The 66415-nt window shown below is 43.5% G+C and overlaps 1 protein-coding gene and 1 pseudogene across 1 annotated transcript; one reads left to right on the top strand and one right to left on the bottom strand.

Moving 5' to 3' along the window:
- The first annotated feature begins 5833 nt into the window (after positions 1 to 5833).
- LOC133019684 (uncharacterized) lies at positions 5834 to 53297 on the top strand (annotated as a pseudogene).
- Positions 53298 to 56237: 2940 nt separating this feature from the next.
- LOC133019683 (GTPase IMAP family member 9-like) lies at positions 56238 to 60622 on the bottom strand. The gene is given in 4 exon segments (XM_061086241.1): positions 56238 to 56252; positions 57009 to 57191; positions 59956 to 60588; positions 60590 to 60622. Coding segments are annotated over 4 exon segments (864 nt in total).
- Between the last annotated feature and the right edge of the window lie 5793 nt (positions 60623 to 66415).

Genomic DNA, 66415 nt, shown 5'->3' with positions numbered 1-66415 from the left:
AATGTTTATGTTCTGTGAATATTTTATTGACTTGTTTTGTCACAAGATAAGATTTATTTTGATTGTTAAACTTGTGATTGTGTGCTGTTTGTGCAGCTTGTTCACACTTTTATGTTGCTCCGCTCTTCCAGTGGTAGGCAGGTAGCATCACGTGGTGAGCATGAGTGCATCACATGTTGTGTGCATTGTTCACATGTTTAGCTTAGCAAGACACCTAACAGAAAGTATGATGTTGCTGATGTGTATGTGAGTGGTTAATGTTCAGTATGTTTATGTGTGTAATTAATAAGAGATAAGATATGTCTGTGTATTACCAATAATTTAAGGTAAAAGTTAAAAGATTAATAGGCCATTTATATATATTCTTACCTGTTCATTTGTTGTAAGGTTGTAAATTGATTCTGTAAATTATAAACCAATTCTTGATGCAGCTGATGAAGAAGAAGCACCGTGTCTGAGTCACTTTATTCACATCTCTCCTTTTCAGGGCACAACACAAGATCCCTTGAGTGTGGAAATTTCTCACAGCTGACTTCATGGGTCCAGAATTTTTCAAAACCTGCCTGCTGCCATGACTGACGCAAGTCACCTGATGACTGAATGTCAATGGTTTCCAGTTGTAAAGACCCCTCATCCACAGAGGATAAAAGCTCCTTTCCTTTCCTCGCAGCTAGTCCCTGCTCCCTGCCCGCCATCGAGGGTGCACCATCATTCACCAACATGTTGACGCGCGCCAAATCCAAGTTGTTCACTTCAAAGAATGAAACGATTTTGGTGAAAAGAATCTCACCGGTAGTATGTCCCAACGTTGCTCTCTCTTGATCCGTAGAGGCCCGAAATAAAGTTTGACATCTTCGCTCATAACAAGATTTGAGGCTCGATATCTTCTGCTTCCGAGCAGCAGAGCCCAGTGGGAAAGTGAGATCAATGTTAGCATGCGCCGTCTTCAAATGCCTCCTCAAATTGTACTCTTTACACACGGCGAGGCACTCATTGCAGATTAAACATACCGGGTTCCTACTATCCACAGTTATAAATACGTATTTTTCTGTCCATTCATTTTTGAAGTGCCTATTTTCAGAGTCAACTTTTCTTTTTTTTAAGGTGGAGAGAGACATTTTTGTCTCGTTAGCGCAGCTTGAACGGTACAGAACGGTCACAGTGATGCACTCTAGAGCAGCGGTCCCGAACCTTTTTTTGCGCTACGGACGGGTTGGATGTCAGAAAATATTCCCACGGACCAGCCTTCAAGGTGTGGCTACGGAGCATCACTACGGAGGCCCTCTGGTTACATCGGTAGATTTAATTTTTTTTCAAAGCGCACAGAGTGTGAGGATTGTGTGTTGTGGGGTGTTGTTGTTCTCCTCCTTCCCTGTTGTGTTCCCCTTACGTGTTGTGTGTGTCAGGGGGCGTGGCTTGGCTCCTGGCTACAGCAGACGAGGCACACCTGATCTCAATCATCTCGTCACCTCCTCAATAAATGCCTGGCCTGCTCACCACTCCAGTGCCGGATTATTCCGTAAACTCCGGTAGTTGTTGCTTTGCTAGCTTCCCTACTCTACTGTTATATGTCTTCTAATCCCTGTGTTCTACTTCCACCCAGACCTTCGTGTGCCTTGCCGCTGGAGCGCTTCCTTGTTCCGCCCTGGATCTACTAGCCAGCCAGCACCCTGCCACTCCAGCCTGCTTCCACCTCTCCGAGAAATAAACTTTATTAATACCTACAACTTCTCGTTCCTGTCTGCTGTGGGGTCCAAACCTAACTAAACCATAACACAGAGGTTGTTACCAGCAAGGCGTGCACGGGCGTCATCTTGTTAATTCGTTCAATAATTATATTGTGATTCGTTCGAATTATTAATACGTGGCCACGCAATAATTCATTCGAGGCTGCGTATTAACAATTTATTTAAAATTACAAATGAATTCCTTAATTAAAAAAATGTTTATGTGAAACTGATGTGTATTCTTATGCAACTTTATTAGCAGCGTCCTCGTAACATTGCACCAACAACACAACAGTGAGTAACAATGAATCAATCACAAATAAAAAACAGCTATAAAGTGCATGAAAAATATAACTAACCACAACACTGAATCAGTGGAAGCACTGAGCCTGTTTCTCTGCAACAAGGTGGTCCCATCCAGGGCTAATAGTGACAATAACACCCGAAGTGTGTTGCTGATGTCCAGTCTACTCCGTCATTCGTTTTGGTTGCGGTCACAGCAGAAAAATCCCCTTCACACAGATATGATGGCGGAAACGGCAACAGAGTTTTTAATGCTCTTGTGGCGATCTCAGGGTATTCTGCAGTGACTTTAATCCAGAACACCGGTAGAGTTGTTTTCTCGAACATACTTTTAAGGCCGCCATCATTTGCCATCTCCAGCAGCTGATCTTCTCCTTGCACAGACATGCTGGATTCACCTGCTTTGTTGACAAATGGGTCCGACAAATACCGTCTGGGTTTGTGTTTAGCGAAAACATGACGTGACCGAGACAAGCGTCTTGACATGCGTAAAGCATGAGTCATAACGGAGAGGATCCGGTCATTTTCAAAATAAAATAGTGCTCAGAATCAGATTATAAATAAAACGGAAATAATGTAAGTTGTTTATTCTTTCTGGGCGGCCTGGTACCAAATGACCCACGGCCCGGTTCAAAATAAAGAAAAACTACAAAGTCCTATGAGTAAGTGCCATTTAAGTGCTACTAAATTGTTAGTTTAAAAAAATTTTAGGATTTAAAAAAAAAAAAAAAAAATTATATATATTTTTTTTATTCAAGCAATTGTCGAGCACACTCCGGGGGCCAGTCCAAAGCAGCTTGGGGGCCGGATTCGGCCCGCAGGCCGCCTATTTAAGAGCCCTGCTCTATGGTCACCCCTGTAAAGTTGTGTTGGTACAGCTATGTACAATGAAGTGCTATTTTTGTTAGTTTATTGCATTTCTCCGATTGTCTGTTAATATGGCTTAGTTATTTCTCACCTGGTTTGATTTTTGAATCCTTGGGCCTATGCGTCCTCTTGGGCATATGTTGTTAAGCTTTTACAAAATAAAATATATTGACTCCTTCAGTATGTTGTTGTAATTTCTTGTTACCGTGATCACTCATATCCTCCGGCCCCTGACTTTGCCTCAGTATCAAGAACCGGCCCCAGCTCCAAACTTATTGAAGAGCCCTGCCATAGAGAATCTGCGGGGCCCCCCGGAAGCCCTCATGCGTCGGCGCTGTTGCATCCTTGTGTCGATTCTGATGGCAAGGTTGACCAGGGCATCGCAGGTGTGGGGTAGATCATGGGCGATCAGCTCGTCCTTGATCTCCTCCAACAGCCCGTTCAAGAACATATCAAAGAGCGCATCGGCGTTCCAGCCAGAGGATGATGCGAGGGTCTGGAAGTCGATGGCATAATCCGAAACGGACCCTTGCCCCTGGCGCATATGTTATAGTTCACGAGCAGCCTCATGCCCGTGTTTGGACCGATCAAAAACCCTTCTCATCTCGTAAGACAAGTCCTTGAAGTTGTTGCAGGAGGGCGATTGGGCCTCCCAGAGAGCAGTTCCCCACTCTCTTGCCTGTCCAGACAGCTGGATGATGACGTACGCCACCTTTAGGTTGCAGTTAAAAAAGGTAGGTTGCAGTTAAAAAATGACAGAGCACTGGCTAGAAAAGAGCGGCATGTGCCGGGCTCATCAGCTCATTCTGAGGAGGGGGTAGCTTAGGTTCATGGGCTGGTGCTGGAGGCTGGAGCGAGGGCGGAGTAGCAGCGGAGGATCGGCTGAGCTGCAAGGCCTGCATCTGGGCCGTCAGGTCTCCGACGCTTGAGAGGGCGTCTTCCAGCTGAGTCTGGTGTAGTCCTAGGACCCTGTCATGATGTTCGATAGCGGCCCTCACTTGGTCGGGGTCTGCTGAGTCCATTGACTCGGATTGTACTGTTAGGCTTTCTCACAGTAAGGACCTAATCACAGACAAAGATGCAAAAAACACTTATTTATTTCAAAAATAGAAAAAAACAAGGATCCAATAAGGCAAAAAACAAAAGAGCAAAAAAGGGAAAATCCAATTCAATAACTGGCAAAACAGAATTCCAAAAAGGGAAAACCACAGAGGATAAAAAATCAGAAAGGCCAATACCATACCAGGTAAACAGAGGTCAAAAATTGCAGAATCCTGGCATAGCTTCTCACAGACAAATGATAACAATCCAACAGAGTACTACAAAAAGACTGGAGTTATGTAGAAGGGGGAACAAAGACAAGACACAGGTGAACAAATCAGGCAAACAATTAGGGTGATGATATGGAACAGGTGAGGGAGAAAAAGGCCGGGAAGCAGCAGAGGGCGGAGTCTCCGGACATTGAAAGAACAAACATGGCCTGAGTACATAAACACAACAAGCACATGACAAAATAAATAAACAGGGGGAAACACATGGCATAACAAAACACATGCAGGAGGCACAAGGGAAAATGTCTTAGATCGCAGGAATCTTAACACCAGGGATGGGGCTGTCAAGACCAGCTTTGCGATATCCCACAATATCGCAAAAAGGGGTAAGCCATTCTCTGATGGGGATTTTATCAAGGAGTGTTTGGTGGACTCTGCTGCACTAATCACAGACAGTTTGTTGCACTTTTGGAAGAGCATGAGACTGAACATGGGGACATAGCCTCCCACACAGCTGTCAGATGGCTCAGTCTGGACAAATTGCTTAAAAGAGTATGGGACCTGAGAGCAGAGATTTAAGAGTTCTGGGAAAAGAAAGGCAAGGACATCCAATAGCTCTCAGATGCAGATCTTGCATTTGCTGTGATGTCACTGCATTAAATGAGCTCAATATCAAACTGCTAGGCAAGAGCCTATTTGCACATGAAATGTATAGCCTGGTAAATGGTAAATGGTTTTGTATTAATATAGCGCTTTTCTAGTCTTGATGACCACTCAAAGCGCTTTACAGTACAGTTTGACATTCACCCATTCACATACACATTCATACAGTGCATCTATTTGCAGAACTTTGTTATTCTATGAGGGGCATTCAGGGTTCAGCATCTTGCCCAAGGACACTTCGGCATGCAGATGGATCAGAGTGGGGATCGAACTGCCGACCTTCAGGTTGGAGGACGACCACTCTACCCCTCAGCCACAGCTGTGAAGGCTTTCATGAGAAAGTTGCTGTTTCTTTCAGGCTAGTTGGAGGGTAACATTCTCAACCACATGCCAACACTGAAAGAAGCCACACCATCAGTCAGTATCAGTATCCTCAGAAGATGTTGGTTCTCTTTGGATCTACTTACATATGTGAACAAGCATTTTCTGTGATGAAGTTTAATAAATCCAGATACGGATCCTCTCTCACTGATGATCAGCTGTCCTTCGCATATCCACCTCAGATATTCAACCTGACTTCAGTGAACTTGTTCATGCCCAAAACAGACTAGATTTCTCTCACTGAACTGTTCTTGTAAATGTTGATTAAAGTGTGATATAATGTTGGTTTTATTACTTTGACTGCCTCACTTTTCCATTGCCTAATCATAACATCTGTTGCGGGTGGAAATCAAAGGCAGGAGGCGTCGTTCTCAAGTTAAAATTAAGCAGGTTTATTCAGAGGTCACAGGTCAGGAAACTGCGGTGTCTAGCAAATGATCATGCATGGTCCACTGATCCCGTACAGGAAAAATGGCGCTGGGGCAAAGTGCGCACAAAGCTTATATATTGATATACTGAGCGTGACAGAGGTTCTTGTACGCGTGGCAGTGCCTCCTTGGCTGGTTCACAAGGCAGTCCTGCCCTCCTGGCGTCGTTGGGTCCTCCTCCTGGCGTTGCGTGATGACGACGTTGTACGTGCACGCCATTGCTATGGTTACCAGAGGTCATAAGCATGTTGCCTGAGTGTGTGTGCTCAGTATATGTGTGAAGTGAAGTGAAGTGAGGTCAAAGTGTTCTGGCCCCAAAGCATTCTAAGACTGATGATCTCACAGGAGAGAGGACGTTTTAGAAATTAATATAATGAAGTTATTCATGGAAAACTGTGAGAAAGGCATGAAAACCTCTAGTCTAATCTGTTCGCTGTGTGTGTGAGGGAGGGAGGTCTGTTCGTTATCTGCCTCACCTCCCTTCTTGATACGGAGCATGAGAATGTTCAATCTTGAAACTAGCTGGAGATGTGTGTGTACTGATGTGCGGTGAGAGAGAAGCCTGTATCAGAGTTTAAGCATGAATCATCTGAAGTGAAAAGAAGAAGAATGTATGTGCGTTTACACTCAAAGGACATTATGTGTATCTGACCACACGTTAAAGTGTGTGTATGTGTGTGAACAGTGGTGTGGATAGGTGCGGACAACACGGGGAAGGCAAAGGGCAGAAAAGGGCAAGGTGTAACGGGTGCAGTAGAGTCTGAGGATTCAATCGCACAACTCGGAGACAGAGGTGAGTGTTAAGAAAAGCTTTACTGTTTGTTATAGGCAGGGGTGGACTGGCCATCTGGCATACCGGGCATCGTCCCGGTGGGCCGCTAACCCAATGTGGGCCGGTCTGGTCCGCTACGTTTTTTTTTTGTTTTTTTTTCTCTTCTTCCTCTCTAAATTCCCTCCTATTGGGCCCGCCAATTGGCTACAGAGGGCTAGCAGTGTGTTGCCAGCATCGACACATATTATTGGTCTATTGTTTGTCATCGTCAATCAATCATTGGCTGACAGCCCTGACAGGGCTGTCAATCACATCACAAACCAGGGTGGGCGGGACCTCATGGCATTGGCGGTGGGAGTCGCGGGACGGGCTGCTGCTGAGACAGAAATAGTAAGAGTAAAAAACGCCCCGGTGGCGCTGAGAAGCACCGTAAAAAAAAGCTGAAGTCTCTGGAGGTGGAGGCGGCTAAATGTGCCAATCTGACAGACCTATTTGGTGCGGGGTTCACCAGCCCAGCAGCAGCAGGTGCGCCGGGAGACGAGCGAGGAGGACTCGACAAAGATGAGTGTGTGTAGGCAGACATGGTAACTAACGTTAGCCTGGGGGCTAGCTAGGCTACATTTTTGAGACATGTGCAGCTGCATAAGCTAGCCAGGCCACTCAGGCTGTGTGACGAGCAGTAAGCACAACAGTTCATTCATACGGATCGGTCTCTCATTCATTTGTCACGTGCCCTGAGCTGCCTGTCACTACTTTGTGAAAACTCAATGCACTGTTAATGTTGTGAAGCAAAGAAAAAAAATATGAATGCGGTGTACTTATTTTTTGTGAGAATTTCTTGTAGCCTACATGATTCTGTGGTTGAGTTTCCCCATCCAATGATAAATACTTTCCCTATGTCCAGCCCAGACAGGTTCAGGGCAAGTCAGGCTGGTCAATTCAGGGAGTGAGCCAGGCCAATGCAGGCAGCCCAAAGACAGGATCACCTGAGAAGGAAACAGCTGTAGAGAGTGAGGAGTGTGTCAGCCCAAAGACAGGATCACCTGAGAGGGGAAACAGCTGTAGAGACTGAGTGTGCCAGTCAAATAACTTTTTTTTCACAACCTGATCAGAAAAATCTCCAGTCATTTTTAAACTATTACCCTCAGCAAAAAAGTAGTTATCCAGTGGAGCAGAAATTATTCTGTAGCAGAGATGGCACCAGTAGAAAGTGGCTGACGTACTGTCCAGAGCGTCACATGCTGTATTGTTTCATCTGCATGGCATTCGGTAAGAGAACTGATAACAGTCTGTTCATCAGTGGAATGTCAGATTGGAGGCATATACCCTAGCGCACAGAGGAACACGAGAAGATTAGTGCACACAGAAACTGTGCTGAAGCTTACCTCTTGAAATAAGCCAGTGCTGATATCAGCAGTGTGTTTGGTGGCAGTCAGATGTCGGCGCACAGAGAGCAGGTCAGAAAGAGGCGGCAGGTTTTGGAGCGCATCATAGATGTCATCAAGGTTCTTGGGAAGAGGGGGCTTGCATACAGGAGGTCAGAAAATGAGGCAGCATATACCCTGGAAGACCACACAGTTGATCATGGTAATTTTTTGGAACTCATACTTCTACTGGGGAAGTATGATTTCTGTTTAAAAGAGCACCTGGACAGCTGCATTGAGAACAGCAAAAAGTTGCATTTGTCTGGTGGCACAAGAGGCAGAGGCTCCCTTGTAACTTTACTCTCCAAAACCACAGTCAACTCTGTGATGGATGCAATTCATCTGATTCAAGAAAACATCTCCTGTGATATCAAGAAAGCAGGAATGTTTTCAGTTCAACTGGACACCACACAGGACATAACCTCTCAGGATCAATGCTCTATAATTGTGAGGTATGTTAGTGATGTTGTTCATGAGAGGCTTGTTGCAGTGCTGAAGTGCAGTTCATCCACTGGACAGGCCTTTGTCGACATGCTGTCAGAAGTTCTGGACAAAATGGGCCTCAGCAAGACCATGTGCATTGGAAATGCGACTGATTGGGCATCGAACATGCAAGGCCAATACAAAGGATTCTCCTCACTGCTGTCTGCACAATCTCCAAACCAGGTGCATGTATGGTGCTACGCACATGTACTAAATCTGGTGTTTGCAAACACAACCCAGATTGTTATTGAGAGTGGGTCCCTGTTTGCGCTCCTCAATGGCATTGCAGTATTCATCAAAGAGTCATATCAAAGAATGAATTTGTGGGAAGAGACAGGCAGAAACAAAAGACGTAAACGCCTTGCTCCTATTGGCGAGACACGCTGGTGGGCCAAGCATGAGGCACTGAAGAAGGTGTTTGGCTCCTTTGGAAAGCCGGAAGATGGGCTGTATGTTGATGTGCTGTTGACATTATCAGCTATACAGAAACAGGCAGCAGTGAAACCATGTGTCCGTGTCATGGCCAGAGGATATGCAGAGTCATTGCTCAAGTATGAGACGATCTTGACGGCTCAAATCTTCCTCCGCATATTTGAACATACCTCTCCATTGTCTAAATACCTTCAGACGGCAGGATTGGACATCCTCTCTGCTCACAGAATGGTGGCATCGACACAGGATATGCTGAAAAGCTTGGGAAGAGATTTTAAATCTGTAAAAAAAGCAGCAGACACATTTGTCAACTGGACAAACACAGAAATCCAAGAGAGAGATGACACAGACATTGAAGTGGAGGCCAAACTGCCACAAAAGAGGGGAAGGAGGAAGAAAGTCTTGCCTGGAGAGATGGCTCAGGATGAGACCCTGGATGATGCAGAAAAATCCTATGAAGTGAATGTACATAACCGGATCATGGACACAGCAATTGAAGCCATTCATAGGCGCTTTTTAACACACGGCAATCTATATGCTGACTTGGCATGTCTGGATCCCAGAAACTTCCCTCAGCTCTGCACCAGTGCTCTTCCCCAGTCTGCCCTTCAAGACTTAAGCAAGTGCTTGCAAGGATTTGACAGCAGGGCAACCAAGGAAAATATGCAGGCTGAATTGAAAAGCTTTGCACTCCAGTGGAACAGGCTGAAGGCATCCCCATTGGCAGAGTACAAGGCAAGAACAGTAGAAAATGGATCAGGTGGAGAGGAGGACAACACAGAAGAGGTTGAGATAACTCCCATAAGCTGTTGCTCCTGCAAAGAATGCCCTCTGTGCTGCTACCAGATACTTCGCCGTTTCAACATGCTAACAGATGCATACCCTGTCCTAGACTTGCTTATAAATACCTGCTTACATTATCCCTCACGCAGGTGGCTTGTGAGCGCACATTTTTTCAATCCTGAAGTTAATTAAAAACAGACTCAGAAGCACCCTCTCACCTGACAAATTGGAGGCATTTATGTTGATGGCCACAGAGAAAGACATTCTCATGGCCTTGGACTCTGACTCGGTGATAGACAGACTTGCAGAGAAGAGTGAGCTGCTTAAAAAGCTGCTCCACTGATAAGGGGAGAAATATTTAATATTATTGTTATTATCACACATTGTCATTGTTAATCATTTTTAATCATTATGGATGTAGTAATTCATTATTTGTCATTTCTAATAATTCTTTTCAGAAGTTTTATTGTGCTTATGTGTTGATCCTTAATGGTGTGATCATGTACACTAAATGATCAATTATTCTCCATTACAGGTTGTTGATATATATTTGAGGAGTCGTTCTCCCTCTGTTATATGTGGACATTTGGGACCACTGTTAGAATTTGGTAAGTTTATCATGTATTTTTTAATGTATAAATTCATACTTCATAATTATAATAATTTTCAAAAGGTTTTAAAAGAAACACACATCCAAAAAGTTCTCAACTCTAGGTGCAGGACAGAGGAAAACATTTTCTTTATTTTTCAGACATTATAATGTTTGAGAGCCTGAGGAGTTGTTCCCCCTCTGTCCATGTTCGAGGACCTGCTCTCTGTCTGCCTCCACTCTCTGCCTTCACTTTACCAAAGTTTGTCTGTTGAGTCTCCTCTAGTCTGGTGAGTTAATCATCTTTTATGTTTTATGAAATCATACTTAATTTGTGATGATTAGAGACCTAATAATGTATCCATGTCCTTCTCAGGTTGACCACTTGACCTGTGAGAGCCTGAGGAGTTGTTCCCCCTCTGTCCATGTTTGAGGACTTGCTCTCTGTCTGCCTCCACTCTCTGCCTTCACTGTACCAAAGTTTGTCTGTTGAGTCTCCTCTAGTCTGGTGAGTTAATCATCTTTTATGTTTTATGAAATCATACTTAATTTGTGAAGATTAGAGACATAATAATGTATCCATGTCCTTCTCAGGTTGACCACTTGACCTGTGAGAGACTGAGGAGTTGTTTTCCAGGCACAGGTAGAGCTGGCAGGGGCGTCACCCTGGGCCTGCCCTTTTGGGCTGGGCTTCAGCTACAGATCTAAAGGCTGCTTCTAGGGGCATGGGGCCCTCAGCCTTTGTTTTTCTCTGCTTCTGCACCTTACAACATACATCACACCTTATTTTCACACATCCAAACACTGTTAACACCACTGACACGTAACATATTTTACACATCCCACTACGTAGTTAGAGCTATCTTGATTTGGAGTTAAAAAATTTTACTTTTGGCTTGAGAGGTTTGTGTGTGGCCTCCCTTCTTGTTGCCATCTTTGAGCTAGGTGGTAACAGCAGTAAGTCACAGTAATCTTATATCTTCATTATCAATCCCTTTAGACCCATTCGCCACAGTTTCACATGGTTTCGCAAAGTGGATAAGGAGGAGTACTTCCAAGTGTAAGACGTTCCAAAAACAAGACATTTCCTGTTGCCACCAGGGGGCGCTGTGCTTCTAAGTCACGATTTCTGTGTTTATGTCTTTGTCGCCCATGTTTTGATGGCTGATCAAACTTTGACGCCAGGCCACGGTCACACGCTCTGGTGAAAAGTTGATCTTTTGATAACTTTAGATCTCCATATGGTTGTGATGACACTCGTCTAAATTTTAAGTTGATCCGATGAAAGCTCTACGACAACTACATCAAAGTAAAAATGTGGAATATGGCAAAAATGGCCACTAAATCCAAAAAGGCGGACTTCCTGTTGCGTTTTTCATAATGCTCCAAGAGGCTTTCTTGTGCGTCTGGTCATGATACACAATTGTCTTTATTTTCGTGAGGATCGGTTAAAGCTAACTGAGGGGGCTTTCCGTAGGTGGCGCTGTTGAGCTATTTTGCCACGCCCATTTCAAATTACTCCAGAATACGTCAATTTCCACCACTAATTTACTGCAAACTTTAGAAAAGTTTTTGAGCATGGGAAAGCCGTCAAAAGGCCCTTTCACTACGCTCAGAATAATCCTTTCAATTTCAATAGGGCCTCCCACCGATTTCGGTGCTCGGGCCCTAAAAGAAAAATGCCTTCAATTTCAATAGGGCCTCGCACCGTTTCGGTGCTCGGGCCCTAATAATTGAATCAAAACATACATACCCTCTTTTGGTAGTCAACAATTTCACTAAAACGTTTGAGGTGTGGTCAGCCAAATCAGTGGACATTAAAAATAAAATTAAACAACTTGAATTTCAAATAGCAGCAGATATGACAACGTTTGAGAATTTGTGTTCAAACCCTTTTCCAAAATTCATTCGACTGCTCCATTATACGATAATTCAGAAGCTTTGATGTCAAACTGTCCTGTGATAAAACAGGAATCACATACAAAAAGGCAAATGTATGAGACATGAGATTCAATCAAACATTTCAGAGTTGACAGCTAAAACAGTTCAAAACGATTTAAATGAAAGTTATTCTGCCACAATTTTCTTCATGATGAAATAAAAACAACAATTGGAGCTTAACATCACCTTTCAGAATAAGAGCATTGGATGTTAAGATAACTCATAAACCAAAACAAAAAATAAAAACCTTCTTCCCTTAGTTTAAAAGTTAAAGGGTCCCAAATGAATTTTAAATATAACTAGGGCTACGTTGTAGCACTAACGGGCCCGAGCACACGCGCGTTTCAAGCCTGTTGCGGTCTGGGAAGAGAGAGCGTTCAATGACCAAGCGCTCGTCTCCGCGTCATGATTACTTTGTAGATGTCATCAGGTGACTACTCTTGTATTACCTGGCTAGTTTGGATTCGATTGAACCAAATATGTCTGAGATACAGAAGCGTGTGTTTTGATGGCGTCTAATCAAAGTTTGACGCCGGGCCGCAGTCACACAGTGTAACGTACATGTTAAATATTCCTTTTTATCCTTAATCATGAACTAAAGTTATCTAACAACATTAATTGTCAAACATCTATAAATATAAATTAGTTTCAAACACATTCAAACTGTCTGAATGACCTCTATCCCTGGGAAAGAAGATGTGTTCCTTGATCAAACCATGGTCTTTGCTGCCCTCTAGTGTCTTAATATTGTAGGTTCAGCTTAGAATTTGAGTCTTTATTCTATGGAAACTTTGACGCAACGCCACGGTCACACGGTGTAACGAAAACGTGAGCTTTTGATAACTTTAGATGTCCACATTGTTGTGATGACACTAGTATAGTTTCACTTGGTTGTGCAAAGTGGATGAGGAGGAATATTTCGAAGTGTAAGACGTACCAAAAACAAGACATTTCCTGTTGCCACCAGGGGGCGCTGTGCTTTTAAGTGACGATTTCTGTGTTGATGTCTTCAGGTCGCGACTCTTGTCTTATGTGTCTAGTTTGGACTCGATTGAACCAAATATGTCCGAGATACAGCCGCCCGTGTTTTGATGGCGTTTAATCAAACTTTGACGCCACGCCACGGTCACAGGCTCTGACGAAAAGTTGATTTTTTTGATAACTTTAGTACTCCATATTGTTGTGACGACACTCGTCTAAATTTTAAGTTGATCCGATGAAAGCCCTACGACAAGTACATCAAAGTAAAAACGTGGAATATCGCCAAAATGGCGACTAAATCCAAAATGGCGGACTTCCTGTTGCTTTTTTCATAACGCACTGAGAGGCTTTTTTGTGCGTCTGGTGAGGATACACAACTGGGTATTTTTTTTGTGAGGATCGGTGAATGCTAAATGAAGGGCTTATCTGTAGGTGGCGCTATTGAGCTATTTTGCCACGCCTATTTCCAAATCCTACAGAATATGGCCATTTTCACACATTTCTAATTTACTGCAAAGTTTAGAAACTATTTGAGCATGGGAAAGCCCTCAAAAAGCCAATTTAAGTTGGCGGAAAATAATAATAATAATAATAATAACTAGGGCTACGTTGTAGCACTAACGGGCCCGAGCACACGCACGTTTGAAGTCTGTTGCGGTCGGTGAAGAGACAGCGTTCAATGACCAAGCGCTCGTCTCCGCGTGCATGCGTTTGCGCACTGCGGCAACGATAAACGCTTCACTTCCTGTAGCCAGTAGGTGGCGCTGTGATTTTTAGTCATTGTGTCATTGTAGATGTCATCAGGACTCGACTCTCATCTTACATGTCTAGTTTGGACTTGATTGAACCAAATATGCCTGAGATACAGAAGCTCGTGTTTCGATGGCGTGTAATCAAACTTTGACGCCAGGCCACGGTCACAGGGTATGACGAAACGTTAAAATTCCAATAACTTTAGATCTCCATCTTGTTGTGAAGACATTCGTCTAAATTTGAAGTTGATCCGAAGAAAGCTCTACGACAAGTACATCGAAGTAAAAATATGGATTATGGCCAAAATGGCCACTAAATCAAAAATGTCGGACTTCCTGTTTGGTTTACCATATGTATCCAAGAGACTTATTTCTTTGTCATGACAAGGCACATGTCCCTGTCGATTTTTGTAGAAGTAAGCCAATCGTAGTGCTGGGGCTGCCCTTTAGGGGGCGCTAGTCAGTTATTTTGCCACGTCCATTCCTTAAACCCGTCTGACAGCTTTCAGGGGGGGGCTGTTGACACACACATGTAGTTTGAGGGAGATGAACCTTGAACACAGAAGTTACAGCGATTTCGTGTGTCATGGCGAGTTGATGAACTTTGATGCCACGCCATTAATATGGCGTTTGACGAAAAGTCACAGTAATCTTATATCTCCATTATTAATGTCTTGAGAGCCATTTGACATAGTTTCACATGGTTTTGCAAAGTGGATGAGGAGGAATACTTCCAAGTGTAAGACGTACCCAAAACAAGACATTTCCTGCTGCCACCATGGGGCACTGTGATTTTAAGTCACGATTTCTGTGTTGTTGTCTTCGGGTCGCGACTCTTGTCTTATGTGTCTAGTTTGGACTCGATCGGACCAAATATGTCAGAGATACAGACGCCCGTGTTTTGATGGCGTTTAATCAAACTTTGACGCAACGCCACGGTCACACGCTCTGACGAAAAGTTGATTTTTTGATAACTTTAGTACTCCATATTGTTCTGATTAGACTCGTCTAAATTTTAAGTTGATCCGATGAAAGCTCTACGACAAGTACATCAAAGTAAAAATGTTGAATATGGCCAAAATGGCCACTAAATCCAAAATGGTGGACTTCCTGTTGCATATTTCATAACGCACTGAGAGACTTTTTTGTGCGTCTTGTCATGATACATAACCACCTTTTTTTCCGTGAGGATCGGTGAAAGTTAACTGAGGGGGCTTTCCGTAGGTGGCGCTGTTGAGCTATTTTGCCACGCCCATTTCCAAATACTCCAGAATACGTAAATTTTCACCCATTTCTAACTTCCTGCAAAGTTTAACAACTTTTTGAGCAAGGGAAAGCCCTCAAAAAGCCAATTCATTTGTTCCTTTCAATTTCAATAGGGCCTCCCACCGGAGGTGCTCGGGCCCTAACTAGGGCTACGTTGTAGCACTAACGGGCCCGAGCACACGCGCGTTCCAAGTCTGTCGTGGTCGGGGAAGAGAGAACGTTGGATGAGCAAGCGCTCGTCTCCGCGTTGCATGCGTTCGGCACTGCGGCAAGGATAAACGCTTCACTTCCTGTAGCCACCAGGGGGAGCTGTGATTTCAAGTCACGATTTCTGTGTAGATGTCTTCAGGTCGGGAATCTTGTCTTATGTGTCTAGTTTGGATTTGATCAGACCAAATATGTCTGAGATACAGAAACTCGTGTGTTGATGGCGTTTCATCAAACTTTGACGCCACGCCATGGTCAGAGGCTCTAACGAAAAAATAAAATTTTGATAACTTTCGATCTCCAACTTGTTGTGATTAGACTCATATAAATGTTAAGTTGATCTGAGGAAAGCTCTACGACAAGTATATCAAAGTAAATATGCAGAATATGGCCAAAATGGCCACCAAATCCAAAATGGCGGGCTTCCTGTTTACTCTAGCATATTTATCCAAGAGACTTATTTCTTTGTCATGAAAAGACACATGTTCCCGTCGATTTTCGTAGCTGTAGGCCAATCATAGTGCCGGGGCTGCCCTTTAGGGGGCGCTGGTCAGTTATTTTGCCACGCCCATTTCTTAAACCCATCTGACAGTCTTCAGGGGGGGGCTGTTGACACACACGTTTAGTTTGAGGGAGATTGAACTTTGAACACAGAAGTTAGAGCGATTTCGTGTGTCATGGCGAGTTGATGAACTTTGATGCCACGCCATTAATATGGCGTTTGACGAAAAGTCACAGTAATCTTATATCTTCATTATCAATGTCTTGAGACCCATTTGACATAGTTTCACATGGTTGTGCAAAGTGGATGAGGAGGAATACTTCCAAGTGTAAGACGTACAAAAAACAAGACATTTCCTGCTGCCACCAGGGGGCGCTGTGATTTTAAGTCACGATTTCTGTGTTGTTGTCTTCGGGTCGCGACTCTTGTCTTATGTGTGTAGTTTGGACTCGATTGGACCAAATATGTCCAAGATACAGACGCCCGTGTTTTGATGGCGTTTAATCAAACTTTGACGCCACGCCACGGTCACAGGCTCTGACGAAAAGTTGATTTTTTTGATAACTTTAGTACTCCATATTGTTGTGATGACACTCGTCTAAATTTTAAGTTGATCCGATGAAAGCCCTACGACAAGTACATCAAAGTAAAAACGTGGAATATCGCCAAAATGGCGACTAAATCCAAAATGGCGGACTTCCTCTTGTTTTTTTAATAACGCACTGAGAGACTTTTTTGTGCGTCTGGTCATGATACACAACCATCTCTTTTTTCGTGAGTATCGGTGAAAGTTAACTGAGGGGGCTTTCTGTAGGTGGCGCTGTTGAGCTATTTTGCCACGCCTATTTCCAAATACTACAGAATATGGCCATTTTCACACATTTCTAATTTACTGCAAAGTTTAGAAACTTTTTGAGCATGGGAAAGCCCTCAAAAAGCCAATTTAACTTGGCGGAGAATAATAATAAGAATCATTTCAATTTCAATAGGGCCTCCCACTGGAGGTGCTCGGGCCCTAATAATAATAATAATAATCCTTTCAATTTCAATAGGGCCTCCCACCGGAGGTGCTCGGGCCCTAACTAGGGCTACGTTGTAGCACTAACGGGCCCGAGCACACGCGCGTTTCAAGTCTGTCGCGGTCGGGGAAGACACAGCGTTCAATGACCAAGCGCTCGTCTCCGCGTTGCATGCGTTTTTTGAACTGTGGCAAGGATAAACGCTTCACTTCCTGTAGCCAGCAGGTGGTGCTGTGATTTTAAGTCATGGTGTCTCTGTAGATGTCATCAGGTCGTGACTCTTGTCTTACATGTCTAGTTTGGACCTGATTGAACCAAATATGCCTGAGATACAGAAGCTCGTGTTTCGATGGCGTGTAATCAAACTCTGTCGCCAGGCCACGGTCACACACTGTAACGTACATGTTAAATATTCTAATGTTACCCTCAATCATGAACTAAAGTTATCTATCAACATTAATTGTCAAACATATGTAAGTGTAGCTGAGTTTCCAACACATTAAAACTGTTTGAAAGAACTCCTATGACCTGTGAAAGACAATGTGGTCCTTGGTCAATTCATGGTCTTATACTGCCATCTTGTGTCTAAACATTGCCAGAACAGCTTATTTGACTCAAATATGAGTCAATGTGTTTCCTTCAGACTTTGTTGAACGCCACGATCACACGGTGTGATAAAAAAATTATCTTTTGATAACTTTACACTTTCAAACTGTTGTGATGGCACTCATCTAAATTTGAAGTTGATCTGATGAAAGCCCTACGACAAGTACATCAAAGTAAAAACGTGAAATATGGCCAAAATGGCGACTAAATCCAAAATGGCGGGCTTCCTGTTGCTTATTTCATAACGCACTGATGGACTTTTTTGTGCGTCTGGTCACGATACACAACTAGTTATTTTTTTCGTGAGGATCGGTGAATGCTAAATGAGGGGCTTTTCTGTAGGTGGCGCTGTTGAGTTATTTTGCCACGCCCATTTCCAAATACTCAAGAATACGTAAATTTTCACCGCCTTCTAATTTACTGCAAAGTTTAACAACTTTTTGAGCATGTTAAAGGCCTCAAAAAGCCAATTCATTTGTATGAAGAAAAATAATAATAATAACTAGGGCTACGTTGTAGCACTAACGGGCCCGAGCACACGCGCGTTCCAAGTCTGTTGCGGTCGGGGAAGAGAGAATGTTGGATGAGCAAGCGCTCGTCTCCGCGTTGCATGCGTTCGGCACTGCGGCAAGGATAAACGCTTCACTTCCTGTAGCCACCAGGGGGCGCTGTGAATTTAAGTCACGATTTCTGTGTAGATGTCTTCAGGTCGGGAATCTTGTCTTATGTGTCTAGTTTGGATTTGATCAGACCAAATATGTCTGAGATACAGAAACTCATGTGTTGATGGCGTTTCATCAAACTTTGACGCCACGCCATGGTCAGAGGCTCTGACGAAAAAATAAAATTTTGATAACTTTGAATCTCCATCTTGTTGTGATTGGACTCATATAAAGTTTAAGTTGATCTGAGGAAAGGTCTACGACAAGTATATCAAAGTAAATATGCAGAATATGGCCAAAATGGCCACCAAATCCAAAATGGCCGGCTTCCTGTTTACTCTAGCATATCTATCCAAGAGACTTATTTCTTTGTCATGAAAAGACACACGTCCCCGTCGATTTTTGTAGCTGTAGGCCAATCGTAGTGCCGGGGCTACCCTTTAGGGGGCGCTAGTCAGTTATATTGCCACGGCCATTCCTTAAACCCGTCTGACAGCTTTCAGGGGGGGGCTGTTGACACACACATGTAGTTTGAGGGAGATTGAACCTTGAACACCGAAGTTATAGCAATTTCGTGTGTCATGGCGAATTGATGAACTTTGATGCCACGCCATTAATATGGCGTTTGACGAAAAGTCACAGTAATCTTATATCTTCATTATCAATGTCTTGAGACCCATTTGACATAGTTTCACATGGTTGTGCAAAGGGGATGAGGAGAAATACTTCCAAGTGTGAGACGTACCAAAAACAAGACATTTCCTGCTGCCACCAGGGGGCGCTGTGATTTTAAGTCACGATTTCTGCATTGTTGTCTTCGGGTCGTGACTCTTGTCTTATGTGTCTAGTTTGGACTTGATTAGACCAAATATGTCCGAGATACAGACGCCCGTGTTTTGATGGCGTTTAATCAAACTTTGACGCCACGCCACGGTCACACGCTCTGACAAAAAATGTATCTTTTGATAACTTTAGTACTCCATATTAGTGTGATGACACTCGTCTAAATTTTAAGTTGATCCGATGAAAGCCCTTTGACAAGTACATCAAAGTAAAAACGTGAAATATGGCCAAAATGGCGACTAAATCCAAAATGGCGGACTTCCTGTTGCTTTTTTCATAATGCCCCTTGAGGCTTTTTTGTATGATTAGTCACGATACACCTTTTCCCCGATTTTGGTGATGATCGGCCATGGGGAAAGCTAGGGGCTGCGTTCCAGGTGGCGCTGTTGAGCCATTTTGCCACGCCCATTTCCAAATACTCCAGAATACGTAATTTTCCACCACATTCTAATTTACTGAAAAGTTTAGCAACTTTTTGAGCATGGGAAAGCCCTCAAAAAGCCAATTCATTTTGATGAATAATAATAATAATAATAATAACTAGGGCTACGTTGTAGCACTAACGGGCCCGAGCACACGCGCGTTTCAAGTCTGTTGCGGTCGGGGAAGACACAGCGTTCAATGACCAAGCGGCCGTCTCCGCGTTGCATGGGTTTTTTGCACTGCGGCAAGGATAAACGCTTCACTTCCTGTAGCCAGCAGGTGGCGCTGTGATTTTAAGTCATGGTGTCTCTGTAGATGTCATCAGGTCGTGACCCTTGTCTTACATGTCTAGTTTGGTCTTGATTGAACCAAATATGCCTGAGATACAGAAGCTCGTGTTTCGATGGCGTGTAATCAAACTTTGACGACTGGACACGGTTACACGCTGTAACCTATAGTTTATGTTTTGATAACTTTAGTACTTCATCTTCTTGTGAAGACACTCATCTAAATTTTAAGTTGATCTGATGAAAGCTGTACGACAAGTATATTAAAGTAAATATGCAGAATATGGCCAAAATGGCCACCAAATCCAAAATGGCCGGCTTCCTGTTTACTCTAGCATATCTATCCAAGAGACTTATTTCTTTGTCATGAAAAGACACATGTCCCCGTCGATTTTCGTAGCTTAGGCCAATCGTAGTGCCGGGGCTGCCCTTTAGGGGGCGCTAGTCAGTTATATTGCCACGCCCATTCCTTAAACCCATCTGACAGCTTTCAGGGGGGGGCTGTTGATACACACATGTAGTTTGACGGAGATTGAACCTTGAACTATGAAGTTATAGCAATTTCGTGTGTCATGGCGAGTTGGTGAACTTTGATGCCACGCCATTAATATGGCGTTTGACGAAAAGTCACAGTAATGTAATATCTTAATTATCAATGCCTTGAGACCCATTCGCCACAGTTTGACATGGTTGCGCAAAGTGGATGAGGAGAAATACTTCCAAGTGTAAGACATACAAAAAACAAGACATTTCCTGTTGCCACCATGGGGCGCTGTGATTTTAAGTCACGATTTCTGTGTTGTTGTCTTCGGGTCGCGACTCTTGTCTTATGTGTCTAGTTTGGACTTGATTGGACCAAATATGCCTGAGATACAGAAGCTCGTGTTTCGATGGCGTGTAATCAAACTCTGTCGCCAGGCCACGGTCACACACTGTAACGTACATGTTAAATATACTATTTTTACCCTCAATCATGTACTAAAGTTATCTATCAACATTAATTGTCAAACATATGTAAGTGTAGCTGAGTTTCCAACACATTAAAACTGTTTGAAAGAACTCCTATGACCTGTGAAAGACAATGTGGTCCTTGGTCAATTCATGGTCTTATACTGCCATCTTGTGTCTAAACATTGCCAGTACAGCTTATTTGACTCAAATAAATATGAGTCAATGTGTTTCCTTCAGACTTTGTTGAACGCCACGATCACACGGTGTGATAAAAAAATTATCTTTTGATAACTTTACATTTGCAGATTGTTGTGATGGCACTCATCTAAATTTGAAGTTGATCCGATGAAAGCCCTTCGACAAGTACATCAAAGTAAAAACGTGAAATATGGCCAAAATGGCCACTAAATCCAAAATGGCGGGCTTCCTGTTGCTTTTTTCATAATGCTCCTTGAGGCTTTTTTGTATGATTAGTCACGATACACCTTTTCCCCGATTTTGGTGAAGATCGGCCATGGGGAAACCTAGGGGCTGCGTTCCAGGTGGCGCTGTTGAGCCATTTTGCCACGCCCATTTCCAAATACTCCAGAATACGTAATTTTCCACCACATTCTAATTTACTGAAAAGTTTAGCAACTTTTTGAGCATGGGAAAGCCCTCAAAAAGCCAATTCATTTGGATGAATAATAATAATAATAATAATAATCATTTCAATTTCAATAGGGCCTCCCACCGGAGGTGCTCGGGCCCTAATAATAATAATAACTAGGGCTATGTTGTAGCACTAACGGGCCCGAGCACACGCGCGTTCCAAGTCTGTTGCGGTCGGGGAAGAGAGAACGTTGGATGAGCAAGCGCTCGTCTCCGCGTTGCATGCGTTCGGCACTGCGGCAAGGATAAACGCTTCACTTCCTGTAGCCAGCAGGTGGCGCTGTGATTTTAAGTCATGTTGTCTCTGCAGATGTCTTCAGGTCGCGACTCTTGTCTTACATGTCTAGTTTGGACTTGATTGAACCAAATATGCCTGAGATACAGTAGCTCGTGTTTCGATGGCGTGTAATCAAACTTTGACGCCAGGCCACGGTCACATGGTATGACGAAACGTTAAAATTCCAATAACTTTAGATGTCCATCTTGTTGTGAAGACACTTGTCTAAATTTCAAGTTGATCCGATGAAAGCTCTACGACAAGTACATCAAAGTAAAAATATGGATTATGGCCAAAATGGCCACTAAATCCAAAATGGCGGACTTCCTGTTTGGTTTAGCATATGTATCCAAGAGACTTATTTCTTTGTCATGACAAGGCACACGTCCCCATCGATTTTCGTAGCTGTAGGCCAATCGTAGTGCCGGGGCTACCCTTTAGGGGGCGCTAGTCAGTTATATTGCCACGCCCATTCCTTAAACCCGTCTGACAGCTTTCAGGGGGGGGGCTGTTGACACACACATGTAGTTTGAGGGAGATTGAACCTTGAACTATGAAGTTATAGCAATTTCGTGTGTCATGGCGAGTTGATGAACTTTGATGCCACGCCATTAATATGGCGTTTGACGAAAAGTCCCAATAATCTTATATCTTCATTATCACTGTCTTGAGACCCATTCGCCACAGTTTGACATGGTTGCGCAAAGGGGATGAGGAGAAATACTTACAAGTGTAAGACGTTGAAAAAACAAGACATTTCCTGCTGCCACCAGGGGGCGCTGTGATTTTAAGTCACGATTTCTGTGTTGTTGTCTTCGGGTCACGACTCTTGTCTTATGTGTGTAGTTTGGACTCGATTGGACCAAATATGTCCAAGATACAGACGCCCGTGTTTTGATGGCGTTTAATCAAACTTTGACGCCACGCCACGGTCACAGGCTCTGACGAAAAGTTGATTTTTTTGATAACTTTAGTACTCCATATTGTTGTGATGACACTCGTCTAAATTTTAAGTAGATCCGATGAAAGCCCTACGACAAGTACATCAAAGTAAAAACGTGAAATATGGCCAAAATGCGACTAAATCCAAAATGGCGGACTTCCTGTTGCTTTTTTCATAATGCTCCTTGAGGCTTTTTTGTATGATTAGTCACGATACACCTTTTCCCCGATTTTGGTGAAGATCGGCCATGGGGAAACCTAGGGGCTGCGTTCCAGGTGGCGCTGTTGAGCCATTTTGCCACGCCCATTTCCAAATACTCCAGAATACGTACATTTTCACCACTTTCTAATTTACTGCAAAGTTTAACAACTTTTTCAGCACGTTAAAGCCCTCAAAAAGCCAATTCATTTGTGCGAAGAAAAATAATAAGAATAAATAATAATCTTTTCAATTTCAATAGGGCCTCCCACCGGAGGTGCTCGGGCCCTAACTAGGGCTACGTTGTAGCACTAACGGGCCCGAGCACACGCGCGTTCCAAGTCTGTCGTGGTCGGGGAAGAGAGAACGTTGGATGAGCAAGCGCTCGTCTCCGCGTTGCATGCGTTCGGCACTGCGGCAAGGATAAACGCTTCACTTCCTGTAGCCACCAGGGGGAGCTGTGATTTTAAGTCACGATTTCTGTGTAGATGTCTTCAGGTCGGGAATCTTGTCTTATGTGTCTAGTTTGGATTTGATCAGACCAAATATGTCTGAGATACAGAAACTCGTGTGTTGATGGCGTTTCATCAAACTTTGACGCCACGCCATGGTCAGAGGCTCTGACGAAAAAATAAAATTTTGATAACTTTGAATCTCCATCTTGTTGTGATTGGACTCATATAAATTTTAAGTTGATCTGAGGAAAGGTCTACGACAAGTATATCAAAGTAAATATGCAGAATATGGCCAAAATGGCCACCAAATCCAAAATGGCCGGCTTCCTGTTTACTCTAGCATATCTATCCAAGAGACTTATTTCTTTGTCATGAAAAGACACACGTCCCCGTCGATTTTCGTAGCTGTAGGCCAATCGTAGTGCCGGGGCTACCCTTTAGGGGGCGCTAGTCAGTTATATTGCCACGCCCATTCCTTAAACCCGTCTGACAGCTTCCAGGGGGGGGCTGTTGACACACACATGTAGTTGAAGGGAGATTGAACCTTGAACACCAAAGTTATAGCAATTTCGTGTGTCATGGCGAATTGATGAACTTTGATGCCACGCCATTAATATGGCGTTTGACGAAAAGTCACAGTAATCTTATATCTTCATTATCAATGTCTTGAGACCCATTTGACATAGTTTCACATGGTTGTGCAAAGGGGATGAGGAGAAATACTTCCAAGTGTGAGACGTACCAAAAACAAGACATTTCCTGTTGCCACCAGGGGGCGCTGTGATTTTAAGTCACGATTTCTGTGTTGATGTCTTCAGGTCGTGACTCTTGTCTTATGTGTGTAGTTTGGACTTGATTGGACCAAATATGTCCAAGATACAGACGCCCGTGTTTTGATGGCGTTTAATCAAACTTTGACGCCACGCCACGGTCACAGGCTCTGACGAAAAGTGGATTTTTTTGATAACTTTAGATCTCCATATTGTTGTGACGACACTCGTCTAAATTTTAAGTTGATCCGATGAAAGCTCTATGACAAGTATATCAAAGTAAAAACGTTGAATATCGCCAAAATGGCGACTAAATCCAAAATGGCGGACTTCCTGTTGCGTTTTTCATAATGCTCCAAGAGGATCTTTTCTATGATTTGTCACGATACACCTTTCCCCCGATTTTGGTGAAAATCGGTTATGTGGAAACCTAGGGGCTGCGTGGGGCTTATCCGTAGGTGGCGCTGTTGAGCTATTTTGCCACGCCTATTTCAAATTACTCCAGAATATGGCCATTTTCACACATTACTAACTTATTGCAAAGTTTAGAAACTTTATGAGCATGGGAAAGCCCTCAAAAAGCCAATTTAACTTGGCGGAGAATAATAATAATAATAAGAATCATTTCAATTTCAATAGGGCCTCCCACCGGAGGTGCTCGGGCCCTAACTAGGGCTACGTTGTAGCACTAACGGGCCCGAGCACACGCGCGTTTCAAGTCTGTCGCGGTCGGGGAAGACACAGCGTTCAATGACCAAGCGCTCGTCTCCGCGTTGCATGCGTTTTTTGAACTGTGGTAAGGATAAACGCTTCACTTCCTGTAGCCAGCAGGTGGTGCTTTGATTTTTAGTCATGGTGTCTCTGTAGATGTCATCAGGTCGCGACTCTTGTGTTACATGTCTAGTTTGGACTTGATTGAACCAAATATGCCTGAGATACAGAAGCTCGTGTTTTGATGGCGTGTAATCAAAGTCTGTCACCAGGCCACGGTCACACACTGTAACGTACATGTTAAATATTCTAATGTTACCCTCAATCATGAACTAAAGTTATCTATCAACATTAATTGTCAAACATATGTAAGTGTAGCTGAGTTTCCAACTCATTAAAACTGTTTGAAAGAACTCCTATGACCTGTGAAAGACAATGTGGTCCTTGGTCAATTCATGGTCTTATACTGCCATCTTGTGTCTAAACATTGCCAGTCCAGCTTATTTGACTCAAATAAATATAAGTCAATGTGTTTCCTTCAGACTTTGTTGAACGCCACGTCACACGGTGTGATAAAAAAATTATCTTTTGATAACTTTAGATGTCCACATTTTTGTGATGACACTAGTATAGTTTCACTTGGTTGCACAAAGTGGATGAGGAGGAGTACTTCGAAGTGTAAGACGTACCAAAAACAAGACATTTCCTGTTGCCACCAGGGGGCGCTGTGCTTTTATGTGACGATTTCTGTGTTGATGTCTTCAGGTCGCGACTCTTGTCTTATGTGTGTAGTTTGGACTCGATTAGACCAAATATGTCCGAGATACAGCCGCCCGTGTTTTGATGGCGTTTAATCAAACTTTGACGCCACGCCACGGTCACAGGCTCTGACGAAAAGTTGATTTTTTTGATAACTTTAGATCTCCATATTGTTGTGACGACACTCGTCTAAATTTGAAGTTGATCCGATGAAAGCTCTATGACAAGTATATCAAAGTAAAAACGTTGAATATCGCCAAAATGGCCACTAAATCCAAAATGGCGGACTTCCTGTTGCGTTTTTCATAATGCACTGAGAGGCTTTTTTGTGCGTCTGGTCACGATACACAACTGGGTATTTTTTTTGTGAGGATCGGTGAATGCTAAATGAGGGGCTTATCCGTAGGTGGGGCTGTTGAGCTATTTTGCCACGCCTATTTCCAAATACTACAGAATATGGCCATTTTCACACATTTCTAATTTACTGCAAAGTCTAGCAACTTTTTGAGCATGGGAAAGCCCTCAAAAAGCCAATTTAACTTGGCGGAGAATAATAATAATAATAATAATAATCATTTCAATTTCAATAGGGCCTCCCACCGGAGGTGCTCGGGCCCTAACTAGGGCTACGTTGTAGCACTAACGGGCCCGAGCACACGCGCGTTCCAAGTCTGTTGCGGTCGGGGAAGAGAGAACGTTGGATGAGCAAGCGCCCGTCTCTGCGTTGCATGTGTTTACCAATGTGGCAAGGATAAACGCTTCACTTCCTGTAGCCAGCAGGTGGCGCTGTGATTTTAAGTCATGTTGTCTCTGCAGATGTCTTCAGGTTGCGACTCTTGTCTTACATGTCTAGTTTGGACTTGATTGAACCAAATATGCCTGAGATACAGTAGCTCGTGTTTCGATGGCGTGTAATCAAACTTTGACGCCAGGCCACGGTCACATGGTATGAAGAAACGTTAAAATTCCAATAACTTTAGATCTCCATCTTGTTGTGAAGACACTCGTCTTAATTTGAAGTTGATCCGATGAAAGCTCTACGACAAGTACATCAAAGTAAAAATATGGATTATGGCCAAAATGGCCACTAAATCATAAATGGCGGACTTCCTGTTTGGTTTAGCATATGTATCCAAGAGACTTATTTCTTTGTCATGACAAGGCACATGTCCCTGTTGAATTTTGTAGATGTAGGCCAATCGTAGTGCCGGGGCTGCCCTTTAGGGGGCGCTATTCAGTTATTTTGCCACGCCCATCTCTTAAACCCATCTGACAGTCTTCAGGGGGGGGCTGTTGATACACACATGTAGTTTGAGGGAGATGGAACCTTGTACACCGAAGTTATAACAATTTCGTGTGTCATGGCGAGTTGATGAACTTTGATGCTACGCCATTAATATGGCGTTTGACGAAAAGTCACAGTAATCTTATATCTTCATTATCAATCCCTTAAGACCCATTCGCCACAGTTTGACATGGTTCCGCAAAGTGGATGAGGAGAAATACTTCCAAGTGTATGACGTACCAAAAACAAGACATTTTCTGCTGCCACCAGGGGGCGCTGTAATTTTAAGTCACGATTTCTGTGTTGTTGTCTTCGGGTCGCGACTCTTGTCTTATGTGTGTAGTTTGGACTTGATTAGACCAAATATGTCCAAGATACAGACGCCCGTGTTTTGATGGCGTTTAATCAAACTTTGACGCCACGCCACGGTCACAGGCTCTGACGAAAAGTGGATTTTTTTGATAACTTTAGTAGTTCATATTGTTGTGATGAGACCCGTCTAAATTTTAAGTTGATCCGATGAAAGCTCTACGACAAGTACATCAAAGTAAAAACGTGAAATATGGCCAAAATGGCGACTAAATCCAAAATGGCGGACTTCCTGTTGCGTTTTTCATAATGCTCCAAGAGGATTTTTTCTATGATTTGTCACGATACACCTTTCCCCCGATTTTGGTGAAAATCGGTTATGTGGAAACCTAGGGGCTGCGTGGGGCTTATCCGTAGGTGGCGCTGTTGAGCTATTTTGCCACGCCTATTTCAAATTACTCCAGAATATGGCCATTTTCACACATTACTAACTTATTGCAAAGTTTAAAAACTTTTTGAGCATGGGAAAGCCCTCAAAAAGCCAATTTAACTTGGCGGAGAATAATAATAATAATAAGAATCATTTCAATTTCAATAGGGCCTCTCACCATTCGGTGCTCGGGCCCTAACTAGGGCTACGTTGTAGCACTAACGGGCCCGAGCACACGCGGGTTCCAAGTCTGTCGCGGTCGGGGAAGACACAGCGTTCAATGACCAAGCGCTCGTCTCCGTGTTGCATGCGTTTTTTGAACTGTGGCAAGGATAAACGCTTCACTTCCTGTAGCCAGCAGGTGGTGCTGTGATTTAAAGTCATGGTGTCTCTGTAGATGTCTTCAGGTCGCGACTCTTGTGTTACATGTCTAGTTTGGACTTGATTGAAGCAAATATGCCTGAGATACAGAAGCTCGTGTTTTGATGGCGTGTAATCAAACTCTGTCGCCAGGCCACGGTCACACACTGTAACGTACATGTTAAATATACTATTTTTACCCTCAATCATGTACTAAAGTTATCTATCAACATTAATTGTCAAACATATGTAAGTGTAGCTGAGTTTCCAACACATTAAAACTGTTTGAAAGAACTCCTATGACCTGTGAAAGACAATGTGGTCCTTGGTCAATTCATGGTCTTATACTGCCATCTTGTGTCTAAACATTGCCAGTACAGCTTATTTGACTCAAATATGAGTCAATGTGTTTCCTTCAGACTTTGTTGAACGCCACGATCACACGGTGTGATAAAAAAATTATCTTTTGATAACTTTACATTTGCAGATTGTTGTGATGGCACTCATCTAAATTTGAAGTTGATCCGATGAAAGCCCTTCGACAAGTACATCAAAGTAAAAACGTGAAATATGGCCAAAATGGCAACTAATTCCAAAATGGCGGGCTTCCTGTTGCTTTTTTCATAATGCTCCTTGAGGCTTTTTTGTATGATTAGTCAAGATACACCTTTTCCCCGATTTTGGTGAAGATCGACCATGGGGAAACCTAGGGGCTGCGTTCCAGGTGGCGCTGTTGAGCCAATTTGCCACGCCCATTTCCAAATACTCCAGAATACGTAAATTTTCACCACTGTCTAATTTACTGCAACGTCTGGCAACTTTTTGAGCATGTTAAAGCCCTCAAAAAGCCAATTCATTTGGAACGTAATAATAATAATAAGAATAATCTTTTCAATTTCAATAGGGCCTCCCACCGGAGGTGCTCGGGCCCTAACTAGGGCTACGTTGTAGCACTAACGGGCCCGAGCACACGCGCGTTCCAAGTCTGTCGCGGTCGGGGAAGACACAGCGTTCGATGAGCAAGCGCTCGTCTCCACGTTGAATGCGTTTTTTTGCACTGCGGCAAGGATAAACGCTTCACTTCCTGTAGCCAGCAGGTGGCGCTGTGATTTTAAGTCATGGTGTCTCTGTAGATGTCATCAGGTCGTGACTCTTGTCTTACACGTCTAGTTTGGATTTGATTGGACCAAATATGCCTGAGATACTGAAGCCCGTGTTTTGATGGCGTGTAATCAAACTTTGACGCCAGGCCACGGTCACATGGTATGACGAAACGTTAAAATTCCAATAACTTTAGATCTCCATCTTGTTGTGAAGGCACTCATCGAAATTGTAAGTTGATCTGATGAAAGCTCTACGACAAGTATGTCAAAGTAAATATGCTGAATATGGCCAAAATGGCCACCAGATCCAAAATGGCGGGCTTACTGTTTACTGTAGCATATCAATTCAAGGGACTTATTTCTTTGTCATGAAAAGACACATGTCCCCGTCGATTTTCGTAGCTGTAGGCCAATCGTAGTGCCGGGGCTGCCCTTTAGGGGGCGCTAGTCAGTTATTTTGCCACGCCCATTCCTTAAACCCGTCTGACAGCTTTCAGGGGGGGGCTGTTGATACACACATGTAGTTTGAGGGAGATTGAACCTTGAACACCGAAGTTATAGCAATTTCGTGTGTCATGGCGAGTTGGTGAACTTTGATGCCACGCCATTAATATGGCGTTTGACGAAAAGTCACAGTAATCTTATATCTTCATTATCACTGTCTTGAGACCCATTTGACATAGTTTCACATGGTTGCGCAAAGTGGATGAGGAGAAATACTTCCAAGTGTGAGACGTACCAAAAACAAGACATTTCCTGCTGCCACCAAGGGGCGCTGTGATTTTAAGTCACTATTTCTGTGTTGTTGTCTTCGGGTCATGACTCTTGTCTTATGTGTGTAGTTTGGACTTGATTGGACTAAATATGTCTGAGATACAGACGCCCGTGTTTTGATGGCGTTTCATCAAACTTTGACGCCACGCCACGGTCACACGCTCTGACGAAAAGTTGATTTTTTTGATAACTTTAATACTCCATATTGTTGTGATGACACTCGTCTAAATTTTAAGGTGATCCGATGAAAGCTCTACGACAAGTACATCAAAGTAAAAACGTGAAATATGGCCAAAATGGCGACTAAATCCAAAATGGCGGGCTTCCTGTTGCTTTTTTCATAATGCTCCTTGAGGCTTTTTTGTATGATTAGTCACGATACACCTTTTCCCCGATTTTGGTGAAGATCGGCCATGGGGAAACCTAGGGGCTGCGTTCCAGGTGGCGCTGTTGAGCCATTTTGCCACGCCCATTTCCAAATACTCCAGAATACGTAAATTTTCACCACTTTCTAATTTACTGCACTGCGGCAAGGATAAACGCTTCACTTCCTGTAGCCAGCAGGTGGCGCTGTGATTTAAAGTCATGATTTCTGTGTAGATGTCATCAGGCTGGGACTCTAGTCTTACGTGTCTAGTTTGGACTCGATTGGAAAATATATGTCCGAGATACAGAACCTCGTGTTTTGATGGCGTTTAATCAAACTTCAACGTCACGGTCACACGGCCTAAAAAAACAATATGAATATCTTCAGGGGGGGGGCTGTTGATACACACATCTAGTTTGAGTGAGATAGAACCATGAACATGGAAGTTACAGCATTTCGTGTTTCACGGCGAGTTGATGAACTTTGACGCAACGCCACGGTCACACCGTGTGACGAAAAAACAATCCCTAAATCTTTTTTTATCTCCATCTTGTTGTGATGACACTCATCTATATTTGAAGTTGATCTGATGAAAGCCCTGGGACAAGTATGTCAAAGTAAAAATGTGGAATATGGTCAAAATGGCCACTGAATCCAAAATGGCGGGCTTCCTGTTTGGTCTAACATATCGATCCAAGAGACTTATTTGTTTGTTATGAAAAGACACATGCCATACTCAATTTTTGTACATGTCGGCCAATCGTAGTGCTGGGGCCAACCTTTAGGGGGCGCTAGTCAGTTTTTTTGCCACGCCCATTTCTTAAAACCATATGAATATCTTCAGGGGGGGGCTGTTGATACACACATGTAGTTTGAGTGAGATGGAACCATGAACATGGAAGTTACAGCAATTTCGTGTTTCACGGCGAGCTGATGAACTTTGATGCCTCGCCATTAATACTGTGTTTGACGAAAAGTCACAATAATCTTATATCTTCATTATCAATGTCTTGAGACCCATTTGATAGAGTTTGACATGGTTGAGGTCAGTGGATGAGGAGAAATACATCCAAGTGTAAGACATGCAAAAAAAAATACATTTCCTGTTGCCACCAGGGGGCGCTGTGATATTAAGTCATGATTTCAGTGCAGATGTCATCAGGCCGGGACTCTTGTCTTATGTGTGTAGTTTGGATTTGATTGGATCATGTATGTGCGAGATACAGAAGCTCGTGTTTTGATGGCGTTTAATCAAACTTTGACGCCACGCCAAGGACACACGGTGAGACGAAAAGTTGATTTTTTAAGTCAACTTTTTTCTCCATCTTGTTGTGATGACACTCATCTAAATTAAAAGTTGATTTGATGAAAGCCCTGGGACAAGTACGTCAAAGCAAAAATGGCCAAAATGGCCAAAATGGCCACTAAATCCAAAATGGTGGGCTTCCTGTTGCGTTTTTCATAATGCCCTTTGTGACTTTTTTTCATGATTTGTCACGATACACCTCTTGCCCGATTTTGGTGAAAATCGGTTATGTGGAAACCTAGGGGCTGGGTTCCAGGGGGCGCTGTTGAGCCATTTTGCCACGCCCATTTCAAATTACTCCAGAATACGTAAATTTTCACCACTCTCTAATTTTCTGCAAAGTTTGGTAAGAAGTTCAGCATGTTAAAGCCCTCAAAAAGCCAATTCACTTTAGTCACAATAATAATAATAAGAACTAGGGCTACGTTGTAGCACTTGCGGGCCCGAGCACCTGCACGTTGAAGCCTGTTGCAGTCGGGGGAGAGAGCGGTCGATGACCAAGCGCACGTCTCCGCGTTGGATGCGTTTTCCTCTCTGTGGCAAGGATAAAAGCTTCACTTCCTGTAGCCACCAGGGGGCGCTGTGATTTTAAGTCATGATTTCTGTGTAGATGTCATCAGGTCGCGACTCTTGTCTTATGTTTGGACTCAATTAGACAATAAACGCTTCACTTCCTGTAGCCACCAAGGGGCGCTGTGATTTTAAGTCATGATTTCTGTGTAGATGTCATCAGGTCGCGACTCTTGTCCTATGTGTCGAGTTTGGTCTCAATTGGACAATAAACGCTTCGCTTCCTGTAGCCACCAGGGGGCTCTGTGATTTAAAGTCATGATTTCTGTGTAGATGTCATCAGGCTGGGACTCTAGTCTTACTTGTCTAGTTTGGACTCAATTGGACAATAAACGCTTCACTTCCTGTAGCCACCAGGGGGCGCTGTGATTTAAAGTCATGATTTCTGTGTAGATGTCATCAGGCTGGGACTCTAGTCTTACTTGTCTAGTTTGGACTCAATTGGACAATAAACGCTTCACTTCCTGTAGCCACCAGGGGGCGCTGTGATTTAAAGTCATGATTTCTGTGTAGATGTCATCAGGCTGGGACTCTAGTCTTACGTGTCTAGTTTGGACTCGATTGGAAAATATATGTCCGAGATACAGAACCTCGTGTTTTGATGGCGTTTAATCAAACTTCAACGCCACGGTCACACGGCCTAAAAAAACAATATGAATATCTTCAGAGGGGGGCTGTTGATACACACATCTAGTTTGAGTGAGATAGAACCATGAACATGGAAGTTACAGCATTTCGTGTTTCACGGCGAGTTGATGAACTTTGACGCAACGCCACGGTCACGCCGTGTGACGAAAAAACAATCCCTAAATCTTTTTTTATCTCCATCTTGTTGTGATGACACTCATCTATATTCGAAGTTGATCTGATGAAAGCCCTGGGACAAGTATGTCAAAGTAAAAATGTGGAATATGGTCAAAATGGCCACTGAATCCAAAATGGCGGGCTTCCTGTTTGGTCTAACATATCGATCCAAGAGACTTATTTGTTTGTTATGAAAAGACACATGCCATACTCAATTTTTGTACATGTCGGCCAATCGTAGTGCTGGGGCCAACCTTTAGGGGGCGCTAGTCAGTTTTTTTGCCACGCCCATTTCTTAAAACCATATGAATATCTTCAGGGGGGGGCTGTTGATACACACATGTAGTTTGAGTGAGATGGAACCATGAACATGGAAGTTACAGCAATTTCGTGTTTCACGGCGAGCTGATGAACTTTGATGCCTCGCCATTAATACTGTGTTTGACGAAAAGTCACAGTAATCTTATATCTTCATTATCAATGTCTTGAGACCCATTTGATAGAGTTTGACATGGTTGAGGTCAGTGGATGAGGAGAAATACATCCAAGTGTAAGACATGCAAAAAAAAATACATTTCCTGTAGCCACCAGGGGGCGCTGTGATATTAAGTCATGATTTCAGTGCAGATGTCATCAAGCCGGGACTCTTGTCTTATGTGTGTAGTTTGGATTTGATTGGATCATGTATGTGCGAGATACAGAAGCTCGTGTTTTGATGGCGTTTAATCAAACTTTGACGCCACGCCAAGGTCACACGGTGAGACGAAAAGTTGATTTTTTAAGTCAACTTTTTTCTCCATCTTGTTGTGATGACACTCATCTAAATTAAAAGTTGATTTGATGAAAGCCCTGGGACAAGTACGTCAAAGCAAAAATGGCCAAAATGGCCAAAATGGCCACTAAATCCAAAATGGTGGGCTTCCTGTTGCGTTTTTCATAATGCCCTTTGTGACTTTTTTTCATGATTTGTCACGATACACATCTTGCCCGATTTTGGTGAAAATCGGTTATGTGGAAACCTAGGGGCTGGGTTCCAGGGGGCGCTGTTGAGCCATTTTGCCACGCCCATTTCAAATTACTCCAGAATACGTAAATTTTCACTACTCTCTAATTATCTGCAAAGTTTGGTAAGAAGTTCAGCATGTTAAAGCCCTCAAAAAGCCAATTCACTTTAGTCACAATAATAATAATAATAATAAGAATAATCCTTACAATTTCAATAGGGCCTCTCACCATTCGGTGCTCGGGCCCTAACTAGGGCTACGTTGTAGCACTTGCAGGCCCGAGCACCTGCACGTTGAAGCCTGTTGCGGTCGGGGGAGAGAGCGGTCGATGACCAAGCGCACGTCTCCGCGTTGGATGAGTTTTCCTCTCTGTGGCAAGGATAAACGCTTCACTTCCTGTAGCCACCAGGGGGCGCTGTGATTTCAAGTCATAATTTCTGTGTAGATGTCATCAGGCCGGAACTCTAGTCTTACATGTCTAGTTTGGACTCGATTGGACAATAAACGCTTCACTTCCTGTAGCCACCAGGGGGCGCTGTGATTTAAAGTCATGACTTCTGTGTAGATGTCATCAGGCTGGGACTCTAGTCTTACATGTCTAGTTTGGACTCAATTGGACAATAAACGCTTCACTTCCTGTAGCCACCAGGGGGCGCTGTGATTTAAAGTCATGATTTCTTTGTAGATGTCATCAGGCCGGGACTCTTGTCTTACATGTCTAGTTTGGACTTAATTGGACAATATATGTCAGAGATACAGAGCCTCGTGTTTTGATGGCGTGTAATCAAACTTCGACGCCACGGTCACACGGACTTGAAACCATATGAAAATCTTCAGGGGGGGGGGCTGTTGATACACACATGTAGTTTGAGTGAGATAGAACCATGAACACTGAAGTAACAGCATTTTGTGTTTCACGGCGAGTTGATGAACTTTGACGCCACGCCATGGTCACACGGTGTGACGAAAAAACAATCCCTAAATCAATTTTTATCTCCATCTTGTTGTGATGACACTCATCTGAATTTAAAGATGAACTGATAAAAGCCCTGGGACAAGTACATCAAAGTAAAAATGGTGAATATGGTCAAAATGGCCACTAAATTCAAAATGGCGGACTTCCTGTTTGATCTAACATATCGATCCAAGAGACTTATTTGTTTGTTATGAAAAGACACATGCCAAAATAGATTTTTGTACATGTCGGTCAATCGTAGTGCCGGGGCTGCCCTTTAGGTGGCGCTAGTCATTTTTTTGGCCACGCCCATTTCTTAAAACCCTATTAATATCTTCAGGGGGGGGCTGTTGATACACACATGTAGTTTGAGGGAGATTGAACCTTGAACACCGAAGTTATAGCAATTTCGTGTTTCACGGCGAGCTGATGAACTTTGATGTCACGCCATTAATACTGTGTTTGACGAAAAGTCACAGTAATCTTATATCTTCATTATCAATGTCTTGAGACCCATTTGATAGAGTTTGACATGGTTGAGGTCAGTGGATGAGGAGAAATACATCCAAGTGTAAGACATGCAAAAAAAAAGACATTTCCTGTTGCCACCAGGGGGCGCTGTGATATTAAGTCATGATTTCAGTGCAGATGTCATCAGGCCGGGACCCTTGTCTTATGTGTCTAGTTTGGATTTGATTGGATCATGTATGTGCGAGATACAGAAGCTCGTGTTTTGATGGCGTTTAATCAAACTTTGACGCCACGCCACGGTCACACGGTGAGACGAAAAATCAATCCCTAAATCATTTTTTATCTCCATCTTGTTGTGATATCACTCATCTAAATTTAAATTTGATTTGATGAAAGCCCTGGGACAAGTACGTCAAAGCAAAAATGGCCAAAATGGTCAAAATGGCCACTAAATCCAAAATGGCGGGCTTCCTGTTGCGTTTTTCATAATGCCCCTTGAGACTTTTTTTCATGATTTGTCACGAAACATCTTTTGCCCGGTTTTGGTGAAAATCGGTTATGTGGAAACTTAGGGGCTGGTTTCCAGGGGGCGCTGTTGAGCCATTTTGCCACGCCCATTTCAAAATACTCCAGAATACGTAAATTTTCACCAGTAACTAATTTACTGCAAAGTTTCATAACTTTTTGAGCACGTTAAAGCCCTCAAAAAGCCCATCCTTTTGCCGGAAAAATAATAATAATAATAATAATAATAATAATCATTACAATTTCAATAGGGCCTCTCACCATTTCAATAGGGCCTCTCACCATTCGGTGCTCGGGCCCTAATAATCCTTACAATTTCAATAGGGCCTCTCACCATTCGGTGCTCGGGCCCTAATAAGAATAATCCTTACAATTTCAATAGGGCCTCCCACCGGAGGTGCTCGGGCCCGTTAGGGCTACTTTGTAGCCCTATCAGGCCCGAGCACACGCGCGTTCCAAGTCTTTTGCGGTCGGGGAAGAGACAGCGTTCAATGACCAAGCGCTCGTCTTCGCGTTGCATGGGTTTTTTTGCACTGCGGCAAGGATAAACGGTTCACTTCCTGTAGCCATTAGGTGGCGCTGTGATTTTAAGTCATGGTGGGTATCTAGATGTCATCAGGTCGCGACTCTTGTCTTACATGTCTAGTTTGGTCTTGATTGAACCAAATATGCCTGAGATACAGAAGCCCGTGTTTCAATGGCGTGTAATCAAACTTTGACGCCAGGCCACGGTCACATGGTATGACGAAACGTTATAATTCCAATAACTTTAGATCTCCATGTTGTTGTGAAGGCACTCATCTTAATTTTAAGTTGATCTGATGAAAGCCCTCCGACAAGTATGTCAAAGTAAATATGCTGAATATGGCGAAAATGGCCACCAAATCCAAAATGGCCGGCTTCCTGTTTACTCTAGCATATCTATCCAAGAGACTTATTTCTTTGTCATGACAAGACACATGTACCCGTCGATTTTCGTAGCTGTAGGCCAATCATAGTGCCGGGGCTGCCCTTTAGGGGGCGCTAGTCAGTTATTGCCACACCCATTCCTTAAACCCGTCTGACAGCTTTCAGGGGGGGGCTGTTGACACACACATGTAGTTGAAGGGAGATTGAACCTTGAACTATGAAGTTATAGCAATTTCTTGTGTCATGGCGAGTTGATGAACTTTGATGCCACGCCATTAATATGGCGTTTGACGAAAAGTCACAGTAATCTTATATCTTCATTATCAATGCCTTGAGACCCATTCGCCACAGTTTGACATGGTTGCGCAATGTGGATGAGGAGAAATACTTCCAAGTGTAAGACGTTGAAAAAACAAGACATTTCCTGCTGCCACCAGGGGGCACTGTGATTGTCACGATTTCTGTGTTGTTGTCTTCGGGTCACGACTCTTGTCTTATGTGTGTAGTTTGGACTTGATTGGACCAAATATGTCCGAGATACAGACGCCCGTGTTTTGATGGCGTTTCATCAAACTTTGACGCAACGCCACGGTCACAGGCTCTGACGAAAAGTTGATTTTTTTGATAACTTTAGTAGTCCATATTGTTGTGATGAGACCCGTCTAAATTTTAAGTTGATCCGATGAAAGCTCTACGACAAGTACATCAAAGTAAAAACGTGAAATATGGCCAAAATGGCGACTAAATCCAAAATGGCGGACTTCCTGTTGAGTTTTGCATAGTGCACTGATAGACTTTTTTGTGCGTCTGGTCACGATACACAACTGGGTATTTTTTTCATGAGGATCGGTGAATGCTAAATGAGGGGCTTTTCTGTAGGTGGCGCTGTTGAGCTATTTTGCCACGCCCATTTCCAATTCCTCAAGAATACGTAAATTTTCACCGCCTTCTAATTTACTCCAAAGTTTAAGTTTAAAACATTTTTGAGCACGTTAAAGCCCTCAAAAAGCCAATCACTTTGTATGAAGAAAAATAATAATAAAAATAATAATAATAATCTTTTCAATTTCAATAGGGCCTCCCACCGGAGGTGCTCGGGCCCTAATAATAATAATAATAACTAGGGCTACGTTGTAGCACTAACGGGCCCGAGCACACGTTCGTTTCAAGTCTGTTGCGGTCGGGGAAGAGACAGCGTTCAATGACCAAGCGCTCGTCTCCGCGTTGCATGCGTTTGCGCACTGCGGCAAGGATAAACGCTTCACTTCCTGTAGCCAGTAGGTGGCGCTGTGATTTTAAGTCATGGTGTGTATGTAGATGTCATCAGGACTTGACTCTCGTCTTACATGCCTAGTTTGGACTTGATTGAACTATATACGCCTGAGATACAGAAGCTCGTGTTTCGATGGCGTGTAATCAAACTTTGACGCCAGGCCACGGTCACATGGTATGACGAAATGTTAAAATTCAAATAACTTTAGATCTCCATATGGTTGTGATGACACTCGTCTAAATTTTAAGTTGATCCGATGAAAGCTCTACGACAAGTACATCAAAGTAAAAATGTGGAATATGGCAAAAATGGCCACTAAATCCAAAAAGGCGGACTTCCTGTTGCGTTTTTCATAATGCTCCAAGAGGCTTTCTTGTGCGTCTGGTCATGATACACAATTGTCTTTATTTTCGTAAGGATCGGTTAAAGCTAACTGAGGGGGCTTTCCGTAGGTGGCGCTGTTGAGCTATTTTGCCACGCCCATTTCAAATTACTCCAGAATACGTCAATTTCCACCACTCTCTAATTTAGTGCAAACTGTAGAAAGTTTTTGAGCATGGGAAAGCCCTCAAAAAGCCCTTTCACTACGCTCAGAATAATCCTTTCAATTTCAATAGGGCCTCCCACCGGAGGTGCTCGGGCCCTAATTATAGATATGTCATTCAAATAAGTGTGTAACCAGAGGGCCTTGTATTATGGTTTCTGCATTTCATTTAAGAGGAAACAGGCTATGAGTTAAAGTGTATTTGACCTCTGACCTTTAACTGGATTTTTAATTTATTCGTCTTCCCAATGGTGAAACTATTTATTTTAGGACTCTCCAGAGTCTAACAAGAGTTACATGGGGGTGAATCAAACTCCTAGTTTAAATTCCAACTGTAAATAGATTTAACATGTCTTGACTATTGAATTTTAAATGGATGATTTGAATGTGGAGTAAAAGCAACTGCAGGTGAAACTAATAAAAAATATCTAATTCTAGGCAGCACAGAATTAAGTTTAAAGTTAAGTTTGAATTTCTCTTGATATGATTGAATTGGCTGATATAAAAAGCACATGAATGATTTCAGCTCTAAGAAATAAAAGTCAGCATTACAGCATTTCAACAAAACACAATCAATAATCCCTTCTTTGAAACAATAATCCTAATCTTTCAGTTGATATGAAACAGTTGCCAGATCATGCCCTCAGACATAATCGATTATTGTTTCAACATACATTTTTGTGAAATAAAGATAAAAGAAAAAAGAAAGTGTGGAATTTAATTTATATTCCAAAGAGAACAAATCAATTTTCCCTTCTCCTCAAACCCGAGCACAGCAAAGCAGATCAGCTCTGTCTAGCTTCAATGGGCTCATGCATCAGAGCAGTAACTAAAAAAAACAAAAACATTGTTATCATCTTCATTGTAACAAAGCCACAGTTGTGGATGAAACTTTTGTAAGGGTGTAAATGGCTCAAATATAATAAAAACAGAGAAAGAAAAGAAAAAAAACATTGCACATTAACTGTACTTAGAGATGGGCTTTAAAATAACACATTAATGTGATTCTGTTAATCAGTCATCCTTGAAGTTATATAACGATTCAAATTTGTAACTTGTGAAGTATTAAACTGGTCTTAACTATTATCCCTGCTGTGTCAGGTAGAAATGAAATAAGATATATTAAACGATTGGATTTTATGTAGAACTTTGGAGGTCAAAACCTTTCTTCTTTTCTTTAATCAATCAATCAAGTTTTATTTGTATAGCCCACATTCACAAATAACAATTCGTCTCATGGGGCTTTAACATTGTGTGACATCCTCTGTCCTTAACCCTCAACAAGAGTAAGGAAAAACTACTAAAAACCCTTTTCACAGGTAAAAATATGTAGAAACCTCAGAGAGAGCCACATGTGAGGGATCCCTCTCTCAGGACGGACAGAAGTGCAATAGATGTCAGGTGTAAGAAAACATCATCAGGATTTTTAGCAGCATCCATTAGGCTAAACATTTTTCAATACTATGTGTCAGGCAGTCCCGCTGCAATCACAGTCTCTGGCCAGCAGCAAGACCACGATCCAGCATCAGGATGGGATCCACTATAATCCACAGTCATTGTCCACCGCCGCCAGTTAGAATCCATTATCAGCTGCCGCCTCGGTCGTGGTCCCTCATCATCCGATGCCAACGCGACAAAGGATCCTCCATTACAACGACGATCAGCTGGCACGATACAGAATCCACCGAACTGGATCCACCATTGCGACCTCCGACACGCGATCCACAATCATAATCCATGGTGCGGCCACAGCTGTGGCCCTGCATCCGCGGGCGCTAAGGCACAGAAACTCCGGGAAAGGGGTCAAGTTAGTAACATGTACTGATCAGATAAGAATTATCTTGATGTGATAAATATGGAGAAAAGGAAGGAGAAGCAGGAAAGAGAAGCTCCGTGTGTCTTGTGTCATAAATTCCCTGTGCGTCTTAGCATCATCAGGGGTTTTTGCCATTTAATCAAATTTGGAACATCGCACAAATTAGCTCTAACTATAAGCTTTATAAAAAAGGAAGGTTTTGAGTCTACTTTTAAACGAACAGAGCGTGTCTGCCTCCCTAACTGAAAGTGAGAGATTATTCCACAGCAGTGGGGCTTGATGGCTAAAAGCTCTGGCTCCTACTCTACTTTTAGAGACTTTAGGGACAACAAGTAAACCTGAGTTCTGGGATCGGAGTGCTCTAGTAGGTTGATATGGAACTAACATCTCTTTAAGGTAAAGAGGTGCCATATCATTAAGGGCCTTGAAGGTGAGGAGGAGAATTTTAAATTCTATTCTTGATTTAACAGGAAGCCAGTGTAGCGATGCTAATACTGGAGAAATGTGCTCTCTTTTCTTAGTTCTCGTCAGGACACGTGCTGCGGCATTTTGGACCAGCTGCAGAGTCTTTAACGACTTGCTGCTGGAGCCTGATAATAATGAATTACAATAGTCCAGTCTCGATGTAACAAAGGCGTGGACTAGTTTTTCTGCATCTTTTTGCGAAAGGACATGTCTGATTTTTGAGATATTACGCAAGTGGAAAAACGCGGTCCTAGAAATTACTTTTAAGTGACTATTAAAGGACAAATCAGGATCGAAGATCACTCCCAAGTTCCTGACTGTGTCATTGGAAGCAAGGGCAATGTCATCTAGCGCAGCTATATCATTAGATAATGTATCTCTAAGGTGTTTAGGGCCGAGTATTATAACCTCTGTTTTATCTGAGTTTAATAAGAGAAAATTGCGGGTCATCCAGGTTTTTATGTCCTTGAGACATGCTCGAAGTTTAGTTAATTGATTACTTTGATCAGGTTTTATTGACAAATATAACTGGGTGTCATCTGCATAACAGTGAAAATTTACCGAGTGTGTCCTGATAATGTTTCCTAGTGGAAGCATATATAATGAGAATAAAATTGGGCCGAGCACAGACCCCTGTGGGACACCATGGTTAACTTTGGTGCGCACCGATGACTCATCATTGATTTGAACGAATTGGGAGCGATCAGCAAAATAAGATTTAAACCAGTTTAAGGCCGTTCCTTTAATGTTAATTAACTGTTTTAGTCTCTCTAATAAAATTTGATGGTCAATTGTGTGGAATGCTGCACTGAGATCTAACAGAACGAGGACAGACACAAGTCCCTGATCTGAAGCTATTAGAAGGTCATTAGTGACTTTTGCCAGGGCTGTCTCTGTGCTGTGATTGGTTCTAAACCCAGACTGAAAGTCTTCATATATATTATTTTCCTGGAGAAACTCACACAGCTGATTGGCTACAACTTTTTCTAAGATTTTAGATAGGAAGGGGAGATTAGATATTGGCCTGTAATTTGCTAAAACCTCTGGGTCTAGGGTGGGTTTTTTGAGTAGGGGTTTGGTTACAGCTATTTTAAAAGACTGTGGTACATAACCTGATGATAATGACAGATTGATTGTGTTAAGTAACGAATTATCTATTAGGGGCAGAATTTCTTTAAGTAATTTAGTTGGAATCGGATCTAAAATACAGGTTGTTGGTTTAGAACCTGAGACTATTTTGGTAAACTGATCACGGGTGATCAGAGAGAAGCTGTCTAAATAATGGGAAGGATTCTCAGCCGTTTCTGAGATCTCTATTGTTGGGAGGGTATTAGTGCCAATTGAGGGCAGGAGATGATTGATTTTATTTCTAATAGTTAGAATTTTATCATTAAAAAAGGTCATAAAGATATTGCAATTTAGGGATCGAGGAATACTGGGTTCGGTGGAGGTGTGACTCTCTGTCAGCCTGGCTACAGTGCTGAAGAGGAACCTGGGGTTGTTTTTATTCTCTTCTATTAGTTTTGAGTAATAGGCAGCTCTTGCTTTGTGGAGAGCCTTTTTATATTCTGTAACACTACTCTTCCAGTCTAGGAGATTTTCAACACTGTTGCTGGAGCGCCACTTCCTTTCTAATTTTCTTGATATTTGTTTCAACTCATGTGTCTTGGAATTATACCACGGAGCTAATTTACTATGTTTTACACATTTCTTTTTTAGAGGCGCTATTGAGTCTAATGTTAATCGTAATGAGTCTGCAGAGCTTTCTACGAGGTGGTCAATCTCAATAGAGCTCGGGTTTTTAAAGAATTTGTTGTTTATGTCGACGGATAATACGGGTTTAAATGTAATCGGAATTATTTCCTTAAATTTAGCTACAGCACTATCAGGTAGACATCTAGAAAATGAGTTTTTTATTAGTGGCATATATTCAGATAGTGAAAAATCGAAGGTTATTAAATTATGGTCTGATAGTACTGGATTGCGCGGAAGTACTGTTAAATGTTCAATTTTGACACCGTATGATAACACAAGGTCAAGTGTGTGGTTACAACAATGAGTAGGTTGATGCACACACTGACTAAAACCAATTGAGTCTAGTATTGAAATAAATGCTACGCTCAGGCTATCTTTATTATTGTCAACATGAATATTAAAGTCACCAACAATAATAATTTTATCTGTCTTTAGGACTAGGTTTGATAAAAACTCAGGGAATTCTGTTAGAAATTCAGTATAAGCCCCAGGAGCACGATAAACTACAGCAAATATGATTGGCTGTTGGTGTTTCCTGGATTGACGTGGAAGATTAAGAACAAGACATTCAAATGAGTTGTAGCTAAGTTTAGGTTTAGGATTAATTGATAGACTGGAGTTAAAAATAGCAGCAACTCCACCTCCTCGCCCGAGTTCCCTGGGAACGTGTGAATTTATATGACTGGGGGGAGTAGATTCATTCAAACTGACATATTCATCAGGATGCAGCCACGTCTCAGTGAGGGACATTACATCTTAATGAACTAGTCTGAGACTAGTTCATTAACTAAAATAGCCTTTGAGGACAGTGATCTAATGTTTAAAAGACCACATTTGAAAGTCTTAGTTTCCTGTGTTGTTCCAGAGGTTGTGTTAATTTGTATAAGATTATTGTGAGTTCTCGCTCTGTTATTGTTTAATTTAAATAATTGAATCGGACGGTAGACAGAGACAGTCTCTATGCGGTTGGGTGACTGATCCAGAGGGAGCGCAGAGAAGTGTTTAGCACTGCAGCTCTGCTTCCTGGTCCCAACTCTGGGTTGTCATGTGATAGACTGGATAATATTCTTAGATAAGAGAGCTGCTCCATCCCAAGTGGGATGAACGCCGTCTCTCCTAACAAGACCAGGTTTCCTCCAAAAAGTTTGCCAATTATCTATAAAGCCCACACCGTTTACAGGACACCACCTCGACAGCCAGCGGTTAAAAGAAAACATGCGACTAAACGTGTCATCACCTGTAGTGTTAGGGAGAGGGCCAGAGAAAACTACTGTGTCCGACATCGTTTTAGCAAAAGCACACACAGACTCAACATTAACTTTAGTGACCTCCGACATACGAAGCCGGGAGTCGTTGCTGCCGACGTGAATTACGATTTTACTGTATTTACGTTTAGTTTTAGCCAGCAGCTTCAATTTGGATTGGATGTCGCCGGCTCTGGCCCCCGGAATACAATTGACTATGGCCGCTGGTGTCGCTAATCTCACGTTTCTGAGAACCGAGTCGCCAATAACCAGAGTTTGATTCTCAGCGGGTGCGTCGCTGAGTGGAGAAAATCTATTTGAGACGTGAGCTGGTGGGTCTTTAATCGTGGGCTTTCTATGGGTGGTACTATGCCCCCTCCGGACCGTCACCCAGCCACCCTGGGCTCCCGGCTGCCCGGGGCAAGTCGAGGGACTGCTAGCTGAAGCTGCGGCTAGCACGGGCCGGCTAACTATAGCTAACGGGGGTTCTAAGCTGAGGAGCCGAGCTTCTAAGTTGCTAAGCCTCGCCTCCATGTCTACCAACATACTACATTTATTACATTTACCACTACTGTTAATGGAGGCGGAGGAGTAAGTAAACATGAGACACTCGGAGCAGGAGAGAGCGGTGGAGCGAGAGGGAGAGAGAGAACACATCGCTGCTAAAACTATGAGTGTGAGATTTAAACAGAACACAGAATCACAAAGCACCAGAGAGGAGGGGCTGGTATGTGAGGGTCCTTAACTATATACCGGTGATTTTAGCCGTAGTAGAACAGAAAGACAGTTGTGTTTAGCGGAGGAGCTAATTCAGATAGCGACTACACCACCCGTGTCCCGTGGCAATAACAGGAAGTGACGAAATGACGCAGCACGCTTACCGTTAATGGATAAGATATATTGGAAATATCTGAAACAACAAACTTGAGCCAAAAAGTGTAATTTTAACAATTCCTTCTGGAATTCATTACTTCTGAATGAAGCAATATTAAAAACGAACAAACAAACAGACAAACAAACACCCAAGCCAATGTGATCTTAACCCCAGTTGTAAACTGTAAGGCTTCTGGCCCTCCCACTTTTCATCATCTGCTGTGCAAGTCTTAATATTTCTTTGGCAAGTCCTAAACACATTTACCCCTCCCATCCATACATACAACATAAATCAGATGGCAAGCGCATATACCACCTCTAGTTTAGGAAAAAGTAGTTTTCCAGTCAGTTTGTCGCTTCGTCAGTTTTTTCTGTGTCTTCAGTCAGCCAAGTGACCTTGAGTCTTCTTATCTCCTCCTCTCTCTCCCACAGACACACACATCTTGGAGTTCTCTCCCTTTACACAGACGCACAAACATTCACAGTCAAGCGTGCTCTCTGCCTTGTTTTTTTTTTAAATTTCGGGCAGAGGCCGCACTCCCTCTTTTGAGATTCAACGGGCCGCACCCCAACGTTTTCTACCAGTCACTCAGTCCAACAGCCACACACTTCCATTCATACTAGTTACTTCACATCCTCTCTATGTTATATAATCAATAGTAGTATAATCATTTTTATATAAGTAATTTCCTCTTTCAAATCCTTATTCGTAACATCCTTCCGTTATTTGTGCCCAATTGAAACAATGGTGTGTCTGGTTTGTAAAGCTCCTGTTGCATTATTCAAATCAGTTCTTATTTCAGCCAATGGGCGTGAAGGTGAAGGTGCTGGGGTACAATGTGTCAGGTGGTGCCAAGGTGCGCCTGATTTACCTTGACCTGGGCCTACTGTGAAGTAACCTCCTTCACTTTGTATGGTCCAGTCCACCTGGGTTCTGGTCACTTTCTCTTGTGAACCTTGACTCTTATCCAGTCACCTACTTTTACCTTCGGTTCTGCAGCTTCCTCCGGATCAGTCGCCAGGGCCCTGGAGACCTGATTGGAGAGAGCTACAGTAAGAGCAGTTAAAACCTTCATATAACTCGACATTTCAATCTCAAAAACATCCACGAGTGGCACGTGACCTCCATCCCTGGGTGGACCTGGCATAACTCTGCCAGTCAACATTTATACCTTTTTTCTTCATCTGATTCTAATCCAATTGTTAGGTCTTTCCATTTCCCTAAATTCATAGCTACTACTCAAACACCAACCTACATTCAGGCATTGTTATTTACACTGTGTGTCTTCGCTTTTATTTTGAAGTGGGAGACCTGATTTGTGTTAAATTTAAAGCTACTACTCAAACACCAAACTGCAGATCAGGCATAGTTATTTACAGTGTGTGTCTTCGCTTTCATTTTGAAGTGGGAGACCTGATTTGTGTTAAATTTGAAGCTACTACTCAAACACCAACCTGCAGATCAGGCATAGTTATTTACAGTGTGTGTCTTCGCTTTGTTATTAAAATATAAAAACACAATTTGTACAATACACAGCAGTTTCAGACCATTTAATTACTTTGTTAAATTTAGCATATGCAACTTGTACTCACCCTCAGGACTTCTGATCAAAAATTTAGGTTTTCTCTATCACGAAAATATGCAGATTTCAATAAAATGGGCTCTGCTTACCTCTTAGTATTACAGCGCTGCTTTGATCAGTTTCCCAAGGAGAGACAAGTCACTTCCCGTCCGAGAGACGACCTCCTCCCCGACTGGTTGTCTCCACTCCGCTCTCTCAATCGTCTAAAACCATCCTCTGCTACCATTTTGTTGCGGGTGGAAATCAAAGGCAGGAGGCGTCGTTCTCAAGTTAAAATTAAGCAGGTTTATTCAGAGGTCACAGGTCAGGAAACTGCGGTATCTAGCAAATGATCATGCATGGTCCACTGATCCTGTACAGGAAAAATGGCGCTGGGGCAAAGTGCGCACAAAGCTTATATTGTGGCAGGACAAGGAAAGGCAGAGACGCAGGTACTGCTAACTGTTGTTTATTCAGTAGTCCGGAAGAACAGGCACATGTTCCCCATACGGGAAGTATATATAGCTACAGACTTTACATTTCCCATCGACCCACTGGGTGAGAGGACACACCCATGAGTGCACGCCACACAGCCCCCCCCCGAACACCCAGAGGGAAAAATACAAAATGGGACAAAAGTCAGTACCTCTCAGGGGGTTTAACGAGGTGACCATAACGGCTACGCCGATCCCCGTCCGCAAACGCAGGGGTGAAACAAGCAGAAGGGACATCATTTACAACAGACACAGGATCAGGAGGCACAACTGGAGAAAACAACACAGGGGTCTTAGAAGGGGGGCGACCACGACGGGGAACCCGGGCCGGTAGCACCTCTTCGCCGGTCAACAGATGAGCTGGCTTAAGTCTGTCTAACGAAACACGCTCCCTGCGCCCGCCCATGTCCAGAATGAAACTTTTAGAACCCGCCTCTAACACCCTAAACGGGCCGTCATCATAGGCTGTGAAAGGGCGGCCTTCCAGCAGGAAACGGAAATGACGCGTAGCCAGGTACAACGCTAACAGTTCCCGGTCAAACACACTGTATTTTCGCTCACTGTCTCGCAAACCGCGGCTAAAAAATGCAAGGGGCTGCCACGCACCCGCAACCCGCTGTTCAACAACTGCACCAACAGCCACATCTGAAGCATCGGTCGTGAGGGCGATGGGCGCCCGAGACGCGGGGTGCGCCAGAAGCGCCGCGTTAGCCAGGGCAGCCTTAGCCCCCTCAAAAGCCTGGATCCTCACAGGGGTCCAATCAACCTGGTCCTTGGCTTTCTTAAGCTTCAAAGCACCATACAATGGTTGCAGGAGTTGGGCCGCATGAGGCAAGAAACGATTTCCATGCCCAAAAACTCCTGTAGCGACCTGACCGAGACCGGACGGGGAAAATCCGCAACTGCATGAACCTTCGAGGGCAAAGGAACCGCACCCTGCGACGAAATGCGATGGCCCAAAAAGTCTATGACAGACAGCCCAAACTGGCACTTGGCTGTGTTGACAATGAGACCATGCCCATCAAGGCGCTGGAAAACCTGCCTAAGGTGCGACAAATGTTCATCAGCCGACGGGCTGGCCACCAAGATGTCGTCCAAATAGACGAAAACAAACGCGAGGTCACGTAGCACCGAGTCCATCAATCGCTGAAACGTCTGCGCTGCGCCTTTAAGGCCGAACGGCATCCGCAGGAACTCGAAAAGCCCAAACGGCGTAATGACAGCAGTCTTGGGCACGTCCTCTGCCCGCACAGACACCTGATGATAACCTCGCACCAAATCAATTTTAGAAAAAATTGTCATGCCCGTCAGACAAATCGAAAAATCCTGAACATGCGGAATTGGGTAACGGTCATGGGCCGTAATGTTATTTAAACGGCGGAAGTCGCCGCACGGCCGCCAAGAACCGTCCGCCTTGGGCACCATGTGGAGCGGTGAAGCCCACGGGCTGTTGGACCGCCTAACGATCCCCAAACGCTCCATGGTAGCAAACTCCTCCTTCGCGGTGGCTAACTTCACGGTGTCGAGGCGACGCGAACGTGCGAAAACAGGCGTACCCGCAGTGGGAATGAAATGTTCCACGCCGTGTTTAGTAACCGCGGCAGAAAATGCGGGCGTTGTCAGCGAAGGAAATTCCGCCAGTAAGCGCTGGAAGACATCCTTTGACGCCGCAAAATTTGCGTGTGTTAACGGCCCGGGTCCCCCTGACTGACATGGAAAAGACGCAAAAGACACAGCATCAATGAGCCTGCGATTAGTTACATCCACTAACAACCCATTAGTGCACAGAAAATCTGCTCCGATAATAGGAACCGTAATGGAGGCTACAACAAAATCACACAGAAATTTGCGTCCATTGAAACACACAGTCACAGACTTGGTACCAAACGTCTCTATAGCCGAGCCGTTAGCCGCTGTCAGACGCGGACCACTGCCACGGGCCGAGAGGTCCGTAGCTGCAGGAGGGAGAAGGCTCTTCTGCGAGCCGGAGTCCACCAGGAACTGATTACCTGATATGGAGTCATGAACGAACAGCAGCTCCTCTTGATCACCAGCGCCCACGGCTGCTACCGAGCGCCGGCTCTTCCGTTTCCCGGTGCCTGGAACGCGCACGGAGGAACGCAGCGGCGCGCCTTGCTGCCGAAGCGCTGATGGAAGAAACACAGCTGGCCGCGCTGTGTGCGGGTGGAGACTGCAGCCGTCACTGCCGGAACCTCGTTCTCCAACGTCGACTGGGAGGACTCCACGGCCACACTCTGCACGGAGACGTTCCTCGAAGACAGCAGGATCCGGTCCGCCTCCTCAGCTAATCCACGGAAGTCGCCGGCCGCCAAACAGGAAGAGTTGGCGAGGGCTGCGCGCACCTGCAGCGGGAGCTGGCGCAGAAAGATGTGCGGGAACAGGAAACCCTCATCCTCGGAGCCCAGCAACGACAGCATCTCATCCATCCGGTCCACTGCCGAACCATCACCCAAACCGGGAAGCGACAGTAGCTTGTCCGCTCTCTCCGCGGCTGACAAGCTGTAGCGTCGGAGGAGAAGCTGCTTGAGGGCGGCGTACTTCCCTCGCAGCGGCGGGGCTCGCAGGAGCTGCATCACGCGCCGGGTGGATTGCTGGTCCAAAGCCGCGACCACCAAAAAATACCTGGAGTCGTCTGCCGTCACTCCTCGCAGATGGAAGAGAGCCTCGATGTGCTGAAACCACGGCGCGGGGTTGTTCTGCCAAAACTCCGGGAGCTTAACGTGCTCCGCGGAGCTGTTCGATCCTGGAAGCTGCTGCGCCATGGTCGTCGTGGAGACACGGTCCACGGGAGCCGGGGAAGAAAAAACGTCTTCCCCCGATGAGGAAGGGACACTATCCTCCTTCACCTCGAACATGTTCAAAAAACGGGGTCACCAATGTGGCAGGACAAGGAAAGGCAGAGACGCAGGTACTGTTTACTGTTGTTTATTCAGTAGTCAGGAAGAACAGGCACATGTTCCCCATACGGGAAGTATATATAGCTACAGACTTTACATTTCCCATCGACCCACTGGGTGAGAGGACACACCCATGAGTGCACGCCACAATATATTGATATACTGAGCGTGACAGAGGTTCTTGTACGCGCGGCAGTGCCTCTTCCTTCCTCCTCCTGGCGTTGCGTGATGACGACGTTGTACGTGCACGCCATTGCTATGGTTACCAGAGGTCATAAGCATGTTGCCTGAGTGTGTGTGCTCAGTATATGTGTGAAGTGAAGTGAAGTGAGGTCAAAGTGTTCTGGCCCCAAAGCATTCTAAGACTGATGATCTCACAGGAGAGAGGACGTTTTAGAAATTAATATAATGAAGTTATTCATGGAAAACTGTGAGAAAGGCATGAAAACCTCCAGTCTAATCTGTCCGCTGTGTGTGTGAGGGAGGGAGGTCTGTTCGTTATCTGCCTCACCTCCCTTCTTGATACGGAGCATGAGAATGTTCAATCTTGTAGATTAGCTGGAGATGTGTGTGTGTACTGATGTGTGGTGAGAGAGAAGCCTGTATCAGAGTTTAAGCATGAATCATCTGAAGTTGAAAAGAAGAAGAATGTATGTGCGTTTACACTCAAAGGACATTATGTGTATCTGACCACACGTTAAAGTGTGTGTATGTGTGTGAACAGTGGTGTATTATCAATACATCTCTCACAAGTAGAAGCTTATGTCGTATATTCAGCTAAGAGATCTTTTGAGCATGGTTATAAAACATAATGACATTTACATCTATGATGCCTTATATTCAGACTTTTAAATACTATTCCAGATGTGTTCTGTTAGTTTACTCCCTTCTCTGAACGTTCTTTGACCCGCTTATGGAATGATAAAAGAAGGGATGTTCTTCAACAGGTCCGTTAATCTTAGGTACAACCCATGCCCAAATTTACTCACCTTATCTCTAGTCTTGGGGTACACCCCCCCCCCCTATAAGAGTCCTTGTCTTGCAGAGGCAAGGCAGATTTTCACTTGTTGGCTTGTGTGTTATCGCCGAGTTTCTAGAGTCAATAGTCTGGTTCAATCAAGTATTTATTGAGAAAGCAATGAACAGGCTTTGAATCAGCAAAGCAATGGGCTTCCAACACATCAGTCCTATCAGAGCGCCACAAACATCCGGCGCCTGTCCATTTTATAACAGTAGATCTTCGTTCCTCCTCCTCGAAAGTGCGCAGGCACAGGCCATCCTCCTGGCATTTGGAATACGGAAGTGAACAGGGAGCCACTCCCAATCTCACTCCTCCTTTGATAGTTGATAGTAACCATTCTAAACAACTAAACCCAAACAATGTCAGTCTGACTTTGCCCCAGAAGAGACAGTTCCGTGAACTCTCTCTGATGTTGAGTGCAGCGAAGGGAATAAGCCTTTAATATCAGAAGTAAGAATTTTAGAACAATTAACAGATTCATTATTAACACCAAGCAGCAACAGTTATTAAAATAATTTGTATGAAGGCATAATATCTAGCTAAAACTACTTCTATCTTTATTGTTAAGAGTTCAGCCAGACACAGACTATAGTTGAAATATTGAAATCCTTACAGTTCCTACTTTATTGTCGTCAGACTCTAAGAAACTTTTTAATTTCATGTGACAGAACTGCTTTTCCTGGGGGGGGGCTCCCCCCCCCCCACCCATGAGCTGACTATGACCTTCGACAACTCCATGGTAGCACCCTCACCCCTGCTCCCTCACTGCAAGGGACAGCTGTTGCTCAACAACATCACGACAGTCTCCTGTCCTGGCTCCTAAACGGTGGAACCAGCTCCACATGGACATCAGGACAGGAAGTCCACACATCGTCCTCCAGACTGAAGACACACCTCTTCAGACTAAACCTTGGACAAGAATATCATACTTCTTGATTCTTGTTGCTCTGGTTTGTTCCTCCTGGTTGATTTACGTATTGTGAGTCGCTCTGGATAAAAGCGTTGGCTCAATGAAAAATAAAATGTAATGTTTAAACAGCTTTTTTCATTTAAGTGTGTGTGTGTGTGTGTCCGTGTGTGTGTGTCCGTGTGTGTGTGTCCGTCTCTCAGGCACAGACAACTCTCACCACCAACTGACTCAGATCCTGTCGTACCTCAGACAAGGGACACGACACAAGAAGATCAAGAAGAAGGACAAAGCTACTGAAGCCCCATGTAACCATGGTAACAGAGACGTGTCACAGAGTAACAGCTGACGTGTGTGCGTGTGTGTGTGTGTGTGTTTGTGTGTTTCAGGGAAACTGGATGATAAACGAGCTCCTGAAGCTGATATCGGGTCAGTTGACTACAACATCACATTGTGTTGTTTGAAAATCAAACGCTCACTTTTGTCTCTGTCTCAGTATCTTTGAGGACATCGGAGACTACGTCCCATCCGGCACTGCCGTGTACAAGCCCCCCAGAGACAAAGAACCCCCCAGAGACAAAGAGCGCCACAGAGACAGAGAGGACAACCGAGAAAGAGAGGACCACAGAGACAGAGAGGACGATAGCAAGAGCAGGAGACAAAGCTACTTTGAGAAACCCAGAGGAGACAAACAGCAGGTGAGACGGGTGGTGGAGACAGATAGATGGACAGGTGGGGGAGACAGATGTGGGTGGAGACACAGATGGGTGGAGACACAGACGGGTGGAGACAGATGGACTGGTGGTGGAGACAGATGTGGGTGGAGACACATATGGGTGGAGACACAGATGGGTGTGTACATTTTGGTCCATTACTAACGGTCTGTCTCTGTCTCCAGGTCGTGGACGTGGAGACAGGTGAGACTTTTCCTTAATTCTTTCAACTTTATTGACTGGATGTTTGATTCTGTGATGTCTCAGTTCAACGCTGTAATGACCAGCGTCATGTGACCTGACGACCTCCTGATCCATAACGTTGCTCAGGTCCAGGATCAGTCAGAGACCAAATCAAGGTCATCAACGAGAAGTTTGCAGGAGCAGCCGGCAGCCAGTGGCCGGGCCAGGAGCCGGGTTCTCAGAGAAGAGACGCTAAAGAACAACTGGGAGACTTCTTTGGAGGATCCAACTCGTACGCCGAGTGTTACCCAGCCACGTGAGAGACACACACACAGACACACACCACAGACAGACACACAGACACAGACACGCACACACACACACCACACACCACACACCACACACCACACACCACACACCACACACCACACACCACACACCACACACACACACACACACACAGACACACGCACACGCACACACCACACACCACACACCACACACACACACACACACCACACACACGCACACGCACACGCGCACGCGCACACACACACGCGCACACACACACACACACACACACACACACTTCAACCACAACTGATAATGTCTAACTGTTGTATCTTCTCTATGGATGTGTGTGTGTGTGTGTGTGTGTGTGTGTGTGTGTGTGTGTGTGCGTGCGTGCGTGCGTGCGTGTGCAGGATGGACGACCTGGCTGTGGACAGTGATGAGGAGGTGGACTACAGCAAGATGGACCAGGTAACTACAGTTCCCAGCATGCACCTGTCTGCAGAGCTCCTCCTCTTTATTCTATCAGACATGTAACAGTGGAGCCTCAGCTGGAGGCGCCATGTCCCAGCGGACAGGAAGTGAATCCCAGTGTGATGAGGTCAGGTGTGCGAACAGGAAGCAGCGGAGGTCATGTGACGTGTGTGTGTTTCAGGGCAATAAGAAGGGTCCTCTCGGCCGCTGGGACTTCGACACTCAGGAGGAGTACTCTGATTACATGAACAACAAGGAGGCGCTGCCAAAGTACGTGTGCATCCTTCAGCTCGCACTCAGGCGCTGTGCTGCTAGTGACCCTTCATGTGTGTGAGTCTGTGTGTGAGTCTGTGTGTGAATCTGTGTGTGAGTCTAGAAACTAGATGAGTACAACATTAATACAGATATTTGTGTTAAAGTCCTGATTCCACGTCTTCACTTGAGTAAAAGTACAAGTTTCCCTCTGAAGATCTTTTCTCTCCACTGATGAGACCGGAGGTAAGAACGTATCCAACAGGGATGAAGATGATTTCACAGGTTGGATGAGACGTTGGAAGCTTTGTGTCACTGATGTTTGATTCTTCTTTCTTCCATCTGGTTTGTCTTCATCAGACTCGTGCTCCTCTTCATCAGTCGAGTCTTTACCTTGTTACGTTGTGTTGATCTCAACTGATGCACGACAACAATCATCTGTGTTGTTGTTCATTCAGGTTCAATCTGTTTGATGCTGCAAATAAAAAACTATAATCCTCAAACACATTAAACCAAAGTTACAAGAAGTAAAAGTTCAGATATTTGTGTTTAAATGTAGAGTTAAAGTATAAAGTAATCAGAAAAAGATGTACTCTAAAGTACCTGGAAAATGTACTAAAGTTTTTTTACTTTGTAAGTTCCCACCTCTGGTTTAGTATAACCTGGTTATTTAAACTCTCTCTCTCTCTCTCTCTCTCTCGATCAGATCATAGAGAAGAGGAAGAAGATGGAGGCCGACGGGTGAGTACATCATCATCATCATCATCATCATCATCATCATCATCATAATCAGCCAATCAAAGCAGAGCTGACAGGTATAACATCTGATATCATTTTGTTTTTCAGGGTGGACGTGAAGAGACCGAAATACTGAATCTGATATCTCTACTTTGTTTTCCTCTTCCTTCGTGTTCCTCTGGATTATTGATGAGATGTAACAGCATCATGTGACCAGTGGGAGGTCAAAGGTCACAGATGATCCGTGTTTGTTACTTTAATGTAAAATCAATAGTTATTAATTAGTTTGGGGGAAATCATCAATAAAATGTTACCCTCAGTTTGTTTGGTTTCTTCTCAAAAGTCAAATTCATTAATGTGTTGATGTGATTTTAGTTTTTTCAGGTCAGTTGAGATGAATTGGGGGCGTGTCCACGATAATAAACCTGTTGACCTTGTTAAGGACTCACAGTTGTTACTGAAGCTGGTTGTTGATGAACATGTTTAACGTTGACTGACGACTTGACTCGACGCTAACGAGGACTCATTAATTATCCAGCGTGTACGTGCACGCGCACGGAACTGATCTACATGTTTCCGATGAGACGTTGACAAGGTCTCATAGCTCCGCCCACCAGGAGCTCTGGCAGGAAGTCTGAGACAGAACTTTTTTGTTAAAGTTTAAAATGTAAACATTCAAAACAAAGGATCTTTATTTAGAAAAGACAAACAACTCTTTTTACCTTTGTGAGGACGATCACATCAATAATCACCTGATTTGTGCAGACACACACAGGAAGTGACACTGTCTTTCATCAACGTGGTGACAGGATCTTTCTTTAAAGGTTCAGTGTGTAACATTGAGGTGAAAGGATCTGTTGGCAGAAATTGAATATAAAATAATCCTAGTGATGTTTTCACTAATGTGTTTCATCTAAATTGTACGAGTTGTGTTTTTTCTTTGACCTTGTTTGACCTTTTTATTGAAAAGCTTTATCTTCAAATACTTAAATATGTTATTTTTACATCTGGAGCCGGTCCTCTCGATGGAGGCGGCCATGTTGTTTTACAAACACTTGTGACAATATGAAGAGAGAGAATCTGTTCACCTGAGGTTGAGTGTGTGAACTCTCTCTCCTCCTCCACTCACAATCTAGCGCCCCCTGCAGCTCACTCTTGGCCTGCTTCTCTTTTTTCAGCCTCCTCTGGATCGACACTCAGATCGAGGTCATGTTGTTCTGCAGAATCATCTGATCTCAATATTTGTTTACAAAGTTTTACAGTGAAACTTGTCCCACCTCCACAGCTCCCACAGCTTCCAGAGGGAAAATATAATACTGCACTGGTCAGTCTATTCACACTATTTGCACTATTTTAATTTAGTTTAATTTGTGTTTATGTACAGATTTTGACTTGCTCCTACAGTCATTATATATATATTTATATCGTAGTATTTCATAAAACACATTGCTGTGAAAAAGGTGTATATGATGTACATACTCAGCATTTTTTTAATTTAATTTTAATTGTAATTTTTGTTTTGTTCCTTTTACGTTTCTTCTTCTCTTGTCTAATCCTGGTGTACCAACTGAGTTTCCCTGGTGTGGGAATAATACAGTTTGATCTAATCTTGTCTCACCTGAGTCTCATGATCTGTCTCACGCTCTGTCTCACACTCTGTCTCACTCTCTGTCTCACACTCTGTCTCACTCTCCGTCTCACGCTCTGTCTCAGGCTCTGTCTCACGCTCTGTCTCACCTGTGTCTCACGCTGTCTCACGCTCTGTCTCACGCTCTGTCTCACCTGTGTCTCACGCTCTGTCTCACGCTCTGTCTCACGCTCTGTCTCACCTGTGTCTCACGCTCTGTCTCACGCTCTGTCTCACCTCTGTCTCACGCTCTGTCTCAAGCTCTGTCTCACGCTCTGTCTCACCTGTGTCTCACGCTGTCTCACGCTCTGTCTCACGCTGTGTCTCACCTGTGTCTCACGCTCTGTGTCACGCTCTGTCTCACGCTCTGTCTCACGTTCTGTCTCATTTTCTGTCTCACACTCTGTCTCACCTCTGTCTCACGCTCTGTCTCACGCTCTGTCTCAGGTTCTGTCTCACGCTCTGTCTCACCCTCTGTCTCAGGCTCTGTCTCACCCTCTGTCTCACGCTCTGTCTCACGCTCTGTCTCAGGTTCTGTCTCACCCTCTGTCTCACCCTCTGTCTCACCTGTGTCTCACCTTCTGTCCCTCAGAGGATCTTCACCTGGAGACCAACCACACCAGAACAGAGAAAGATACAGGACAATGATCTGAATGTTCATAAGATACGATGCCAGTGGAACAGCAGGTTGTGGGTTAGTGGAACGATAACTGGTTTATAACAGGTCTCAGTGTTACTGTAGAAAGATGTAAATAACAACAGGAGCTTCTTGTTTTTAGTCACCGACCTTTATTTGTTTGTGTCCTCTCAGCTCCTCCACATTAACAAACACTCAAGATGGTGGACATAGGCCAGAAAATCATATTCTATTCATATTGATCCAAACTTTTCATGACAGAATTATTAAAGCTAATCAGCTCCAGAGTCTTCTCTGATTTTAAATCACATATCACACATATGAAATGTGTGAGGTCATTAATCACGTGACTAGTGATCAGTCAAACTCTTCAGTAGAAAACCATCTCCTGGGACAGATGAGACATTCTCTGATAAACATTATGATCAAAGTTAAAGTGTTTCCATGATTATGTTCAGGGGGGGGGGGGGCAGGTTATTGGGTTGTCCCTCTGTCCGTTGGTACGTCCACATTCTGGACATCTCAAATACGCCTTGAAGCAATTTCTTCAAACTTGGTAAAAAGTGTCACTTAGACTCAAGGTCACTCTGACCTTACAAACATGATCAAATACTGTTTTAACGATTAGATTTTTTAATTTGTATCGATTTTCATTTAGCTGCAATGAGCTGATGACTCCTTGATATTAAATATTACTGTATGACGCACACTTCTTTTGTCACTTTGTCAGCAGCATGTCCCACTGCTCCACCAACTACCACCCCAATCGGCGCTCCAATAGCAGCTCCAACACCTGCTCCAATAACACTTCCAACACCTGCTCCAATAAGGGTTAAGACACTATTTGCTGCCACATGTTCCTTTGCTTCAGATCTTGCGTCATCCCGGTCCCTCTGTGGATCAGCCTTCAGAAGAAAATCAAGAAAATTAGAAAGGAAGTGGCGCTCCAGCAACAGTGTTGAAAATCTCCTAGACTGGAAGAGTAGTGTTAAAGAATATAAAAAGGCTCTCCACAAAGCAAGAGCTGCCTATTACTCAAAACTAATAGAAGAGAATAAAAACAACCCCAGGTTTCTCTTCAGCACTGTAGCCAGGCTGACAGAGAGTCACACCTCCACCGAACCCAGTATTCCTCGATCCCTAAATTGCAATATCTTTATGACCTTTTTTAATGATAAAATTCTAACTATTAGAAATAAAATCAATCATCTCCTGCCCTCAATTGGCACTAATACCCTCCCAACAATAGAGATCTCAGAAATGGCTGAGAATCCTTCCCATTATTTAGACAGCTTCTCTCTGATCACCCGTGATCAGTTTACCAAAATAGTCTCAGGTTCTAAACCAACAACCTGTATTTTAGATCCGATTCCAACTAAATGACTTAAAGAAATTCTGCCCCTAATAGATAATTCGTTACTTAACACAATCAATCTGTCATTATCATCAGGTTATGTACCACAGTCTTTTAAAATAGCTGTAATCAAACCCCTACTCAAAAAACCCACCCTAGACCCACAGGTTTTAGCAAATTACAGGCCAATATCTAATCTCCCCTTCCTATCTAAAATCTTAGAAAAAGTTGTAGCCAATCAGCTGTGTGAGTTTCTCCAGGAAATAATATATATGAAGACTTTCAGTCTGGGTTTAGAACCAATCATAGCACAGAGACAGCCCTGGCAAAAGTCACTAATGACCTTCTAATAGCTTCAGATCAGGGACTTGTGTCTGTCCTCGTTCTGTTAGATCTCAGTGCAGCATTCCACACAATTGACCATCAAATTTTATTAGAGAGACTAAAACAGTTAATTAACATTAAAGGAACGGCCTTAAACTGGTTTAAATCTTATTTTGCTGATCACTCCCAATTCGTTCAAATCAATGATGAGTCATCGGTGCGCACCAAAGTTAACCATGGTGTCCCACAGGGGTCTGTGCTCGGCCCAATTTTATTCTCATTATATATGCTTCCACTAGGAAACATTATCAGGACACACTCGGTAAATTTTCACTGTTATGCGGATGACACCCAGTTATATTTGTCAATAAAACCTGATCAAAGTAATCAATTAACTAAACTTCGAGCATGTCTCAAGGACATAAAAACCTGGATGACCCGCAATTTTCTCTTATTAAACTCAGATAAAACTGAGGTTATAATACTCGGCCCTAAACACCTTAGAGATACATTATCTAATGATATAGCTGCGCTAGATGACATTGCCCTTGCTTCCAATGAAACAGTCAGGAACTTGGGAGTGATCTTCGATCCTGATTTGTCCTTTAATAGTCACTTAAAAGTAATTTCTAGGACCGCGTTTTTCCACTTGCGTAATATCTCAAAAATCAGACATGTCCTTTCGCAAAAAGATGCAGAAAAACTAGTCCACGCCTTTGTTACATCGAGACTGGACTATTGTTATTCATTATTATCAGGCTCCAGCAGCAAGTCGTTAAAGACTCTGCAGCTGGTCCAAAATGCCGCAGCACGTGTCCTGACGAGAACTAAGAAAAGAGAGCACATTTCTCCAGTATTAGCATCGCTACACTGGCTTCCTGTTAAATCAAGAATAGAATTTAAAATTCTCCTCCTCACCTTCAAGGCCCTTAATGATATGGCACCTCTTTACCTTAAAGAGATGTTAGTTCCATATCAACCTACTAGAGCACTCCGATCCCAGAACTCAGGTTTACTTGTTGTCCCTAAAGTCTCTAAAAGTAGAGTAGGAGCCAGAGCTTTTAGCCATCAAGCCCCACTGCTGTGGAATAATCTCTCACTTTCAGTTAGGGAGGCAGACACGCTCTGTTCGTTTAAAAGTAGACTCAAAACCTTCCTTTTTTATAAAGCTTATAGTTAGAGCTAATTTGTGCGATGTTCCAAATTTGATTAAATGGCAAAAACCCCTGATGATGCTAAGACGCACAGGGAATTTATGACACAAGACACACGGAGCTTCTCTTTCCTGCTTCTCCTTCCTTTTCTCCATATTTATCACATCAAGATAATTCTTATCTGATCAGTACATGTTACTAACTTGACCCCTTTTCCCGGAGTTTCTGTGCCTTAGCGCCCGCGGATGCAGGGCCACAGCTGTGGCCGCACCATGGATTATGATTGTGGATCGCGTGTCGGAGGTCGCAATGGTGGATCCAGTTCGGTGGATTCTGTATCATGCCTGCTGATCGTAGTGGTAATGGAGGATCCTTTGTCGCGTTGGCATCGGATGATGAGGGACCACGACCGAGGCGGCAGCTGATAATGGATTCTAACTGGCGGCGGTGGATAATGACTGTGGATTATAGTGGATCCCATCCTGATGCTGGATCGTGGTCTTGCTGGCTGCTGGCCAGAGACTGTGATTGCAGCGGGACTGCCTGACACATAGTATTGAAAAATGTTTAGCCTCATGGATGCTGCTAAAAATCCTGATGATGTTTTCTTACACCTGACATCTATTGCACTTCTGTCCATCCTGAGAGAGGGATCCCTCACATGTGGCTCTCTCTGAGGTTTCTACATATTTTTACCTGTGAAAAGGGTTTTTAGTAGTTTTTCCTTACTCTTGTTGAGGGTTAAGGACAGAGGATGTCACACAATGTTAAAGCCCCATGAGACAAATTGTTATTTGTGAATGTGGGCTATACAAATAAAACTTGATTGATTGATTGATTGAGAAGCTCATTCATCTTTTTTTGAACAGCTTCCTCAGTCTCTTGGAACATCTCGTTGGTGTAGTAGCTTCCTCCATTTTTCTCAACCATTGTGTTGATCTTCTTCAGCAGCTCATGGACCTGAGCATGATCTTTATTTCTGTTGTTAAAAACATGGTATCCTCCTTTGCACTGCTTGAGGAAGTTGCTGAGAACCTGATTTTTACCAGTGACATCTTCTATGGTGACGCCTTCTTCCTCCAGATCGTCTCCACGGGTGAACAGGGTCATGGTGTAACATGCAGCCTGTTCTCCAAACAGCTTCTGAAGGATTTCCACTGTTTCTTCTTCTTCTTTAGTGAATCTGTCTGCCTTGAGGATGATCAGGAACACATGAGGTCCAGGAGAAGCATATGCGATGCACTTAGAGATTTCTGCCTTCACCTGCTCTTGACTCAGCTCGGTGTCAAACAGACCTGGAGTATCAATAACCTCCAGTGTTTGGCCTTTAACATTCGTTGTTACTCTCTTACAAGTTTTCGTTACTGAGGAAAGAGAAACTGATGAATGAAAACCCTTCCTCAGTAAGATGGTGTTTCCTACTGCACTTTTCCCAGCTCCAGTTTTCCCAATAAGAACCATCCTGAGAGAGTCCATTGGATCTGATGGAGAATTTCAAACACATGAACAAACTTTAAGTTAATCAATCAATGTTTTAAACCACATTTACAATCACAATGTGTCTCATCAGGCTTCACAAGGTGCAACTTCCTCTGATCTTAACCTGCAGAGTGAAACTCTATCAGGTTGAGATAATGAGTTTCAGACCGGAGTTGTCTTAGAGGTTTAATGATTGAATCTGCAGAGGGTTACACCCACATGGCTCAGAGTGCAACCAGAGGAAGGTCTTTATACAAAGTGATAAACAGGAGACGCCTTGCTGTCTGGCATCACTGATACAGAAAGAAGAATCAAACCAGCAGCCAGTTGCACAGATAACAGTCAAGTCCAGTTTGAACCAACGTTTGTAAAGTTTAACTCACAGGTTTGTTCCTTGGACATGTTTGTCGGTGAAGTCTCGTCAGAGTTCAAGTGAAGTTTCGTTATTGCTCTGGTCTTTATATGATGTGTGTGTGTGTGTGTGTGTGTGTGTGTGTGTGTGTGTGTTTATGTGTGTGTGTGTGTGTGTGTTTATGTGTGTGTGTGTGTGTGTGTGTGTGTGTGTGTGTGTGTGTGTGTGTGTGTGTGTGTGTGTGTGTGTGTGTGTGTGTGTGTGTGTGTGTGTGTGTGTGCGTGTGTGCAGCAGTCACAGCACATTTCTGCTCAATGCATTCACAATACTTTAAAGGTGTGTGGTTGAGATCAACATGAAGACCGAGATGGAAAACAGCTGTGGTTGGACCCACGAGTTCTTTGTTCACATATAATATTTAAGTAACGACGTCTGAATCACCTGCTCATGGACTGGCTGTCGTACCTGGTGTGATATTACAAAATGGTTTCTCACTTTCTTAATAGAGATTTACTGAAGCTGTTAGGCTTAAGCGTTAATCAGAGTGTTTGTTTGCTAGTAAATCTAAACTTTTGTTGTGGTGGTTTAAACTAGCTTTGACTTCCAACTGTGGCTGATCAACTCCACTCTGTGCTCTGCAGAGTCTTAACAACATGGAACATGAGGCTTATTTACAGCTTCCAGGTATTAAAAAGTGCATAAAATGCACATTTGGAAAATAATTGAACAGTAACACTATTGAGTTCTGCATATTCCAATAATTATAAATGATAAAAGCTCCAGTTTATAATTTTTATCATTTAATTTTCTTTTTTAATCTGATTTGTCTCATCAGAGTTCACAAGGTGCAACTTCCTCTGATCTTAACCTGCAGAGTTAAACTATATCCTGTTGAGGTTTCCACAATAAAACATGTCTCGCCTCCGCTTTTCAGGAAACAGACGGACTCTTCTGATTGGCTCCCACGGGTCAACAAGTAGGAACAACTTGTCCCGTGAAGTTAGTGTGGAAGCATTTTAACGGTTTCTCCTCCAGTCGTTATGGTCTCCATCAAATCAGACACATTCTGTTCAGACTCAGGTTTAAAGATTGAATTGGTGTAAATACTTGACTGTTGTAAATATCATTCATTGGAAAAGAGGAAGTTAAAAAGAGAAAGAGAAAAGATGAGAATATAAATCCAGTAAAGTTTTACTAACAGGTTTGTACCTTGGACATGTTTGGTTGTGAAGTCTCGTCAGAGTTCAAGTGAAGTTTCCTTATTACTCAGGTCTTTATATGATCTGTAATCAGCTGATCTTTATTATCTGCTCCTCTGGTCCAGTGTCCTCACCTCACCCTCACATGGTCCAACATCTATTCCACTGTCTCATTAGCAGTTAGATTAGCTGAATTTGTTTTTGCTGAATGAAGAAAAATCTTTAGTGATTTTTACTTTATTTAAAATGAATGTTAAAAGTATAATGTGACGTTTATTTAGAAAGATCAAATGTTTGCCGTGTGTGATGTCATCACTGATCCCTGTCATGTGTGAACGAAGACTTGAGAAGAGTTTCAAACGTTTGTAAAGTTTAACACAGGTTTGTTCCTTGGACATGTTTGTCAGTGAAGTCTCGTCAGAGTCCAAGTGACATATCACTCAAGGGGTCTGAGACAGAGTAAGAGACAGGATACTGATCACCTATTTCTAAAGATCAAAGAGGCTGATCAATAACATGTGTTGCTCACCAGGAGGAGCTTGGAAATGTATAAAAGTGCTGTATGTTCTGTATGTCATTGCTCATTGTATGAAATCTATGCCTTGGTTTTGTACGGTGATGCCCATCTGCAGATGTAGAATTAAACTTCCAGAAAGAACAATTGTAATGACTTGTGCTTGACTATTGAGAAATTTCCATGACAATCTTGCGTTGTTGGCAGGATTACTCATGTGAGGGGACGTTTTGGATCTCAAAGCTGAAGGTAAATAGTGCACAAAGGAGTCTAGAAGACTCTTACCTCAACCTCCCTAAACAGTTTGGAGAAGTGGGGACTGGATGCTGAAGAGAAGAGGCGCCCTCTCACTGAAGTGATCTAAGCGGACCAAGCACGACAAGCAAACAGTTTCTTTCTGGTAAGATAAATTCTGGTTTCGATCTTTAGAAAAGGGTCAAGGAAAAATAAACTAGGTTTATTAGGTTAACGAGATTCACTCATTTATTGAGGAGCAGACGTGCTTGCATGGCAAGGTTTTAGAAACCGGTGTAGAATCCAGGGGAGCTTCAGGTTTTTGGGATCTTTTATAAAAAAGGTCAAAAAAGTTAACGGGTTTAACTAGATTTATATAGATATATGGAGTGTTTATTAATTTAAACACACCTTTAAGATTGAGCTCTGACGTTGAGTTTCATGATAATTATAACTATTATCATAAAATAGTAATAGCATTCTCAAGTATTTAATACCAGGAGGCGTATAACTAGAGAGAAGTGTGTCTAGAGATTTGAATGATATTTCTCTAAAAGTATTATGATGCACTAAGGGTATTTAAAAATGTTTTAACCAAAATAAAATAAGATTTATAAAAAAAAAGGGGAAAAGAGGTTTTCTAAAACCTCCTATTAGGAAAAGTAATTACGTAATTACGTGAGAGATAGCCTAAAACAGGAAAAAACGGTTTTTCGGGCAGTTCAACGCTGGAGTGCTGAATCCATTAGCACTCTCCACCTCTTCTCCAGGACTGCTTTGAAACAACAGATTGGCAGATTTTCTGTGTTGCAGCGGATGGGGACATTAATGAATACACAGACACTGTCTCTGCATATATCTTCAAATGCATCTATGATGTCGTCCCTAGGGTCAGTGTTCGGACTTTCCCAAACCAAAAGCCCTGGGTAAATGGTAATGTCCATGCTAAGCTCAGCGCAGGGTCCTCTGCCTTCAACTCCAGTGACCCGGAGGCTTTGAGGAAGTCCAGATGGGACCTGCGGAGGGCCATCAGAGATGGAAAAAGAGACTACAGGGACAAGCTGGAATCCAACTACCTCAGCTCTGACCCCCGACGCTTGTGGGGCGGCCTGCGACACATAACAGGCTATAAAGGGAGAAACCTGATGACCTCAACACCTTCTACGCACGGTTTGAGGCAACCAACACCCTTCCATCCGCGAGACTGGCCGAGGACCGAGACGACTGCACTCTGTCCCTGACCGTGGCTGACGTGAGGCGAAAGCTTCAAAGAGTGAAGCTTTGAAAGTCATCTGGGCCCGATGGAGTTCCAGGCTGTGTCCTCTTGGGGTGTGCCGACCATCTAGCGGAGGTCTTCACCTCCATATTCAACCTCTCCCTTCAACTGTCAACAGTCCCCACCTGCTTCAAGCAGGCCACCATCATCCCCATACCCAAGAAACCATCCATCACCTGTTTAAATGACTACCGCCCTGTAGCACTGACCTCCACCATCATGAAGTGCTTCGAGCGGCTGGTCAAAACCCACATCTGCTCTACCCTTCCCGACACCTTCCAGTTTGCATACCGCCCAAACAGGTCCACGGATGATGCTATCGCCCTCACAACACACACCACCCTCTCCCACCTGGAAAAGGCCAACACATACGTGAGGATGCTGTTTGTGGATTACAGCTCAGCGTTCAACACGATTGTTCCTGCCAAGCTCGTCCCCAAGCTCAGGAGCCTGGGTCTTAAAACCCCCCTGTGTAACTGGATCCTGGACTTCCTGACGAGCAGACCCCAGGTGGTGAGAATGGGCAACCACACCTCCTCCTCACTGACTCTGAGCACCGGTGCCCCTGAGGGCTGCGTGCTCAGTCCCCTCCTGTACTCCCTGTACACGCAGGACTGTGTAGCAACACACAGTTCAAACATCTTCCTCAAATTTGCAGAAGACACCACCATCCTGGGCCTCATCTCCAACAGCGATGAGACCGCCTATAGAGATGAGGTCAGGGGCTTGGCAACATGGTGCCAAGAGAACAACCTGTCCCTCAATGTCTGCAAGACCAAGGAGATGATCGTGGACTTCAGGAAGCTGCAGAGGGGGGGTCACGATCCCATACACATCGACGGAGCTGTGGTGGAAAGAGTCTCCGAGTTCAAGTTCCTCGGTGTGTTCATCACGGATGACATGACCTGGTCCAAACAAGCAGACTCGGCGGTCAAAACTGCACAAAAGCGCCTCTACTTCCTGAGGAGACTCAAGAAGTTTGGTATGGTTGGAAAAACATTCTGCTCCACCACCCATACAAATACACTTTCTACACATATATTCATATTATTTAATTTAATATTCCCCCTGCTTCAAACTGTTGGTAAACTGCTGCTTCATTTTGCTATGTTATAGATAGATAGATAGATAGATAGATAGATAGATAGAGTACTTTATTCATCCCCAAAGGGAAATTAAGTCGTCATAGCAGCCGGTATATTTGAATATAATAAAAATAAAATACAATACAATAAAATACAAAGTATTGAGGTAGAAAGAATAAAAACAGAAACACAAGATAAATAGGTAGATAAGGTGCAGTGGCAAGATGATGGTAATAGTACTGATGATATGATGGTAATGTTATTGTTAGACAGTATATAAAAATAGTACAGTATATATAGTATATAATATAACATAATATATATTTATATATGATAGTAATTATACCAATATAATAGCGGTATATAGTAATAATGGCAGCAACAGTATGTATAATAATAATAGTAATATAATAATAATAATAATAACATGTACACATGTATAAATATGTGTATATAGACTTATATATACAAAGAATATACAGAGAGTATGATATAATATATGATATATAGTAGAGGTATAAATATAAGTATTTGACTTTACAATAGATAATATAATATACTATGAGTGTAAGAATATGTAGACAGTGTGCAAAAGACAATATTATTGTATAAAATGATATATAATATCAATATGGTGTATATGAACACATATCACATATGATGTGCAGTAAGTGTATATGGAGCGGTTGTACAGGTCCACAGTGCAAGGAGACAGGTTTAGTGCAGTTCTGTGATGGAGGCTCTGACAGAGGGGGAGGAGTTGAACAGTCTTATTGCAGTTGGGAGGAACGACTTCCTGTATCGTTCCTTCGAGCAGCGGGGGGGTTGAATGAGTCTGTGACTGAAGCTGCTCCTTAGCTTGTCCAGGGTTTTGTGGGGGGGGTGAGAGGGATTGTCCATGATTGCCAGCAGTTTTGCCAGCATCCTGTCCTCCACCACCTCCTCCAGGGTGACCAGCTTAGAGCCAACCACAGACTCTGCCTTCCTGATGAGTTTTCTCAGTCTGTTGGCGTCCTCCGCCTTGATGCCCGCACCCCAGGACACCACAGCAAAGAAGATGGTGCTCGCCACAACAGACTGGTAGAACATCTGCAGCATCTTGTTGCAGACGTGGAAGGACCCGAGCCTCCTCAGGAAGTAAAGCCGGCTCAGGCCCTT

Source organism: Limanda limanda, chromosome 14, assembly GCF_963576545.1.
Source record: "Limanda limanda chromosome 14, fLimLim1.1, whole genome shotgun sequence".
Lineage (NCBI taxonomy): Eukaryota > Metazoa > Chordata > Actinopteri > Pleuronectiformes > Pleuronectidae > Limanda > Limanda limanda.
Note: the sequence above shows the minus strand (reverse complement) of the source record. Positions and strands in the feature narration are given on the sequence as shown.